The 60,948-nt window shown below is 47.7% G+C and overlaps 3 protein-coding genes across 4 annotated transcripts; 1 reads left to right on the plus strand and 2 right to left on the minus strand.

Moving 5' to 3' along the window:
* Window positions 1-34,434: 34,434 nt before the first annotated feature.
* LOC120104350 (tropomyosin-1, isoforms 33/34-like) lies at window positions 34,435-35,434 on the minus strand. Its single transcript, XM_039115273.1, has 2 exons — window positions 35,321-35,434; window positions 34,435-35,220 (listed from the first exon to the last, which is right to left on the minus strand). The coding sequence occupies exons 1-2, from the start codon at window positions 35,432-35,434 to the stop codon at window positions 34,435-34,437; spliced, it is 900 nt and encodes a 299-aa protein (XP_038971201.1).
* Window positions 35,435-39,100: 3,666 nt separating this feature from the next.
* Window positions 39,101-43,121, minus strand: LOC120104351 (receptor kinase-like protein Xa21). The gene is made up of 2 exons (XM_039115274.1): window positions 40,172-43,121; window positions 39,101-39,948 (listed from the first exon to the last, which is right to left on the minus strand). Exons 1-2 carry the CDS (start codon window positions 43,119-43,121, stop codon window positions 39,575-39,577), a joined length of 3,324 nt encoding a protein of 1,107 aa, XP_038971202.1. The 3' UTR covers window positions 39,101-39,574.
* A 12,805-nt stretch (window positions 43,122-55,926) lies between these two features.
* On the plus strand, window positions 55,927-57,743 carry LOC103724151 (peptidyl-prolyl cis-trans isomerase PASTICCINO1-like). Of its 2 annotated transcripts, none has more exons than XM_008815318.4 (5): window positions 55,927-56,761; window positions 56,839-56,908; window positions 57,066-57,110; window positions 57,202-57,281; window positions 57,547-57,743. In XM_008815318.4, exons 1-5 carry the CDS (start codon window positions 56,667-56,669, stop codon window positions 57,554-57,556), a joined length of 300 nt encoding a protein of 99 aa, XP_008813540.2. In that variant the 5' UTR covers window positions 55,927-56,666; the 3' UTR covers window positions 57,557-57,743. The 2 variants fall into 2 exon arrangements, 1 of the variants encoding a protein (XP_008813540.2); XR_005506651.1 differs by having other exon boundaries at window positions 55,929-56,761; window positions 57,079-57,110.
* Window positions 57,744-60,948: the final 3,205 nt, after the last annotated feature.

Genomic DNA, 60,948 nt, shown 5'->3' on the forward strand with positions numbered 1-60,948 from the left:
GGCTATCCCACGCGTAAGCCCGTGGAGGCTATCCCACGCATCAGCTCGTGGCCGCTATCCGTAAGCCCGTGGAGGCTATCCCACGCGTAAGCCCGTGGAGGCTATCCCACGCATCAGCTCGTGGCCGCTATCCGTAAGCCCGTGGAGGCTATCCCACGCGTAAGCCCGTGGAGGCCCGTGGAGGCTATCCGTAAGCCCGTGGAGGCTATCCCACGCATCAGCTCGTGGCCGCTATCCGTAAGCCCGTGGAGGCTATCCCACGCGTAAGCCCGTGGAGGCTATCCCACACATCAGCTCGTGGCCGCTATCTTATGACAAGGTTAGTCCAACCCATATTACATGTCTAGTTTTACATGTTCAATCACATTCCCATCACATCACATATTTTCATAAATTTTCAAAAATATGTTATTTCTTCCCAAATGAATTTATCTCAATATTTTCATTATAAACAACATGCACGCCTCATAGGTGCCGCATCAACTCATAAACAATAACAACATAATAATGAAAATATGTTGATAAAAATTCGTCTCATATGTATCATATCAACTCACAAGCAATAACATCAAAACCGTAAATAAATCCAACGATAAATCAATATATGCATAGAAGTGCTCAGATGTAGGGATTCTTACTGAAATTTGTAGACTGACTCAAACACAGTCCGAATCACAACCTACGCGCTGGGGTGCTGAGTCCCCTGATCAAAACCTCCTGGCTCCGCCGACTCTTCCTCTACAACATCAATTACAAATTACAAACTAAATCATTTAATATTTAAATATTCCAAACCATAATTGATATTTACTATGGGGTCCATAACCAGATCCCCAAACATCTCAATCTCTCCAAATCTAGGGCAGTCGGGGTGGCCCGACTCCCACCCTTGTACCACCGGCCCATGTCGTCGCCAGCCGTGGCCGCTGCCACGCCGGCGACGATGGCCGGTCCCGATGAAAAGACCAAAAGAAGGGTGGATGATAGAGAAGGGTTCTTCCTCCACCTCTTTGGTCCAAGGGCAACAGCCGGGGTGGCTGTGCCCTCACCTTCCCCACCCTCGGCCACCATTGGCCGAACCATCGCCGGCCGCCCCTGCTGCAGTCACCGGCGATGGTGGCCGGCCAAGAGAAAGAGAGAAGAAGAAGTCTCTTCCTCTTCTTCTTCTTTTCCTTCTCCTCTTATTATTATTATTATTATTTTATTCTTATTTTCTCCTCCTCCTCCTTCTTCTTCTTCTTCTTCTTCTTCTTCTTTCCAATCGACACTGTCCCCTACCCCTTTTTCTTCCATCATCAACCGAAGATCCACTGGCAGTGGCTCGGCCCCCACCCGACGGCAACCCCAGTGGCCCCCGACCGCCGCCGCCGTCGCCGCCGGTGGCCAGCCGACGCGAGAGGGAGAGAAGAAGGAGGTGGAACCGTGCAGAACGCCCTCGGTCCACCATCCCCATCCCCACTAAAACCCTAGAAATCATCTCCAACCCTCACACAGATCCGATCAACCCCCAATACCATGGATCTCGGCCCATCCCGGCGGCCGACGGCGGCCAAAAATCCAGAGGAGAGAAGCCGAAACAGGGGTACCCCTGTTTCGGACTCTTTTCCGACGATCCGACGGCCAAAATCCCACTCACACGACCCAAAAATCAAGCAATGAAGCACAAGGGCTTACCTCGGTCCGGCGGGATGCTCCGGCGGCCCTTCCGGCGAGGATTCGGTGGAGAAATCCATGAGTAAACCCACGGATCCGAGGCCTCTTCGTGCGTTTGGTGGGGATCCTCCTCCTTGACCGGCCGGCTCACGAGATCCGCTACCTTCCCGGTGCTCAAACTCCCCCCGGCGACTCGGCTCCCTGCGGCGATCCCCTCTAACGCCGCCGCCGTCTCCCTCTTTTTTTTTTTTTTTTTTTTGGTTTCTTCTCCCACGATCGTGCCCTAGGCACGATCGTATATAGTGGATGGGCCCGGTCTTTTCGGGCCGGCCCGTCCACCCCTCTCTCTTTTTTTTATTTTTTTATTTTTTTATTTTTAGGGGTATTACATACTCTCCCCTTTAAAAAAATTTCGTCCTCGAAATTAACTTACTTGAAGCCTCAAATTTTTAAAAAAATTGCATCCATTATATCATCCCTGAGATTTCAAATAGTCTCCCTCTCGGAGTACCTACCCACAAGGTTTTGACATACAAAAATTACATCATCTCAAAACTTGATCCTTTCTATTTACCACACATAGTAAGTTCTTTTGATATCCTTCAAAAGAATTCCAAACTCCCAACCTTGGATTAAAATGCCATAATTATATCCCAAGAAATTAATTTCTCTTGATTCTACACAGAGATCATAATTGACTTGACAGAAATAGGAGAAATCTTTAGTATCAAATGCTCTTAATATTCTATAATCATTTTTCTTTTCTTTCTCCCACATCATTCCAACAAATAAGAGATCCATAGAATCAACAACATTCTCCTGAAACTAACTCAAGTATTTCATCATAATGCCTTTTAGATCAAATATTAATGATCTTAACCAGTTTCAAAATAAGTCAAACCACCACACTTCCGCTGCACTCTCTGATTTAATTCATTTAATTCTCTAAAGTCACAAAATGATTTCTGACTAAAGTATCACTTTGCATTGAGACTAAGAAACTCCAAATTTCAAATTTCCAAGTAGAACTAGAGCAAAACCTCTAGATCTTTTTGTCCTCAATTTATATAGAGTGTACATACCATAACTAACCCCCGATCCTTTAGTCATGTTTAAGGTCACTATGTGATCTCCACAACCTTTTTAGAATCCAAAATATCTAGGTTTAATTTAAGATAAGTTAACCGTGGATTTCCTCAGCAATTCGATTAAACAATCTACGTTGATCTTCTTTCCAAAAGATTTACTTCAAATTCAATGGTTTAGAAGTCATTGAGCCAATACACTAGAATTTTACTCGATCGATCTCCAGATCTTCCTTCACCAAGATTCTTAACATCCATCAGTAATGCTATATATGATAATTCATGTAAGCATCTCATGACCGAAGTCTCTACTCAATATGACATTTATTAGTGGCTTCATCAACAATGACAAAAGATCCCTGCTCAAATCTTAAACCTAGGCTTGAGTTTTAAATTAACACATCAAATAGTCTTCTACAATTATAAGTAAAATTCAGTAGCCCAATCCAAACATGAGAATTCAAATAATTAGAATTCCCCTATCAATATGCATACTCTATGGCCTCAAAATAATCAAATACATCAATAGGAAATAGACCTATTTGCAATATCCAACATGCCAACACCAGATATAATCCACATACATTTTCAACTTCGAAGAACGTTCCTTTCAATATTATGAAATCTCCTTAGCTTACTCCAATACTAAATCAACGTTCAAATCCCACTCTAATAATTAGCAGCAAAACCAAAAGTATGATCACATTAAAACCCCCATCAAATTTGAACTTTCAAATCATTTAAATAATATCTGAACATGGTATACTCGATATGCCATTGTTGACCTACACTTATCTTAGGTCAAACCTCTCTTATCATGATCAAAGACAATTTATACTTTCCTTCCGTATGCATCGAAAACCAAACCGATGCATACATTTTATCACAATGCCCAGTGATCTTACACCTTAAGCACTGAATCTAATTGTCATATCCCTAGTGATCATAACCTTAAGCTATGATATATTTCTGTCGCAAAACCCAAGTGATCTTAATCTTATGCTTGGGTTCAAATTTTGTCACTAATCCCAATGATCTTAAACCACAAACACTGATGCCACTTATGCTACAGTCCCCAGTGGTCTTAAATCCCGAGTGATCTTAAACATATGCTCAAATTCCAATTTTTGTCACTATCCCCAATGGTCTTAAACGTCAAACTCTAATGCCATTAAGGCCACAGTCTCTAGTGGTCTTAAACATTAGATTACAATATCATTCTTGTTACAATCTCGAGTGATTATAAACCAAATCTCTGATAGTTTTTCTATCATAATTCTCCACTGATACTCACCTGAACATAAACCCTAGGATACCTTAACCTTAAGCTCTGATACCACTCTGTCACGCCTCGAACCCGTCACCTGGGTCCGGCACGCGACCGGCCGCATGAGCCCTAGAGCAAGGCCCTAAAGATCATGCAAGGCCTAAGATAAACAACAATTCCAATAATTCCATAAATGCCAAAATCAAAGATTGATGTAATTCAATCAAATCCAGCTACAATGTACTGATTTATTACATAATTTCAAATGTCCATAAATAAAAGATAAATTGACTTCTAACTATCTAGCAGTCTGACTCCAGATCGAGCTCACTTCTTGTCTCATCCGACAGATTCTACGAATCCAGTGCCTCTGAAAAAAAATGGAAGTGTAGTATGAGCTTTTCCAGCCCAGTAAGAATCCCAACAGCCATACACAACAAAATCATAAAATAATCAAGTATCAAAATATATATATCATTTCATTATTTCAAAAGCTCAACAAACAACAAATGTATGTAATCAGTACATATACACAAATCCTTTTTCACATTATGTGATCCATTCCCGTATTACTCAAATTCCAAAGTTTTCAAACTTTTCATTTCTGGCGTTGGACTAACCAAGATCATGTCCCAGTCCAAGACTGCACAAATCCCACGCATCAGCTCGTGGCCGCTATCCTACGCATAAGCTCGTAGAGGCTATCCCACGCGTAAGCCCGTGGAGGCTATCCCACGCATCAGCTCGTGGCCGCTATCCGTAAGCCCGTGGAGGCTATCCCACGCGTAAGCCCGTGGAGGCTATCCCACGCATCAGCTCGTGGCCGCTATCCGTAAGCCCGTGGAGGCTATCCCACGCATCAGCTCGTGGCCGCTATCCGTAAGCCCGTGGAGGCTATCCCACGCGTAAGCCCGTGGAGGCTATCCCACGCATCAGCTCGTGGCCGCTATCTTATGACAAGGTTAGTCCAACCCATATTACATGTCTAGTTTTACATGTTCAATCACATTCCCATCACATCACATATTTTCATAAATTTTCAAAAATATGTTATTTCTTCCCAAATGAATTTATCTCAATATTTTCATTATAAACAACATGCACGCCTCATAGGTGCCGCATCAACTCATAAACAATAACAACATAATAATGAAAATATGTTGATAAAAATTCATCTCATATGTATCATATCAACTCACAAGCAATAACATCAAAACCGTAAATAAATCCAACGATAAATCAATATATGCATAGAAGTGCTCAGATGTAGGGATTCTTACTGAAATTTGTAGACTGACTCAAACACAGTCCGAATCACAACCTACGCGCTGGGGTGCTGAGTCCCCTGATCAAAACCTCCTGGCTCCGCCGACTCTTCCTCTACAACATCAATTACAAATTACAAACTAAATCATTTAATATTTAAATATTCCAAACCATAATTGATATTTACTATGGAGTCCATAACCAGATCCCCAAACATCTCAATCTCTCCAAATCTAGGGCAGTCGGGGTGGCCCGACTCCCACCCTTGTACCACCGGCCCATGTCGTCGCCAGCCGTGGCCGCTGCCACGCCGGCGACGATGGCCGGTCCCGATGAAAAGACCAAAAGAAGGGTGGATGATAGAGAAGGGTTCTTCCTCCACCTCTTTGGTCCAAGGGCAACAGCCGGGGTGGCTGTGCCCTCACCTTCCCCACCCTCGGCCACCATTGGCCGAACCATCGCCGGCCGCCCCTGCTGCAGTCACCGGCGATGGTGGCCGGCCAAGAGAAAGAGAGAAGAAGAAGTCTCTTCCTCTTCTTCTTCTTTTCCTTCTCCTCTTATTATTATTATTATTATTTTATTCTTATTTTCTCCTCCTCCTCCTTCTTCTTCTTCTTCTTCTTCTTCTTTCCAATCGACACTGTCCCCTACCCCTTTTTCTTCCATCATCAACCGAAGATCCACTGGCAGTGGCTCGGCCCCCACCCGACGGCAACCCCAGTGGCCCCCGACCGCCGCCGCCGTCGCCGCCGGTGGCCAGCCGACGCGAGAGGGAGAGAAGAAGGAGGTGGAACCGTGCGGAACGCCCTCGGTCCACCATCCCCATCCCCACTAAAACCCTAGAAATCATCTCCAACCCTCACACAGATCCGATCAACCCCCAATACCATGGATCTCGGCCCATCCCGGCGGCCGACGGCGGCCAAAAATCCAGAGGAGAGAAGCCGAAACAGGGGTACCCCTGTTTCGGACTCTTTCCCGACGATCCGACGGCCAAAATCCCACTCACACGACCCAAAAATCAAGCAATGAAGCACAAGGGCTTACCTCGGTCCGGCGGGATGCTCCGGCGGCCCTTCCGGCGAGGATTCGGTGGAGAAATCCATGAGTAAACCCACGGATCCGAGGCCTCTTCATGCGTTTGGTGGGGATCCTCCTCCTTGACCGGCCGGCTCACGAGATCTGCTACCTTCCCGGTGCTCAAACTCCCCCCGGCGACTCGGCTCCCTCCGGCGATCCCCTCTAACGCCGCCGCCGTCTCCCTCTTTTTTTTTTTTTTGGTTTCTTCTCCCACGATCGTGCCCTAGGCACGATCGTATATAGTGGATGGGCCCGGTCTTTTCGGGCCGGCCCGTCCACCCCTCTCTCTTTTTTTTATTTTTTTATTTTTTTATTTTTAGGGGTATTACACCTTTGCCGGCTATTTCTGCCTCCCCGTCGACGGCGACTGCGGCGGTCATCGTCATCGAGCCCCCCGATCGGCCGATCCCAGTCTCACCCAGGACGAGATCATCGACGGCTACATCAAGACCCTCGCTCAAGTCCTCGGAAGGTCAGGGTTCTCCCTTCTCCGCCTCCCTTTCCCTCCCGCTTCTCTGTATGCTTAATTGGTTCTTGCGTCAGCTTCTCAGGTATGCCCTCATCTAATGTCACTCTTAACTTTTGCTCATGTTTTTATATTTCTGTAAGTAACTGTGAACTGAATTGTAATGGTTTCTTTTTAACTTCAGATGGGATATACTTTGCTAAAGGAAACAGGTTAAAGGAAACAAAAAGGGGCAATGCTCTCTCTCTCTGTGTGTTTTTTTTTTTGCCCCTCTGATGAATGGAATGAAACAGGTTAAACGAAACAACAAGGGGCAATGCAAAAGCAAAGGGTCAAAGCATACTGCTGGCTTTCTATCTGAACGAGTACAAGTTCTTGTTCCGACTCCTTCCCGGTTGACAGAGTTGAAGTCATTTATGTCAGTCCATTGGAATCATATACTGACGACATTTATATATGTCTGTTGTATTCTGGAAAGAGAGATGCTGAATGAAAAGCTTTCAGCAGAACACTTCCATTGTTTTGTTTATACATATGACTGGATGAGGCTCTAGCTTGTATTTTTCTTTTATTATGAGCCAATCAATGTACCAAATGTACCAGATTATTGGAATGTGATCAGTGACCAAATTGGTTACTGAATTGTTTACCAAGTATTGTGACGAGTTAACATAAACTTAGTGACAGGATTTTGGTTTCTAAAAATTAATTTTGCTCAGTGAGTCGGTGATGGAATTAGTGACAAATTTAGTGACAAAATTTGTGACCATGTCTGTGACGACTAAATCTGTCAAATCTGTCACTGAAGGTTGTGACAAATCAGTGACCAAATTTGTGACCGAATTCTGTGACAAAATCAGTGACCAAGTTACCTTCGTCGCTAACTCAATGACTGGTTAGTGATGGGAAATACGTAATTTCTTAAATATTTAATTCTTGAATTTGTAACGGCTTAGTGACGGTGGTTCTGTCACGGAGTTTAGTGACGGGAATCGCCGCCGTCATTGAAAATTTAGTGACGCGTGTTTTTGTAACCAATTTCGTGACGGGAGCTCTGGTCACAAATTCTGTATTAGTAACCGGCAACACGGTATAGTAACGGAAATTTCCGTCACTATACGCGTGTTTTCTGGTAGTGGCAGCACTCTTGCCTCGTCAAGCACCGTTTTTAATGCAGTCTTGTCCTGTAGTTGAATTGCATCCATTCTTTCAAATTTGAATTTTTTGATGTCTCAAATATATACTTAGGCACTTGGAACGTTTCATGATAACATTTGGATATTTTATACCATGAAATCGTGATGCCTTTATAGTTACATATTTATTTCTAACACTCAAATACATATTTATAGTGACATTTTATTTCTAACACTGAATCAACAGACCACCTACTACTGAATTGCGCATTCTCGCAATCTATATGCGTTGGTGTGGTCCCTTGTCACGTGGGACTCGCATCATTTAAAAAAAAAAAATAATAAGATGGTAGTTTCAAACGGCCTGGCTTAAGAGTGCGGTAATCACCAAAAACCGAGAAACGGGCCTGTAGAAACAATGAAAAAAAATCAAGAAGAAAATTGAGAAGAAGGAGAGAGAGAAAAAAAAATACTACTTTGTCGGATGGTTCGATAGTTGATTTTATCTATATTTAGCTAAAATTTTAGTATATTATTTTCGGTATTAAGAGCTACAGATTGAATGGTATGGATCTTTGAAAAGTTTTCTCTATTGATTATTTCAAATATCAACACTTGGTGAGGTTTATTCTCTATTTTACTATTTATTGTTGAAATTCGTTCTTGTTATGAAAGCCAAAATTAAATCTTATTGATGTCTAGAGAAGACCAATTGTAATCCTATTATCCTAAATAGTGGAAGATTTTAGCTGGACTAGGTTCTGTAATTTTTTTTCCTTCATATCGAAGGGTTTTCTATATAATAAATTGTATTGTCTCTTGTTTGTGGATTGCTTAATTATTTTGCTTGATAATTGCTGATGTAAAGATTATTCTTACTTGGTGAGTGATATCCCATTTAATTACACGAAAATAAAGAGGGAGAAAAAGTTTGCGGCACCATTATTTCTTGATTATATTTTTCTAACAATATGGAGGAAGGTCACTCAAACTCTTAGATTGCTGGTTTTCAGGACACTATGAACAAACTTTGGATTGACTGGAGAAAGGGCCTACCAAAAACAATGAAATCAGCATGGGACTGCCTTGTTTTAGTGGTAAGCTGGTGCATTTTGAAAGAGCGATGTTGTTTGTTTGGAAGGTAGCCTAGGATTGTCTGCCCACCAGAGGAGTGTTGGCTTAGAGGGGTGTAAGTTTCGCCCCAAGCTGCGGGATCTGTTAAGAGGAGGAGTCTATATTCCATGTCTTGTTCGGCTGCTAGCAGGCTACTCTGATTTGGGAGTGCGCATCAGGTTCTTCTGATCTATGTCGGGGGTGGGCGTCGTTCGAGGATTTTTTGAACTTCCTGGTGGAGTCCTCATGACGGCCCGACCGGCTGGAGCAGGAGATTAGGGCGGCTTATCTGACTTACTACTGCTGGCTGGATAGGAACGCCCAGGTCTTTGAGGACAGAGGAGCGCACCCATGTGCGGTGGTGGATAGGGCCCTACGTCATGCGGCAGAGGTCCTTGACATTTTTGCATCGTCGTCCCTTAGGTTGATTAGGAAAATCTGGGGCTCTCACTCTGCTCTTGTAGCGTCCAGGATTACGCTCGTCTCCTGGAAGCCTCCACCCCCTACCTTTCTCAAGGTAAACTTCAATGGCAGTGTCACGGCGGGTGAATGCAGCGACGCCGGGTTTGTCATCAGGGACCAGTAGGCCAGATTAGTGGTGGCTGGGGGTTGGCACATCTTCGACCAGACTGTCGCCGGGATCGAGGTCAGAATTGCTTGGGAGGGCGTCTCCTATGCGAGACGGGTGCTGGGTGCGGATCACATCATCCTTAAGGGAGATGCTGCCATAGTGATCGAGGGGATTCTAAGTTTCGGGCAGTTTGGCTAGGAGATTCGATTGATCCACGATATTCGCCATCTCCTAAGTGAATGTGCTGCATATCAGGCTATTCATGTGTACAGGGAGGCCAACTGCGCTGCGAACTAGGTGGCTTCCTATGCAGCCAATCATTTCGGAGGTATTATTTGGGACAGTCATGACTCCATCCCGTTTTCTTTGCATTTTTTGCTTCTTTCTGACTCTATGGGCTATACTCACACCCGTTGTGTGTGAGTCGCCGATGTACCCAAAAAAAAAAAAAGAAAGAGCGGAAGGGCAGCCACTCTCGATTCGAAGCAAACTGCCATGGCAAAGTTCTCAACCAAAGTATTTTCCTCTTAGAGAGTTGGACTTCCATTCTCTTAGAAGGAAAAAGAAAAGTATTTCACACCTGCTGGAAAAGATCAAACCAGTTATTGCAGAGGTGACTAACTAGAAAAGCAGGATAGTTATCTTCAATAGATCGCCAAATTTACTGGTGGAAATGTTTCTGAAGGTTTTCTGTGGATGGTTGATGGGGCTCTCTCAAAGCACATCTTCCACTCTTTTCTTCCTTTCTAGCCACATGGCTAACTCGTAACTTTATACATTTACACAATAAATTTGGGTGGCTAAGCCTCCCCTTTCATCAAACAAAGAAATGAGAAAGAAGTTGCATTACTCGACTATTTTCACTTTTGCTGCAAATGCAATGCAAAGAAGTCTCTCAGGACTCATTTGGTTCGCAAAAGTAGAAGGAAGAAAAGTATGATCAATGGAATAACGAAAAAAAAAATCTCTTGTTTCGTGGGAGTTTTTAAATAAGAGAGATAAAAAAAGTAGCATTTTCATTGAAATAAGATTTTCATATTTTATAAAAAAAATTCATAAAGAATACGAAAAAGCTACTTTCCAACCAGTAGAAATTTTAAACTTTTTTTTTCCAAAACAACTCTTTTAAGCCATCAAAATTTATAAATAATATTTTTTTATTAAAAGTATAATAGATATTTTACATAACTTTTTTAACAAAGTAGATTCTCAACCAAACATAAGTCATTTTGTAATACCCTAGAAAAGCAACAAAAAAAAAAAAGAGGGCGGATGGGCTGGCCCGAAAAGACCGGGCCCATCCCCCTTAAAACGATCGTGCCTAGGGCACGATCGTGGAAGAGAGGGGGAAGACGGGAGGGAGACGGCGGCGGCGTTAGAAGGGATCGCCGGAGGGAGCCGAGTCGCCGGGGGGAGTTTGAGCACCGAGAAGGCAGCGGATCTCGTGAGCCGGCCGGTCAAGGAGGAGGATCCCCACCAAACGCACGAAGAGGCCTCGGATCCGTGGGTTTACTCATGGATTTCTCCACCGAATCCTTGCCGGAAGGGCCGCCGGAGCATCCCGCCGGACCGAGGTAAGCCCTTGTGCTTCATTGCTTGATTTTTGGGTCGTGTGAGTGGGATTTTGGCCGGCGGATCGTCGGAAAAGAGTCCGAAACAGGGTACCCCTGTTTCGGCCTCCCTCTTCCGAATGTTGGCCGCCGCCGGTCGCCGGTTGGCCGGGATCCATGGCATTGGGGGTTGATCGAGTTGTGTAAGGGTGGAGATGTGTTCCTAGGGCCTTGTTGGGGATCGGGATGGGTGGACCGAGGGCTTCCCGCATGGTTCCATCCCATCTCCTTTCTCCCTTCCGCGTCGGTTGGCCACCGGCGGTGACGATGGCGGCTGGCCACCGGCGGCGGCGGCGGTGGTCGTGGACCCTTGTGGCTGCCGTCGGGTGGGGGGAGCCGAACCACCATTTCGGTGGTCTTCGGTTGATGATGGAAGAAAAAGGGGTAGGGGACAGTGTCGATTGGAAAGAAGAAGAAGAAGAAGAAGAAGGAGAAAAAAAAAAGAAAAAAAAAAAGAAGAAGAAGAGGAGGAGGAGACCCCTTCTCCTCTCTTTCTCTTGGCCGGCCACCATCGCCGGCGACTGCAGCAGGGGCGGCCGGCGATGGTTCGGCCAATGGTGGCCGAGTTGTTGTCGGGTTGGAGAAGGAGAGGGCACAGCCACCATGGCTGTTGCCCTTGGATCAAAAAGATTTGAGGGAGGGAGATGTACTCCCAACCATGAAGAGAGAGGAATCATTCCTTTATGTTGGTCTCTTTACCGGGACCGGCCATCATCGCCGGCGTGGCAGCGGCCACGGTTGGCGACGACGTAGGCCGGTGGTACAAGGTGGGAGTCGGGCTACCCCGACTGCCCTAGATCTGGAGGGATTGAGATGTTTGGGGACCTGATGATGGACCCCATAACAGATGAGAATTATAGTTCAGAATATGTTAATATTAAATAATTTAGTTGTGATTTATAATTAATGTTGTAGGGGAAGAGTCAACGGAGCCAGGAGGTTTTGATCAGGGGACTCAGCACCCCAGCGCGTAGGTTGTGATTCGGACCCGTGTTTGAGTCAGTCTACAATCTCTGTAAGAATCCCTACATCTGAGCACTTCTATGCATATATTGATTTATCGTTGGATTTATTTTACGGTTTTGTTGTTATTGCTTGTGAGTTGATATGACACATATGAGATGAATTTTTATCAACATATTTTCATTATTATGTTGTTATTGTTTATGAGTTGATGCGGCACCTATGAGGCGTGCATGTTGTTTATAATGAAAATATTGAGATAAATTCATTTGGGAAGAAATAACATATTTTGAAAATTTATGAAAATATGTGATGTGATGGGAATGTGATTGAACATGTAAAACTAGACATGTAATATGGGTTGGACTAACCTTGTCATGAGATAGCCTCTACGAGCTTATGCGTAGGATAGCGGCCACGAGCTGATGCGTCGGATAGCCTCCACGGGCTTACGCGTGGGATAGCCTCTACGAGCTTATGCGTAGGATAGCCTCCACGGGCTTACGCGTGGGATAGCCTCTACGAGCTTATGCGTAGGATAGCCTCCACGGGCTTACGCGTGGGATAGCTGCCACGAGCTTATGCGTGGGATTTGTGCAGTCTTGGACTGGGACATGATCTTGGTTAGTCCAACGCCAGAAATGAAAAGTTTGAAAACTTTGGAATTTGAGTAATACGGGAATGGATCACATAATGTGAAAAAGGATTTGTGTATATGTACTGATTACATATATTTGTTGTTTGTTGAGCTTTTGAAATGATGAAATGATATATATATTTTGATACTTGATTATTTTATGATTTTATCGTGTGTGGCTGTTGGGATTCTTACTGGGCTGGAAAAGCTCATACTACACTTCCATTTTTTTTCAGAGGCACTGGATTCGTAGAATCTGTCGGATGGGACAAGAAGTGAGCTCGAACTGGAGTCTGACTGCTAGATAGTTAGAAGTCAATTTATCTTTTATTTATGGACATTTGAATTTATGTAATCATTCAGTACATTTTGGTTGGATTTGATTGAATTACATTAATCATTGATTTTGGTATTTATGGAAATATTGGAATTATTGGAATTGTTGTACCTTTTAGGCCTTGCATGATCTTTAGGGCACTGCTCTAGGGCTCATGCGGCCGGTCGCGTGCCGGACCCGGGTGATGGGTTCGGGGCGTGACACATTTGAATTGTACTATTTTCTCATGGTCAACTAAACTTGTCAAAATTATTTTTTTATATATTATATTTTTTGAAACAGGAAAAAATAATTCAGTGGGAGAATTTTTTTGCAAACCAAAGGTGTCCTAAGATTTAAACTGGTATTCTATTCACGCGCCTTTGATGAATGGAGGTAAAATTGAAAGTGTAGCCGTTTCCGCACCCAGGCGATCATATAGCTTCATCTGGGCCAACCGATGCTATGGAGTAATATTTCTGTTCTTATGCCACTTGTTATGAAGTCACCAAGCATGGCAAATTGACTCTCCAGTATCAACATCATGTTGGCTTGTATTGACCAGCAAGTCGCATCACCCGGAACGAAACTTTTGTTCATTGTCCCCCAGAGATGTAGAGTTGTCGACGGTGATCGGTGAAAGTTGGCATGGTCAATAAGTGGTAGTTGAATGAGATATTAATTAAAGCCCTTCTCTCTCTGTACAGGAAAAAACGTGCGGAAGACTTCGTTTTTTTTTTTTTCTTTCTTCGTTCACCCGGTAATAAAGTCTCGGTTCTCCTCTTTCCTGGGTACATCGTGCGAAAATTCTTCGACTGTGTGTAGGTAGCAATGCAGCATGAGTGCAACTCTCTGTTGCCTGGATGAGGAACGGATGTTAATCTTGGTGTGACATGCACAAGATTATTTGCCAGCTGGGTTGGTCGTCCAAGAGTAAAATGCTCGATTGTGTGAACAGTAAAGCCACCTCTTTAAATAGTACTCTTCGCAGAGATGGATTTGACTGTATATATCGGACCCATCGTAGACCTTTTTTTTTTAACTAAAAATTATTGATTGCATTGCCGTTAAATTCTGAACCGATCGTGGTTGAAAAGTTGTTCGGCTCAATTTGAGACCGGTAACCACCAAACTAAGTGAGATTGGATGAAACCGAAGCGAAGACGAATTAGTAATTTTCGAAGCTAACATGTAAGAAGTCCACTTGCTAGAAAGTTTTTGGCAGAGGATCCTTCGATACTGAAGTCGGAATAATAGAGCAACAATATGGAAGGAAGAAAAATTATAAAAAAGAGTCTCCAAATAAGCTTAACTGAAGATTATCGGGCCACCCTTTACATAGGGTAGAATACTGATCTGTTATCTGATTTGGTGCAACGTATCTTAACTATAAAGTAATGGTTGGTTGCACACTAACAACATGGTAACTGTCACACATAAGCATCACGCAATGATTATTACGCTGATCGCGCATTGATTGCAGTATCGCTATAACTGCCGATCTTTATTAGCACGAGTAGAGTGGCACTCAGTTTTCACCAAGGTTATTCACTTCAGTTAATACGGAGGTTAAGGTTTAGGCTGAGGTCAAAATGTTTCATATTTTTACCATTAGGCCAGTTTTGGTCATCTAGCCTTGGGATTTTTTTGCCCACCTTTTCCATCTTATCTTCCAATGCATTGCTCCATTTTCCCCTCTCATTTTTTTTTCTCCATTTATGTTGGTTCGTGGTTGCCTTGATCCACCCGCGGCGGATCTAATCCAACTAAAAATTTCCCCATTTTAGCAGGGTTGTACATCAATATTCACCGATGCACGATGCTACAATAAAGCACGCCTATATACACTCAACAAGCTCATCAATGGCAGATCACATGACGGTAACACACCGATTAAATTTTTGGGTGAAAATTTTAAGCTACGAAGGTATTTTTTTATTAAGATATACAAATTTTACACGAAGGATCTCATAGCAGGAAAGATAAAAGAAGGCTAATAAACAGACAACATCCAGATACTAAGTTCTCTCTCTCTCTTACTCACTCTTCGTCACACACACACACGTCCACATATATATACATATATGCATACTTTATATATATATATAATACTATATACTTGCTTTTTATATACTTAAATGCACTTGCTCTTATTTATTATTAAGAAAGATTAGATGAAGCCTGATTAGTTTTGTTAAGCCTAATAACCTTCACTAATCATACTTTCCCATCTAATACATGCTCTTGTCTTGTTCTCTGGATAGTTCAAGGATTAAAAGAGCATCCCAACGAGAGATCTGCATAGTACAGGGTGCTACCCTGATCTCTCACTTATTCTTCGCTGACGATTGCTTGTTGCTAGCTCGAGCGACGAGGTAGGCAGCCCGGACCATCAGGAAAACCCTATGGGACTATTGTGCGGCATCTAGGCAACGGGTCAACTTGAATAAGTCAGCTGTTTGCTTCAGTCCGAAGACAAAAAAAAGAGAGAAGGCTGCCATTATGGAGATTCTGGGAGTAAATGAGCAGGAGGGCACACTGAGATACTTAGGTGTTCCGATCTCGGTACGGTGATTCAGCAGTGGGGACTGCTCCTCTCTGGAGCTTAGCATCCAATAGAGACTAGAGGGGTGGCAATTGCACGCTCTATCCATGATGGGCAGGGTTACCTTGGTGAGGTCGGTTCTTACATCGGTTTCGATTTACTTGTTGTCCAACGCCATACTCCCAGTGGTGCCATTGAGGACACTTGAGCAGATCTTCAGGAACTTTATTTGGAAGAGATGTGACAGCAGAGGAGGGATCCACCTGATAGCATGGGAGGTAGTGTGCCAGCTGATCAGGACGGGTGGACTGGGGGTGCCATCATTAGTGGCTATGTGGGAGGCCCTAGGTGTGAGATATGTAGCCAGGTTTCTATTGGAGCCTGATAATATGTGGTCCTCACTCCTGAGGGCCAAGTATGGAGACATCCTGGTGGGGGTTAGCATTCAGGCACGATGCCACTATTCACCGATTTGGAGGAAGATGTGTACTAGAGCCCCACGGGTGCTTCTGGCAATCAGATGGGTTATAGGTGATGGGCAGTCAGTGGATGTACTGGAAGATAGTTGGGTGACAGAGCTGCCTATCAGTCGACTGCCGACCATGGTGGACACAACTAGGCTGGCCGAACTTCGGGTTAGTGACTTGATTGATCCTGAGGAGGGCAGATGGAGGGAGGGACTGATCTAGGAGGCCTTCGGAGAGCATCTGGCGGCCGATAGATTAGTATGGGTGCCGTCAGGGCGATCTAGGGCACGAGCCAACGACCTTCATGCGTTATTCAGTGGGGGGCTAGCTCGGCGGATGGATGATGGTTGGATTTGGAGGATGCGGATCTACCCCCGAGTGCCCTTATTCATATGGAAGGTAGCTTGGGGTTTCCTACTGACCAGGAGGATGTTAGCTGCGCGAGGAGTTCGGATCTCTCCGTTTTGTGAGACTTGCCCGGACATAGAGGAGACCATTACCCACGCCTTATTCAGGTGCCTTAGGGCAGTGCGGGTTTGGGGACTTGCCTCTAGTTCCATCCTACAGGCATTGGAGTCAGCTGAGGACCTGCTCTGCTACTTGAGGGAGGCCATGACGAGACCGACTACAGCTGAGGAAGGCTTCAGGGGGCATACCTAACCTATCACATATGGTTGGACAGGAATACTTGCCTCTTCGAGGATAGTGGATCGACACCGAGGTCAGTGGTGGATAGGGCATATCATCATGTTGTCGAGGTTGTCAGGGCAGCTGCGTTGAGTTCCTCTGGGATGGTCGGGGACATCTAGGACACCCGTTCTGCTACTTTAGTGCCCAGGTTTGCCTTTTTCTAGGTGCCCCCACCCCTGGTCATCTCAAGGTTAACTTCGATGGCAGCATGTCGGCGGATGGAGCTTATAGAGGAGTGGAATTTGTGATTAGAGACCACCATGGCAGTTTAGCTGGGGCAGGAGGCCGACGATCTCCTGGTTTGACGGTCATTGAGGCAGAGCGCCGGGCAGCTTGGGATGGTATCTCCTACGCGAGGAGGGTTCTTGAGGCAAACAAGATATACCTCGAGGCGGATTCTTCCATGGTGATCGATTGGATACAGGGAGGTGACCAATATGGGGATGGTCATCCACTGATTCGGGAGACCTGCAGGCTGGTCAGGGGTTGACCTCCTTTCAGGCAGCACACGTGTATCGGGAGGCGAACAAAGTCGCAGACTGGGTTGCCTTCTATGTTGCTTGATACTTCGGAGAGTTTTTATGGACTGTTGCCACTGAGATTCTATTTCCTTTGTATCATTTTGTTCTTTCTGGCTTGGCAGAAAGTGCTCATGTAAGAGCTATATGAATGCCGTTTTCTACCAAGAAAAAAAAAAAAAGTTTGGATCCCACAAACCTTCAACCTAGACAAAAGCAGAAAGAGACTTTTTTCTAGGAAAACAAAGAGTTCAGTACGCTAGGACCCATTTCAAATATATGGCCGGCTTGTGACTAGGGTACTGGTCACTCACTCCAACCTGCAAACTTGATTTCTGACTCAGCCTTGACCCAACCTTGATGTGAAGACAACATTGACGCATCGTGAATGGGTTGATATGGATCTGAAGCCGAATGCATTGAAAATTCGGGTGAGATATAGTTTTGAGATTTTTAGACCTAACCTAATCTGGTTCCAGCTAATTACTGAATTAATTTATATGTATAATTTTAGTTTTATTTATAGATCTTAGCATATGAAACTTAATACTATAACTTAATAAAGTATAAAGGATAAAACTAATCACATTAAACATGTTATGGTGTTTGTAATTAACTTTGAATTAAGTGTATTTGAAATTTTTTTACCAATTTCTGTCATATAATCAACTACCAAGTGCTTCTTATGATTTAATTTTTGATGCATATATTTGGACGTTTTATGAATAAATTTTTATTAAAGTATCAGAATTCAGATCCTCTCCATTCGGTTGATGGGCTAGAGTGGGCCTATTTACTAATCACAACCGTTCCCGTATGCCACAAGAACCGTGATTGAGAGGGGCCCACTGTAGCAAAAAATGCGAGCAAGAATCCCAGCTCAAAGTGTGAATGCTACCGAACTCGACTTGAAAACTCTGATGGGATCTGATGTTATTTTTCCCTAGACCCGGACCCAACCTGATCCTTGGGTAGGGTATGGAAACGAACCTGGGTCTAGGGTTAGGTCTAGATTTACCCAAACTTGGACCTCACCCTACTTGTGACCGAGCAACTCGTGTGGAATAGGTATAATAAGACTACAGGTTGTGCCTCCACCACTACGCCTACAAATTGTTCGACCAACCGACTTCATTATAGAGGTGTCTAATAGTAAAATTGCATCCATCATGACACTGACATTATATAGGTGTTTAATAATGTCCCGAATAATAAAAATTGAAGCATTAAAACTATGATCCTTCCCAAGGACAGAACCATGACTGCAACAAGCAGGAGCCCAGCCTACATCTCCTCCTCGCAGGTGCGGAACCATAGGACGGCGCTTGCGGTGCGATTCCTTGGCTAAGCAGGGCACGAGGGTCCATGAAAGGGAGCATCGCCATTACTGAAGCTCCCATGGGACTCAGACCCGAACACGGAACAACCATTAGAGGCAGGGTCTACCCCCAGCCGAGCTCAACCCGAAAAAAGAAGAGGCTCCTGGACAGCCTCAGATCTTACATCTTGATGGCTCCTCGACCTCAGGGGGTAGCGGCGTATGCCTCGCCCATGTCAGCCCGGAAGAAATCTATGGGAGCCACGAAAGCTACAATGATGCCCCGGAGCCGAGCTCAGGGCGCCGTGCAGTTCGCGCCCAAGTTAAAGCCTACAAAGATCTACAATGTCAAAAGGCATCAAAACTCACGACGATCTTCTACCGAAAAGATATCCTGCAAAACTATAGTAAAAATTAAACAGGGTTCCGAGCTCAGAGGCTTGAAGCAGACCTGATGTCCGACCTCGACGCCTAAAGTGCGCCAGCAGTCGAGCTCGAAAGCAGTGAGCTCTTCATTGACTTTGCAACACTCTTATCCTAAGTCTAAATTGGAAGCAATTCCCAAGCACTAAAATCCAACACAAGACGAAAGGCAAGAAGAGCTCAAACACTTGGAGAAAAAGTCTACTTTATTGATGTTAAAAGGCTAAAGGCTGAGTACAAAAGATACTGACCTTGAGGTCGGATTGAATACAGAAGAGGTCTGTTACAAAAGAGGCCTAAATGGCCGACCTCACAAGTATGACAAAGAAGAAAAAAAAAAGAAAACAAAGGGCCATGCTTATACGGCTGGGGCGACCTTAGTCCCGACCTCGGCAGCAGCTTCAACTCCAATTCCAGTGGCTTCCTCAGTGATATCTTCATCCATTACGTCGGCAGCGGGCTCGCGCACCTCAACGAGCTCGTTCTCTTCAGTAGCGACCGCTGCCTTGGCGGCCCCAGACAGAAGCGAACAAAGGCTGCTGAAGTCAACCTCGGGGTAGAGTCGCTGTGCTTGATCGCGACAGTTCTCAAATTCCAGGATTAGGCCATCAGTGGCCTCCTCCGCCAGCTCGTCCGGATATGCCTCGGACTGGCGGTAACTCTGGACAGCCTCCCAGACCTGCTCCTTGGCCGACCTAGAGGGCAGCTCAGCTTCGTGCTTCTGGCCGGCCAATGCAACCTCGAGCTCAAAAATGCGACCTTCGGTGGTTTGGAGTGCTGAACAAGCTCGGTTGCGCTCGAGCTCCACCTCCAGAATCCGGGCGAGCCTGACCTCGATCTGAGCTTCGTCCATCTTCGCCCTCTCCTCGGCCTCTTGCTGCCGTTGCTTGGCAGACGTCGCCTAGGCCTCGGCCTCTTGCTTCCGTTGCTTGGCGGCCTCCACCTTCGACCAAGACGACCTCGACCGATCCCGGAAGTTGGACGCAGCGTTCACCAACATGTCAATCATATGAAGGTGCTGACGTAAGAAACAAAATAGTAGCCGAGGCCAAACACTTAGAAAAATATAAAAACAAGAGTGTGACATCACTTACCATGACTCCAGCAGAGTATGCTTGATCGACAAAGCCTTCGAACCCCAATTGCTCCAGCCATGATCGATCGACTGGAAGCATGGCGCTGCGAAAGACCTTGCGAGCGACATCGCTAGATTTGAGGGCCAAATCGTCCTCGAATAGTTGATTCTCGAATAGGAACGATGTCCTCTTTGGCTCGGAGGAGCAGGGTCAGTTCTTGAAGAGCTCGGGACCCTAGAAGAGCTCGGGACCCCAGAAGGGCTCGGGACCATAGAAGAGCTCGAGGCCCCGGACAAGGTCAGAACCCTAGAAGAAGCCGGGACGCCGAGCCCACTCCCCGGCTTTGGACCCGATCTCCACAACTGGACAACCTTGCGGGCCTTCCGTGTGTCGCTGCCAGGCGTTGCAACCGCCTGCTCCACCGCGACCCCTCCTTCAGCTCCTCCTTCAGACGGTGGGGGATGCTTGGCTTCACGAGCAGGCTCGTTCCGCGTGACATCGGAGAAAGATGCGGCCCTCGGCCTCTTCGACCTCGGCTCAGGCCGAGCTCCACCCGAGGTGCCCACCTTCCTATAATACCGAGCCATCAAGGTCTCGTCACTAAAGACCATTCCTGCAATTTCTGACAGCAAGAACTCAAATAAGAGTCAAGTATGAGAAAAAAAAAGAAAAAGAAAGAAAAATGACCATGTCGCCCTTACCCTCGGGATGAGCCGAGCTCAGGCCGATGTTCAACAAAACTTCCTCACTGAGTAGGTCGGGAAGCTTCACCATTCTACCCAGCCCGAGCAGCCCGTCTAAAATCTCCTGCTCGGACTGCGACGGCTTGGGCGCTCTATTCTTCATTGTGGCTGGCGACGAGTCTTAGGTCGGGTAAAACCCCCATGATCGCTCGAAAGTAATGAAGAAGAATTTGTTCTTCCACCCATGAATGGAGGAAGGGGCACCTCGGAAGAGTATGCGGCCTCCTCGAAAGAATAAGTACCACCATTCTTTATCTGCAGGGCTAACCTTTAGCACAAAGCAGCCCCGGAAGACTTTCACCGAGGTGGAGAAACTGTGAGCTAGGCAAAGCGAAAGAAAGCTTATAATCATTTTCTAGGAGTTCGGAGCGAGTTGCGCAGGAACGAGGTGATAAGTTGTCAGAATCTCGTTCACAAACCCATGGAGAGGAAACCTTAGACTAGCTCGGAGCGTCTCCACATATGCTCCAATCCGGCCTCGAGTAGGGTCGGTCACCCGAGCCCCCGGCCCCGGAAGCTCAAGAATGAACTTGCGTGGGAAGAAGAATCGAGCCCAGCTCCTCTTCGGTCAGGCTCGAGCTAATTCTGCTCGAACCATGGCTTAGCCCGACCTCGGCCTCCCCTGCATCTGGAGAAGCCCGAACCCGGGATGGACCCACGCTGGGCTCAGAAGCTCTCGAAGGCGAGTCCATTGCAATCAAGGGCTTCGCCTCGCTCACAGAAAATTAAAGAGAGAAGGATGAACTCTCTGAGAGCGACTGAGAAGGGAAGAGAACACCTACCTAAGGCTCCATCGGAGAAGATAACCGGAAAGAGAGCAAGATTGCCAGAAACCGAGGATGGGGGAGAGAAATCCGCTGCAAAGCATCAAGAATGCTCGAGGAAGAGCTTGAAGACGTTGATGGCGGCCGGGAAGAAGAAGAGTGAGAGCAATGGAGATTAAATGAGGGCCCTAGGGCCTCCCCAAGGCCTTATATAGCCTACCTCAATGGCTCTGATCGGCCTGCCCTAATGGTGGAGTGGCCAGATCATGTCACATAGCCAATCCGAAAGCTTCCTCCGTAAATCTTCTCGGATCGCGGCGTTAAAGGCAAAGGTCATCATGATAACCGCTTCGGGAGATGGGGCATTAATGATTGGCCCCTCGCATTCTGTCAGGTAACGCCTCGAAAAGGGGCGCGCACACAATGCATTAAAAAGCCCCCTCTACCACTTCTGCCTAGAATGACGTGGCAGCTTGAACCACTCAAACTCAGCTCAAGAAACTCGGCTCGGAAGCCATTAGCTCCAATAAAATGAGAGGTACACCCTACTCCTTCACGAACATGTGGCTGTAGCACAGGACGATCCACAGCTCGACTACTTCCTTCGCTCGAGCCCAAAGAACGACTTGAACTTGGAAGTCAAGGGAAAAATGATGGGAGGTAAAATGGATCGTCCTATTCCGGCATGGAGTCACCCAATTCCAACTGAGTAGACCGCAGAGCCGAGTAGGCTGAAGAGGCAGGCCTCGGCCCCGCCAAGAGCCAGGCAGACCTCGGCCCCGCCAAGAGTTAGGCCGACCTCGACCAGAAGCCAGGCCGATCTCAGCTCGCCAAAGGCCGAGCCGACCTCGCCAAACATATGTCGCAACCTCAAAAGCCTTGCTGACCTTGCCCGTAGCCGTACCTACGTGCACACCTATGCCCGCACGTGTGGCCAAACATCTCAGCCTGGCCAGCCCCCTTTTACGAGCTATTGCTTGCTGGCCACGCCACGATATGCAAACCAAGGGTCATACCCTGCCACACCTATCAAGGGCCATATCCCACCACACCTGTCAACACACGTCATCTCCAGCTATTGGCCAGTCGGTCACATCTCAGCCCAAGATTTCAGGTAATGGCCGTCACCCTCGCCCTATAAAAAAGGGGTAGAAAAAGGCCCTCGATAAGCTTTCTAAGGCTTCCTAAAGCTTTTGCAAGCTGCTACAAGCTATTTTGAGCTACAAAAGGCCATGAATGGCACTTAGAAAGCTCTCCTCTCCACAAAAAGGCCCAGCTAACTTAGCCATCGGAGGGCCTTTGCCGGAATCCCCGGCCAAGGCTTTGTGCAGGTACGCCGGAGCGCAGGAAGGTGGCCATCTTTCTCCTTTTCGGCCGGTGTCTTCTCGAAGGTACCCCGAGCCACCGGAGGCAGCCCTCTTTCTCCATCTCGGCTAGCGTCTCCTCGGCTCCCTTCCGGCATGGTCACCCTCAGGCTAGATTTCAACTACAACAGTAATCATACTCGCTAGTTGATACTTCATGCAACTGAAATAAGCATGCAAAATTTTTGAAAGTTGAGTAGGCTCGAGGTTGGAACTAGGTTATGAATAGACCCGACCCAATCCGAATGACCTATTAGATCAAAAATGGTAGCCATGGATTCGATTCAATCTGATTCGATTTTTTATTGTATTAGATTTGAGTCTAATATTAAAATTTGAATAAAAAATTAAATTAGGTCGAGAGCACTTATGATTTGGCCTGACTCGACCTATCTGCGCTTTTAAATTTGGTGGGCTAGCGGCCAGAGGCAAGTTGGTGATAGACGGTGAAGTAGTTATATATTTTATTTAGACCTTTGTTGGAAATTGGAATTTGTGCTTGAGAGGAAAAGACAAACTGAGACATCTTTAGATAGTGACATGACGTGCTGGATGAATGTCTATTTGGTGGGGCGTTCTTGTAAGGAAGCGGCGATCATCAATTACTTGCTCTTGGAATCCTATTGTTGGGTCAATTACCTCCATGGTTGGTGGGGCTGTGATCTTTAATTACTTTTTTTTAAAAAACAGTTTTGGAATAAATACAGCCCCCTTGTTTGTTTGTTTTGTTTTTTTTTTGAATTAAAATATACATACATACATCATGAGTATGGATACATTCAATAGAATCGATAAACAAAGATCCCAGAATGTACCAGATATGTCCTCCTCTCCAACCCATAGGGTGTCTCCTGAGTGGCTCGCTACATATGCCGCTACCTAGGCCGCCGCTCCGTTAGCCTTATAATATACATGCATAGCTTGAAATGTAACACTCTCCTTCACCATCAACAACGAAATATCATGGAGCAAGGGATGAACTCCTCCATCACTGCTCGGGCCCTTCCGGATGTAGCTGATCACCGTGGCCGAATCACCCTCCAAGATTATGGAGTTCGCTTGAAGCATATGCCGCGCATAACGCAATTCCATCCAAACCGCCCATAACTCTACTCCTGAAACCGAGGTGTCGAAGAGCTGACGCCCCCTGTGCCACCACACTCGAGCTCGGGGCCTTGATGACAAAACCAACCCCTCCTCTCTACCTCCATTCAGAAGGTAGAGAAAACTCAGGGGTGGGAGCTCCCAGGTGAAGTAAATCGTATGAGGAGCTGCCGAAGCAATATGGAGGCCCTAGGTATCCCGAGCTGTCAAAGGTCTGTGGTCTAAATCTGCATGGATAATCTCTGCCACCTGTGCCCGAGCCCGCTCCTTCACGAATCGTGGGGACGGACCTCTTCGAGATTTACTTCATTCTTGCCAAATACCCTAGCATTCTTGGCCATCCATACCTGATAAGCTATGCAAGACGCCGTAATAGCCACACGACGCATCTAGGGGGTACCCAACTAGTGCCGAACCTCCTCGAGAAAGCGATCCCTCCGGCTCCAAGTATTCTCTGGGATCCCGAATAGCCTCAATATCTCCCTCGTCCACATACACTGATATAGTACATGATCAACCGACTTATCTACCTCACAATTCAGGCACAAGGGAGGGATGTCAACCCCACGTCTGCTATCAACATATCACGCAACTGGTTAGATACTGTATAGGTCATATCCCAACTAACTGAATTTGAATATCTAGCAATATAGAAGGTTATCCATTTTATTTCACAGTTTATCTTTATGTAAACATCGATAATCTATAAAGGCTGCAGGATACTGATGATCCTCCTCATATCTCCTAGGATCGGATGGAAATCTGAAATGATCAGCTTACCGGCTGATAACCGTCCGAACGAATTATATTGGATGCATGACTCCATAAACCACGCCTTCTCAGGCTACCCTCATATCCATAAGGAACTGTTGGGGGGATACGGTTTTCCCCCAGTAATACAATAACCCTACCACCGGAAGACTACGCAGTCGACGACCCCGGACGACTGAGGTCGGCGCCCGACCCCAGAACGTCCGATCCCGGATCATCCGACCTAGAGGACTTCCGACCTCAAAGGCTTGTCTTTGTCGACCACCTGCCGCGGCCGTACCTCTCCGAGGTCCGGCCAAGGGCCATATCCTGCCACTGCCCCAGCATTTATTACACATGATCCCGGCGAATCCCCAGTTCACGCAACAATTAATGTGAATCTCCGGCCTACGCAACAATTAATGTGAATCTCCGGCCTACGCAACAATTAATGCGCGTGGCTCTTTTCATCTACGGATCCTCAGTTCTCCACGGCAAATCAGCTCGGCAGAGTCCTGTCCACCATGATAAGTCTGACCCCAGCCTCACCGCCGACATCAATGCAATGATTCACCCGATCGCGTGACGGCTCAGGTCGTACGATGGCCTTACCTCCGACATCAGTGTAATTATTTACTTGTCTGTGCACCAGATCAAGCAATGTGCCGAGCTGTACGACGGCCTTGTCCGGTCACATCGCAGGTAAACCCCCCTATAAAAGGGAACCGTGCTTCTCAAGGGCAGAGGGGGGGGAACAGAGAGAGAGAGAGAGAGAAAACACTACTGCTCCCATTTTCTTTGAACACTATTTTGCCCCCTCTGACTTAAGCATCGGAGGGCCGGCGCCGGAAGACCCGGCCACCGGCTTTTCTGCAGGCACCCCGACAGAGGACGCCGCCCGCCGACGCATCACCACTCCCTCGCGTCCGCCGACAGCTCCCCCTCCTCGACGGACGATCGCCCCCGGGTCCAATTTCCAGCAACAGTTGGCGCTAGAGGAAGGGCCCGAGTTGCGATCATGAAGTTGAGAAGTAAGGGAGCCTCCAACATCTCCCGGCGTCCCCCACAGAGTCCTGGACATTCCGTCCAGAATTCACCTGCTCCGGCTGACCCGATTCCTCAGGTCCAGCCGGAGCAATTCAATGCCCTGGTGTAGCAAGTCCAGGCCCTGGCGGCTGCCGTCCAAGGCCTGCGGCGTGAGGAGGCCTTACCAACGCTCCCCCCGCAGGCCCAGATCTTGCCGGAGTCCCCTCCCAACGGTCCGGTCCCCCAGGGCCAGAATCTTCATGGCTCTTCAAGGGCCAACAATGAAGGGCGGACCTCCCCCCGGAGAGAGCTGCCTGGGGAAGGTCCCAACGGAAGACCCCAACCCTCTGAAGTCGAATCTGCCCCAGACCACCGTGAGCCGGAGCAAACCACGGTGACGGTTCCTCGGGTTGGGAGCTCGACAGGAAAGTCGAGCACTTGGAGCGCCAGATTGAAGCGCTCCACCGCAAGAAGGCAAGACAGGAGGGGGATTTTGAGTTCACCACCAAGTCCCCCTTCTCCCGCCAGATCGAGGATGAGCCGGTCCCCTTGAGGTTCAAAATGCCTCAAGTGGAGCCCTACAGTGGAGTCACCGACCCCCTCGATCACTTGGAGAGTTACCGTGCTCTTATGGCCCTACAAGGATCCTCGGAGGCTGTGCTTTGTAAGGCCTTCCCGGCGACTCTTCGAGGGACAGCTCGACTCTGATTTTCCGGGCTAAAGCCGAGCACGATATCTTCCTTCGAGCAACTCGGCAGGCAGTTTGCCACCAATTTTGCTGCCAGCCGACGCCAACGGCGGACGTCAGATTCCCTCCTGGATATCAAGCAGAAGGAGGGGGAGTCCCTCAAGGAGTACCTGGACCACTTTACCGCCGCCACATGGGAAGTCCGCGAGCTGGACCAGTCCATAGCCATGTCGGCTCTAAAGACTGGGGCCCGCTCTTATCGATTCCTCTTTTCTATCGAGAAGAGCTTTCCGGCCGACTTCACCGAGATGCTGGCCCGAGCTCGGAAGTACGCTAAGGCCGAAGAGGCAATTGCCTCTAGGCGAGGCGCAATCGAGCCCGCCTCAAGAAGGCAGAAGAAACGCCGCGAGGAGCGCGGCCGCCAAAGAAGCCAATCCCCTCACCGAGAGAAGAACCTCCCGCGACTGAGAAGCCCGCCTCGACAGCGGGGGCAACCTCAGCGGAGGACCTCACCACGACCAAGGTCCCCACCACGGCCTCGGACATACCCGGGGAGGTACGAAAATTACACCCCTGTCAACGCCCCCCGGGCAGAAATTTTGATGGAGATCGAAGGCCGGGATTTCTTCCGACCTCCGCCTCCCATGCGGGATACGGGATTCCCGCGCAACCCCAGGAAGTACTGCCGCTTCCACCGAGACAATGGACATGACACGGAGGACTGTATTCAGCTCCGAGACAAGATTGAGGCGCTTATTCGCCGCGGGGTGCTCAATCGGTTCGTCCGGAACCGACGCGAAGAAAGGAGGCCAGCGAAAAACGCAGCACCATCAGAAAATCCGGGTGACAACAGGCCTATCGCCGGCACCATCAATGTAATCGGAGAAGCCTCGGCAGGAGGATCAGCCAAAGAAATTTCCCCGAAGCGCCCGCGTATTGCTGAAGTCATCTCGTTCTCGGACGAGGATTTGGAAGGGGTTGAGACCCCTCACAATGACGCTGTGGTCATCTCCATGATTGTCAATAAATTCGATGTAAAACGTGTCCTAGTTGACAATGGAAATTCAGCCAACGTTTTGTACTATCATGCCTACGAAAAAATGAGGTTACCAAAAGGACAACTTCGAAAAATTAATGCCCCACTAGTCGGGTTTACCGGAGACTCAGTCCCGGTCGAGGGCGAGGTCGGCTTTCTTGTTACGGTCGGCCTCGCTCCTCGAGAAAGCACTGTGAGGACGGACTTTCTTGTGGTCCGTCTATCCTCAGTCTACAATGCCATCCTGGGGCGACCGGGGCTAAATGCCCTCCGAGCTGTGGTCTCGACCCGACATCTGCTCATGCGATTCCCCACCAACCAAGGGGTAGGCGAAGCCCGCGGGGATCAGCTGGTTGCCAAGCAGTGCTACATGGCGGCTCATAGAGTGAAGCAGCCGACCGAGGCGCCGGCTCAGGCAACGGGTCCCTCGTTACCCATAGAAACCCTGGATGCAAGGGATAATCCCTGGAAGAAGCAAGTAGAGCCTGGTGAGCTTCTTGTTCAAGTTCTCCTACGAAAAAATTTTCCCGGGCTAACTGTGCAGGTCGGCTCCGGCCTTGGCGTCCACGAGAGGGATCACCTCATCAGCTTCCTGCGGGACAATGCTGATGTCTTCGCCTGGTCGCCCGCTGACGTACCAGAAATTGACCCTGAGGTCATGGTCCATGTTGGACATACTCGGCCGCTGTGCGGGCCATACCCGCGAGGTCCCTGAGCAGCACAGGGAGGGTCACGGTCAGCATGTCCTGCCGCCTGCCAACGGCGATGGCCTGGTTAGTAGGTGGGTTATACCTGAGGGGTCCCTGAACCCATGGCGAGGCCAGGTCGGAGTCCGGGGTTGGGCGAGGCCTTGGTCGGAGTTGACTCGTGGCGCTGCCTTTGGTGGGGTTTAAGGAAATAGAGTTGCGCCTTCACTAACACCGGTCGGTTTTGGTGTAATGGTAGCGCTTGATCCTGATAACTGGTATCAGAGCCAGAGGTCTCGAGTTCGAAACCCAGGCATCGCGTTGGGGGGGGGAATGTTGGACATACTCGGCCGCTGTGCGGGCCATACCCGCGGGGTCCCTGAGCAGCACAGGGAGGGTCACTGTCAGCATGTCCTGCCGCCTGCCAACGGCGATGGCCTGGTTAGTAGGTGGGTTATACCTGAGGGGTCCCTGAACCCATGGCGAGGCCAGGTCGGAGTCCGGGGTTGGGCGAGGCCTTGGTCGGAGTCGACTCGTGGCGCTGCCTTTGGTGGGGTTTAAGGAAATAGAGTTGCGCCTTTACTAACACCGGTCGGTTTTGGTGTAATGGTAGCGCTTGATCCTGACAGTCCATCGACTCCAGGTGAAGCCGACCAGCAGACCTGTGAAGCAGAAAAAGAGGGGCTCCGCCCCGGAACGACAACGAGCTGCAGCCGAGGAAGTAGACAAACTCCTCGAAGCCGGCTTCATCCGGGAGGTCTCCTACCCTGATTGGCTCGCCAACATAGTCCTTGTAAAGAAGGCCAATGGAAAATGGCGCATGTGCGTGGATTACACTGACCTGAACAAGGCCTGTCCGAAGGATAGTTTTCCCCTTCCAAGCATAGACCAGCTCGTGGACTCTACCTCAGGACATCAACTGCTGACATTCATGGACGCCTTCTCTGGATACAATCAGATCCGGATGGCGCCAGAAGACGAGGAGAAGACGACCTTCATCATCGACAAGGGCACCTATTGCTACAAGGTGATGCCTTTCGGTTTGAAGAATGCTGGAGCCACGTATCAGAGGCTGGTCAGCCAAATATTTGAGGACCAGATCGGCCGAAATATGGAGGTCTACGTGGACGACATGCTGGTGAAAAGCCAAGTGGCGGAGCACGATGTGGCCGATCTCAACGAAACATTCTCCAAGCTCAGGAGGTACCGAATGAAACTCAACCCAGCAAAATGCGCCTTCGGAGTCACCTCTGGCAAATTCCTGGGCTTCATAGTGACCCAGCGTGGAGTTGAAGCCAACCCCGAGAAAATTCGGGCGCTGCAGGAGATGACGCCCCCAAAGACAGTCAAAGAAGTGCAGCGACTCACTGGACGGGTCGCCGCCTTGGGGAGGTTCATCTCCCGATCGGCCGAGCGCTGTCTCCCCTTCTTCAAGATCCTTAAGCGGCCAAAGGACTTTCTGTGGTCAGAAGAATGCCAGCGGGCCTTTGAAGAGCTCAGACGCCTTCTGGCCTCTCTCCCGCTGCTCACCAAGCCTCAGCGGGGCGAGGTCTACTTATACTTGGCCGTTTCCCCGACCGCAGTAAGCTCAGTCCTGGTCCGGGAAGAGGACAAGCTCCAAAAGCCAGTCTACTACATCAGCCGGGTCCTCAGGGATCCTGAGACCCGATATTCTAAACTTGAGAAGACAATTTTTGCCCTTATCATCTCGGCTCGGAGACTTCGCCCTTATTTTCAAGCACATACAATAGTCATACTGACCGACCAGCCTATGAAGCAAATATTGCAGAGGTCGGATCATGCAGGGAGGATCGCCAAGTGGGCGGTAGAGCTCGGGGAATTCGACCTCGAATATCGGCCCAGGCCGGCCATCAAAGCTCAAGTTCTCGCCGACTTCCTTGTGGAATGTACCTTGCCGGACGACCCTGAGCCACCATCTGCGCCTATGGACGGAACCCCGAAGCAACCGTGGGTTCTATATTCGGACGGGTCTTCAGCTTCGGGGGGTAGCGGGGCTGGATTAATCCTCACCAGCCCAGACGGAGTGGTGGCCGAGCAAGCCTTCCGCCTCGAGTTCCCGGCCTCAAACAACGAGGCGGAGTACGAGGCGCTTATTGCTGGGCTTAAATTGGCAAAAGAACTGAAAGTGGAAGATTTGAAGGCCTTCAGCGATTCCCAGCTGATAGTGAGCCAAGTCCATGGGGACTTTGAAGCGAAAGAGCCATCAATGCAAAAGTATCTTCAAAAAGTGCGGGAACTTACGTCCGCCCTAGGCTCTTTCAACATCCAGCACATTCTCAGAGCGGAGAATCTCAGGGCGGACCTGTTATCCAAGCTAGCGACTTCCCGCATTAGCGAGCTTTCTAAGGAGACGACGCTCGAATATCTTCGGACACCCAGCACGGAGGAACCCGAACCTACCATGTGCATCGACTTCGAGCCGAGTTGGATCGACGGGCTCGTCCGTTATCTCCGGGATGGAACCCTCCCTCAAGATGAGATTGAGGCTCGCCAGATCAGGCGTCAAGCTCCACGGTATGTCCTATACGAAAATAGGCTTTATCGTCGATCATTCACTTCTCCCCTCCTCAGATGTCTCCGTCCCTCTGAGGCGGACTATGCCCTCCGAGAAGTCTACGAAGGAATTTGCGAAAATCACCTGGGAGGTCGGGCGTTAGCCCATATGATCCTACGACAAGGATATTACTGGCCCACGCTCCAGAAGGATGCGACGGACTTCGTTCGGAGGTGCGATCGGTGCCAACGGAACGCCAACATCCAACGCCGACCTTCGGCCCTGCTAACCTCAATCACCGCCCCCTGGCCGTTTGCCCAGTGGGGAATCGACATCCTGGGACCCTTCCCTCTGGCCACCGGACAAAGGAAATTTCTGGTCGTCTCCATCGACTACTTCACCAAATGGGTCGAAGCTGAACCTGTGGCCCGGATCACCGAGCATAAGATGCGGGACTTCGTGTGGAAGTCCATTATCTGTAGATTTGGACTCCCCCATATCCTTATATCCGACAATGGCCGGCAGTTCGACAACGTCCACTTCAGAGAATTTTGCTCTGAGCTCGGCATCGACCACCGCTTCACCTCGGTCGCCCATCCCCAGATAAACGGAGAAACTGAGGTAACAAATCGTACAATTTTGCAGGGACTCAAGGCCAGGCTTGATCGGTCCAAAGGACAGTGGGTCGAGGACCTGTACAACGTCCTCTGGGCTTACCGGACTACGTTCCGATTGCCCACCGGCGAGACCCCCTTTAACCTGGCGTACGGCACGGAGGCTGTCATCCCACTGGAAATCGGCCTCCCCTCTCCAAGAGTGGAGCATTATGACCCTGGCTCCAACTTTTCTCGGCTCAGAAACAACCTGGACCTCGTCGAAGAGACACGAGAGGTCGCTCGGGTCCGTATGGCAAGATACCAACAGAAAACGGCCCAATACTACAACTCTAGGGTCAAGCCCAAGCTCTTCAAAGTAGGGGACCTCGTCCTCAGGAGGGCCGAGGCTTCTCAGCCAACTGAGCAGGGGAAAGCTCGCCCCAAATTGGGAAGGGCCGTATCAAATCGCCCGAGTACAACGACCCGGGGCATACAAGTTGAAATTCCTCGAAGGGACTCCCATTCCGCGAAGCTGGAATTCCGAGAATCTACGAATGTACTACCAATGAAACCCCTAGGGGTTCAAGACAATCCAAAACGCGGACTCGGTCTCCTTTTTACATATGATCCGACCATTCCAATAATTATGATTATTTCTTCTAACGTCGGGTCGTTTGTGATCCTCAGATTCCTCGGCCAAGGTCGGGAGGCCTCGAGGCTCGACCGTAGAGTTCAAAACTCCCTCGGCCTCGGGAAGTGTAGCAGGACAGTGAAGCATCGACCTGGCGCACGATCCCTCGACTAAGGTCAGGATGTCCCGAGGGTTGACCGTAGAGTCCCAAACTCCCTCGACCTCGGGAAGCGTCGCAGGTCGGTAGCGCGTTCCCAGACCCACCGACCTGGCGCACGATCCCTCGACTAAGGTCGGGATGCCCCGAGGGTCGACCGTAGAGTTCCAAACTCCCTCGACCTCGGGAAGCGTCGCAGGTCGGTAGCGCGTTCATTTAACACCCATTCACACGCGCAAGGTGCAGCATCAACCTAAACGCGGAGAGGATTTAATCCAAATTAGAATGAGACATTCTTCTGGTTTCATTCGGAAAAGGAAGAGACAGACCCACCGACCTGGCGCACGATCCCTCGACTAAGGTCGGGATGCCCCGAGGGTCGACCGTAGGTCCCAAACTCCCTCGACCTCGGGAAGCGTCGCAGGTCGGTAGCGCGTTCCCAGACCCACCGACCTGGCGCACGATCCCTCGGCTAAGGTCGGGATGCCCCGAGGGTCGACCGTAGAGTCCCAAACTCCCTCGACCTCGGGAAGCGTCGCAGGTCGGTAGCGCGTTCCCAGACCCACCGACCTGGCGCACGATCCCTCGACTAAGGTCGGGATGCCCCGAGGGTCAACCGTAGAGTCCCAAACTCCCTCGACCTCGGGAAGCGTCGCAGGTCGGTAGCGCGTTCCCAGACCCACCGACCTGGCGCACGATCCCTCGACTAAGGTCGGGATGCCCCGAGGGTCAACCGTAGAGTCCCAAACTCCCTCGACCTCGGAAAGCGTCGCAGGTCGGTAGCGCGTTCCCAGACCCACCGACCTGGCGCACGATCCCTCGACTAAGGTCGAGATGCCCCGAGGGTCGACCGTAGAGTCCCAAACTACCTCGACCTCGGAAAGCGTCGCAGGTCGGTAGCGCGTTCCCAGACCCACCGACCTGGCGCACGATCCTTCGACTAAGGTCGAGATGCCCCGAGGGTCGACCGTAGAGTCCCAAACTCCCCCGACCTCGGGAAGCGTCGCAGGTCGATAGCACGTTCCCGGACCCATCGACCTGGTGCACGACCTCCTGACTAAGATCGGATGCCCCGAGGTTCGACCGTAGGGTCCCAAGCTCCCTCGACCTCAGGAAGAGTCGCAGATTGATGGAGCATCTCCAAACCCCCTCAACCTCGGCGGGCGCCATAGGGCTCATGAGAAGCCCGAGCTCCTCAAAAGTCAAAGAATGACTCCGGAAGTTGGCGAGGAAATAAGGCCACCTACTCTGATACGAGGGGCGCAATTTTGGAGACACAAAAGGTACGTCCTATTTGATGCTCGCCTTGTTATATTTATCTACGTATTGACAGTGAAACCCCGATTGAAATCGGGACCTTAATCTGGCCAAGGTCGGATTACTTCTACAAGTCGGTGTAAGATTAATCTCCCGTTGACCTTGTGCATGCTTCGTCTACCGACGATCTCCACCACAACTCATATAAACCCTTATGGGCAAGGGCCAAATTCAGCCCCCATGCCCAGACTCCGATGTCAACTTGTGAAGATAACCTCAAAGGCCGAGGTGTTCCTTACAGGCCCCAACCCCGCTCGCCTGAATCTCGGCAGAGTCCGAGGGCAATGACTATGAAAAACCTGGCGACGATGTGACTATTGGCCTAAGCTCCCCTTTGGGGGACAACTTTCTTACGGGCCTGCGCCCCAAGAGCCAGGCTCAAAAGCTTGGCCGAGCACCTCGGTAGCGACCTATGTAGGTCTAGCGCGGCCCCACTTGGGGGCCCGAAGCCCGAACCCGGTGCCATGAGAACCTAAAAGCCAAACTTGGCAACCTCTGCGACCTACGAATCCGAGCTACAAGACTTGGTGAAATTTCCTAAAGTCTAAGCTCGGAGCCCCCCCTAGCTAGCGTAATCAGAGTTCGGACACTTATACACACCAGAAGAAAGGTAAGACATGGCCAAAGAACATGTCTTTATTAATATTATCCGAAGGCTCGGATACGAAGTCGAGAGTCGGCAGAAGTACCGACCTCGTTTGCGAGTGAAAAAGACAGAGAAGAAGAATAAATGTAGAAGTGAAAGAAAAAGCTTTCATTGATGAAACGCCAAAAAGCTAAGTACAAAACTAGAGGCCGGCCTTTTACAAAGTTGTAGGCCGACCTAGTTTACATTGAACATAGAAAAAACCGAAGTCCTAAGAGGCGGCGGCTTCATTAGCATCGCCCTCGTCGTCTACAGGAATGACCTGCGGGTCTTCAGTAGGCGCGGGCTCAGGGTCTGCAGCGGGCGTGGGCTCAGGGTCTGCGGCGGGGGCCTCGGCTGGCGCCGCGGGAACAACCTCGCTGGTTTCACGAGGTATGGCCTCCGCCCTCGCCGGTTCAGCTGCCACGGCTTCGACCTCAGCAAGGTCCTCCTCGGACATGAGGGCAGCGGGGATATCGTCGTCGTCGTCGTCGGAGCCGTACCCGAACCTCATCCTCGGACGGACCGTCGAGAGGTCGAACTGGGGGCATATCCGGGCTATCTGCTTTCGGAAGTTGTCAAAGCCCCGGAGGAACCCGTCCACAGTCTCCTCCTCTAACATATCGCGGAACTCTTTTGACTCCTTAAAGAGTTCCACGGCGTTCTCGGCCCGCTCGAGCGCCCTCTTCTCCCGGGCCTCGAGCTGCTCGATCTTGAGGCGGAAGACCCCAGCCTCGTACTTCAGACCCGCGACCTCGGACTGGGCCTCCCCCAGGCGCGCCTCCGAGGCACGCAGGGCCGATTTCGTCAACGAATGGGCGGCCCTCTCCTCTTCGAGCACCTCGACCATGGCGAGTCGCCCGGCCTCGGTGGCTTCCCTTCGCGCTTCGGCTTCGGCCAGCGCGGCCTCCAGCTCAGCGACCCTCTTCTTGGCCGGCTCCAACTGCCGGCTGAGTCGTCGAGTCTCCGCCTGACAACTTTGGGCAATAAACACCAGGGAGTCGACTTCATGGATACGCTGCAAAAGAGGAAAAAAGAAGAAGAAAGCAACTATAAGTAAAAAGCAGGCAGTGTATGCATAAGTTAGTAGCCAATGAGAGGTTAAGGCAATAGCTCACCCGAACAGTATTACAGTAGGTACTGTCGACGATCTCTTCCAGCGACGCCCTCCGGAACTCGGCCCGGTCCGCTGGAAGCATGGCGTGCCGACATACCGCGCGCGGTATCGGCATCGTGGAAGGCCGAGCTCCCCTCAAGGATTGGGGACCCCGGCTCGGCTGACCTCCCCGCCTGATCCCTCGGGGAGCTCGGCTCGCCCGAGCTGGGGACCTCGGGGCCCCTGCTCGGCCCGGGCTCTGAAGGCCGCAGTCGGATCACCATCGGTCCTCCCCGCTGGGCGACAGGGGTAGGACGGAGTGGGGGTGCCGAGCCCGCATCGCCGGTATCTGGCGCCCGTCTTCGGGCGCCCGCAGAGACCCCGCCTCCGGGCCTCCCGTCCCGGCCGAGGTGGAAGCAGCGGCCGACTTCGACTTCTTCCGGGGCTGAGGAATGGGCCCTGCCGGCCTCGGCCTCCCGCCTCTTCAGCCGAGAAAAGAGGGATGTGCTGCTAGTCGGCATGTGGGGGATGTCTGAAACCAAAAATTTTTTTCGAGTGTCAGACCAGTGTTAGCGAAAAGAAGAAATAGATAAAAATAGGACGAGACAACTATTCTTACCCTCGGGGCGCGCCGAGCTCAAGCCCACGCTCGCCAAGGCGCCCTCCCGTAGGAGCTCGGTTAGGTTGAATCCTTTCCCGAGGGCCCGTAGGGAGTCCAAGACCCTCAGCTCCCTCCCCGAGGGATCGGAGAGCCTGTTGAGAGTCTTCAACCGAGGATGCCCCCACCTCGGGTTGAACCCCCACGGCACCTCGGATGCAAGAAAGAAAAATTTCTCCTTCCACTCATGAATAGAGGAAGGGGCACCCTGGAAGAGCGACATACCGCCCCGAAAGGCGAAGTATAGCCACTCTGCATCCGCCGGATTTTTCTTTAATAAAAAACACCGGCAGAAAATGCTCACCGAGATCGGAATCCCGTGCGCGAGGCACAAGGACAAGAACCCGATGATAGTTCTCCACGAGTTCGGAGCAAGCTGTGCTGGGACGAGTTGATACTCCACTAGCAAGTTGTTCACGAACTCGTGAACAGGGAACCGCAGGCCGGCCCAGAGCGTCTCGCGGTAAATCGCGATCCGACCTGGGGGCGGCCGCGTCACCCTGTCTTCCGGCCCTGCAGTTTCGAGACGAAACCCGGGCTAGAAGAAGAACCGGGAGCGGATTAACTCCAGCTCCTCCCTCGATAAGCTTGACCCTACCTCCTCCGGACCAAGACCCATTTTTTCAGAAAATTGAAGTAAACTAAAAGATGAGAGGAGTAGGTAGGAGAAGAAGGGAAACCCTAAATAACACGGGGCAAGAACCTACGGAAAGAGTCGCCGGAAACCGCTCCGGGGACCGTCGGCAAAGTATCGTTGGGAGAGAGAATGGAGGTAGGGACGACAAAAGCAAAGCGCGACCAAATAGGACTATTAGGGCAGACTCGAGGGGCTTATATAGACCCCCCTGACGGCCCGAATTGGCGGGCTTAGTTTTCATCCCCCGTCCAGATTGCGCCAGGTGTCAACCTCGGAACCCGAAGCACCGCATTTACTCCGGATCAATATCCCGGGTACGCAACCGAGGCGCCGTCCCATCGAATCTCACGGCCTCATCATAGGCCCACTAAACCGGATCACCTTAAAAGACGAGCGGACATCACCTCCGCTCCCTTCATTTAATAAGCCTCAGGGACACGTGGAGCGCCGAGATAACCCCAGCCTCCCAGATCGTTATTCCGCCAATACGAAATCAGAAACGTCCGACCTCAGATCATGCCACGTGCTCATTTCGAAGCGCGAAACGGCGTGCCTATTTAAGGAGGCGGCTTCGATTATAAGGTCGAGGCGCCACCTCATTGGGCCCAGGGAGCCTCGTTATGAGCTCGCCGTACAAAGCGATCTCGAAGACCTAAAGGGCGTAATCATCATCATGGCTGCTTCGAGATACGTAAGGGTGCAGACCTCGTCATAAGTCCGCTGTATAAAGCGATCTCGACGGGCCAAAGGGCGCAGCCCACGCCATAACTACCTCGAAATGCCTAAGGGCGCGGACCTCATCATAAATCCACCACATGAAGCGACCTCGAAGGTTCAAAAGGCGCGGACTTCGTTACAGAAGCTTTAGGGGTGCGGGCGTGATCCCCTTCGACCTCGATAACCACGATAACAACTTCTACTTCCCACGTCCGAGCCTGCAGCTCGAACTCGGAAGTCGGGGGGTAGTGTTGGGGGAATACGGTTTTCCCCCAGTAATACAATAACCCTGCCACCGGAAGACTACGCAGTCGACGACCCCGGACGACTGAGGTCGGCGCCCGACCCTAGAACGTCCGATCCCGGATCATCCGACCTAGAGGACTTCCGACCTCAAAGGCTTGTCTTTGTCGACCACCTGCCGCGGCCGTACCTCTCCGAGGTCCGGCCAAGGGCCATATCCTGCCACTGCCCCAGCATTTATTACACATGATCCCGGCGAATCCCCAGTTCACGCAACAATTAATGTGAATCTCCGGCCTACGCAACAATTAATGTGAATCTCCGGCCTACGCAACAATTAATGCGCGTGGCTCCTTTCATCTACGGATCCTCAGTTCTCCACGGCAAATCAACTCGGCAGAGTCCTGTCCGCCATGATAAGTCTGACCCCAGCCTCACCGCCGACATCAATGCAATGATTCACCCGATCGCGTGACGGCTCAGGTCGTACGACGGCCTTACCTCCGACATCAGTGTAATTATTTACTTGTCCGTGCACCAGATCAAGCAATGTGCCGAGCTGTACGACGGCCTTGTCCGGTCACATCGCAGGTAAACCCCCCCTATAAAAGGGAACCGTGCTTCTCAAGGGCAGAGGGGGGGGAACAGAGAGAGAGAGAGAAAAAACACTACTGCTCCCATTTTCTTTGAACACTATTTTGCCCCCTCTGACTTAAGCATCGGAGGGCCGGCGCCGGAAGACCCGGCCACCGGCTTTTCTGCAGGCACCCCGACAGAGGACGCCGCCCGCCGACGCATCACCACTCCCTCGCGTCCGCCGACAGCTCCCCCTCCTCGACGGACGATCGCCCCCGGGTCCAATTTCCAGCAACAGGAACCATATATAATATCATATGGCATCCAAATCATGAATCTCGGCCCACCGTTTGCACCATCGTTGCCATCGATTACTGCCTCTTGGAATCCTAGTGTTGGGCATCCTTAGGGTCAGAGTAGTAGCTAAAGTTTGGCCACTTTGGCTTCACTTGGATTATTCCTAAGCTGGTTACAGAATGCCAATTTTTTAAGGATTTTTGAAGAGAAGGGTTAATTGTCTCCAAAGAGAGAAGTATGCTTTAAAAGTAAGTTGCGGTGCTTTTATTATTTAATAAAGTTTTTCTATTCTCTACTGCATAAGTTTTTCTGCAAGTGCTCTCTTGCTGCTTGTTCTTGAAGTCTTGGAAATTGGAAAGTCGTCCTACATAGGATCATGCAGTTTTACAACCATGACAAAAATAATTGCGTCACACTTCAGCGGGGATGCAGCATGCCAATACCACCGGGCATTCAGAACAACTCATATATATGAGGGTAACTCCAACTCTCTTTTCTTTTCTTTCTTTCTTTCTTCTTTTATTTTTGATTATGAGTTGGCATAACTTAATAATATGTAGTCATACTTAATCTCATCTTTCAGTCTCTCATATTTCATTGTACGAATGCCTTATTTTATACATACTTATATTGATTTTGTACACAATTAGCACACTTTATATTATTGAGAAAGATTAGACAAAACTAATCACTTTGATTAACTCTAATCACTTTCATCAATCACAGCACATTTTATGCCCACATGTTTCTTTTTATCTACCTAGTCGAAGGATTGAAAGATAAAAAGCATCATAATAAGAGGTAGAAATATACAAATCACAAGGAAGATGAAGGTAGAAAGTGACCTCTCCGATATGTCAAGGAAAACACAAAACTTGTTCAACTATGACGACTCATTTCAAATCCATGGAACATTTCATCCCGATATCTCTTGGCCTTGTGATAGTAGAGCATCCAAAGAGGGTCCCCTCAAACAATAGCAGGCAAAGACAAAAGACAAACCGGAAAATGAAAACAGGTCGAAGGGGATGAGCACAGGAAGCGACTGCAATGGCAAGCGGCCTTGGGAAGTAACAACAGCCATATAATGTATGTTTGCGTAAGCCTTCATAATATCTTACTAATATTTGTGGATCATTTTCTGTGATTTAGACGCCACCAAGAATCTCTCTCGCTGCAGTCATTTTTTTTACAATATCTCCCGTATGCATTCGTTCTTTGGGTAATTTGTTGGAACATTGGAGACCAATGCTAATCACTGAAATTAAGCACTCTTTTATCCTGTGTTGTTTAGTGCACCTCTGTTGTATGCCATTGATAATTTCATACTCCTCTCGTATCAACTGCGGATCTACGATGTTCATAATTTGACTAGGAAAAGCCATCTCAACAAATCGATGAAGATCTAGGCTTTCATTGAAGGTCGCATCAGTGGGTCTCTTTCCGGTAAACATCTCCAAGAGAAGTATTCCGTAGCTGTACACATCTCCTCGAGTCGATACTTGGCTTCCCAAACCATACTCTGATATATGTTTGCACAAAGACAACGGCAAAAACATAGTTAAACATTCACGATAAATCGATCCACAAACAAAACAAAGCAGTGGATCAGAAGGTAGAAATATGTTGTACTATAATGAATGAGCCAGACTAGCTTATCTGTCTTTAGCTGATCATTATTAGTCTATATTAGCCTACGTAGGAAGAAAATGAGAAAGAAAAGAATTTGTACATGGAAGTCTCACCTGGAGCGATGTATCCAACCGATCCTTTTATCGCCGCCAAGCTAGCAGATATGGAGAATGAGTTAATAGATTCAGAGAGAAACTTCGCCAGCCCGAAATCACTCACACGGGCAGTCATGTCACCATCCAGAAGAATGTTGCTCGGCTTGAGATCACAATGCACGATTGGTACCGGGCTGTGATGATGAAGGTAATCCAGTGCAGAAGCCACGTCCATGGCTATGCTCACTCTCTGCTCTAAATTCAAATTCCTCATCGGGCATTGTTCATTCACTTCCGGATGCAGCCATCGTTCCAAGCTTCCATTATCCATAAATTCAAGAAGCAATGCTTTGAAATCATTACCTCTAAAATCAACACTAGAGCATGCAGTTATGATTTTGACCAGGTTCCGGTGTCGGATGCTTCTCAAGGCCTCACATTCAGCTATGAAACTCCTTGAAGCCCCCTGCTGCTGAAGGTTCAGTATCTTTACAGCAACCATCTTTATATCATCCCAATCCATGACCCCTTTATATACAGAACCGAAACTCCCAACACCAATCAGATTTGCTGAAGAGAACCCACCAGTTGCTCTGACCAATTCGGCGTAAGAGACTCTAATATGTTCTGTTCTGATGGCTGCCATGGATGGACGTCTCATTCTTGTCTTTCGAATCTGGTAAAGTAACACGAAGAAGAGAATCAGAGTCAAGCCTAGAACTCCACTGGTAGCTGCGATGATCACCGCCAAGATAGCAGCTTTGTGTTTCTTCCCATGGGGTTGGGTAGAGGGGCAGGGTGGCAGGTGCAGTTCTTGGATTCCACCACAGATTTTTCGATTTCCAATAAGTGAAAATGCGCTCATATTTGCAAAGACCCCACGTAGCGGAACCTCACCTTCAAGGTCGTTGAAAGAGAGATTCAGAAACTGGAGCGAGTGAAACATTTGAAGATATTCTGGTACATGCCCAGACAGGTTGTTGCTTGAGAGGTCCAGAAATTGAAGGCCCTTTAGATTGGCCAGTGATTTCGGGATGACCCCTTCAAAAAAATTACCGCTCATATTAAGGTTTACGAGGACCACGCATTCGTCAATGTTATCAGGGATTTTGCCATACAATCTGTTCTTAGAAACATCGAGGCTATTGAGATTTATCAGGTTGCCAATTTCTGAAGGTAAGAACCCTTGTAATGCGTTGTGTGATACGTCTAGGAGTTGGGATAGAGAAGACAGGCTAAGAATCTCTATGGGTATAGGGCCTGTAAGCTGATTGTAGGAGAGATCTAGTAACTGCAAGTTCTTGCAGTTTCCAAGGTGGGTTGGAATGCTTCCACTCAATTTATTTCCTTGCAGCTGGAGCCTATACAATTGACTGATGTTTCCGAGTGAAGGTGGAATTTGGCCGAAGAAATTGTTGTAAGCCATATGCAGCTCTCCCAGTGCATTAATATTTCCAAGAGATTCAGGAATATTACCTGTGAGAAGGTTTCCACCCATGGCAAGTGCTATCAGCTTTTTTAGGTTCCCCATATTTGAAGGCAGGCTTCCAGATATCTGGTTATTCCAAAAAACAAGGACCTGGATTTCTGTGGAGAGGTTGGAAATGGAATTGGGTAAGACACCAGAGAGATTGTTGTTGCCGATATTGAGCATTGTCAATTTGCTGCAGTTGGTTAGAGCAGTGAGGAAGCTCCAATCGTCGGCCTCCTTGGCTACTAGTTGGTTGTCGAAAAGCTCCAGAAGTGACAGGTTCTGTAAGGTTCCAAGGTTGCGAGGGATTTTTCCCTGGAGAATGTTTTGTAGTAACCGAATTGAAACCAGTCCAGAAGCATTGGATAATGAAGAAGGAATATGTCCGGTGAAGTGATTTCCGGCCATCTCGAGATTTATGAGGCGGGGAAGAGTGCTACCTATGTCAGATGGTATGGTCCCTCTGAGACTGTTGAAGCTCACATTCAAGACACGGATGCTTGAGAGATTGTAGAGACAGGGAGGAATCATGCCTGATAACTGGTTTTGTTGTACATCGAGGGCAGCAAGAGAGGGAAGACGGCATAATGAAGATGGAATGCCTCCTGACAGAGGGTTCAATCCAAGAAAAAGCCTGGTGACGGAGGTCAGGTTCGCTACCCAAGGTGGGATGCCGCCCGTAATCATGTTGTGCGACAAGTCGAGGTTGTCCAAAGAGGAGAGGTTGGCCAAAGATGTTGGCATGGCTCCCGTAAGATTATTCGTTTGGAGGACCAAGTCAATGAGCTGATGTAGTGATCCCAACTCATGGGGCACTTGTCCGTTGAGGAGGTTCTTACCTAGGTCAAGCGAAATCAGATGTCTGCAGTTGCCAAGACTGGATGGAATTTGTCCGTGTAGAGAATTCACGCTTAGGTTCAGAAGTCGCAGTCGATGCAAATGGCCGAGTTCTTGAGGGATGGATCCGTCGAGTTTGTTCTCTTGGAGACTCAGTCTTCTGAGGAAGGTGAGATTGGCTACGGATGGTGATATGGTTCCGGCCAGGCCAAGGGAAGGTAAGTCCAGAGCAATGACCCTCTCAGGGTGACGACTACCACATGTGACGCCTTGCCACTGGCAGAAATGAAGCGACTTGTTGTCCCAGGAGGACAGAGCCCCATATGGAACATCATATATACTGGACCTGAATGAAATGAGAGCTGAGTGGTCGCTTACGCTTTTGCTGTTGTTCCCGGCCAAGGAGGTTGCAGTGCTGGCGGTGATAGCAGGAGATTGGGGAGATGAGAGCACAAAAGGACAGAAGAGCAGAAGAGTTGCACGCATGAGAGAGGACCACCTAGATGCCCTCTGCGAGTTGGAGAGATATCCCATGTGCGCTCCTGGGAAGTCGCGAGGAAAACAATGAACAATATAGCTTGGTGGAGGCTTTGGATGAAACTTTCCAAGAGCATGCAACTTTATAGTAGTTTTTCTGGGCTGGTTTGGAGTCATCTCCATTTAGACAGACTTGACTTGGGTCCACGTCAGAATATTTTAGTCCCACATCGCTTCGAGGAAGAAGCTGCATTGAGCAGCTGTTGGAAAGTCTTTAGACTTGCTGGGAGCCTGGGAAATAATTTATTAGAGCTGATACCAGCGACGAGAGATCGAAGCTGGTCGTCAAGACTTGTTATCGACGCATCAATTATTGTAGACTAGCCCTCCGGAGTTGACTTGTATTACAGGATAATCTCTCAATTTTTCAAAATTATGTAACTAAAAAAATAATTACAGAGGAAAATAAATTTTACCATATTTGGTTAGTAAAAAAATATTTTAAAAAGTGGTATTAGAAAAAGATTATTATAATTGGTTTTATATAAGAATATTGCTAAATTTCTAATGGTGCCTTTAAATAAACAACTCAGATGGTAATATTTTTTTCTAAATCCATTTGTTGACCATTTATAGCCCACTTACATAAATATTATCAAGATTGGCCATTTCTAATATTAAAATATATTTACATGAGTTGATAAAAATTTTAGAAGCAATTATACATATATTAAAAAGTATAATTCTTATTATAAATAATTTTTAGTATTTTTTGGTATATAAATAAATATTTAATTATTAATAAACTATAAGTTAGATTTATTGATGATTAATAAATATTTTTTAATTATTTAATAATAATAATTTATTAATAATTAATATTAATTATATTAATAAAATTAATATAATATTAATATAATATAAGTGAGGGTATTTTTATCAAGAAATAATATTTTCAGATTACCCCATTTGGTAACCCAAAATGGATAAACAAATACCACTTCTTGGTGGTATTTGTTTTACCTTCTCTATTAAAAAATAGAAGTATGATCTACTATTTATTTTACTATCTTTCTCATTTTTTTTTACCAAATATGATAATTTGATATACAATTATTATTATTATTTTTTTATGCTAGATTACCTCAAGTCAAACATGTCGGCAGTGGCACGGATCTCGAATGGAGGCACATGGAGGGGCTCGCCAATTGAGTGGAAGGGCTCTAAAAAAGCCGTAGCAGAGGCCAAGACAGCACCAAAACAACAAGCGAGGAGCAAAGTGGGCACGTCGTGGTAGGCGGGGCATGGCTGACCACATTCGCACCGCCCATGAACAGCATCGTGTCGTTGATCGGCGGCACACCCGCTGCCTTTGGATTCCCTGCCGACTTCAGGCTGCAAATAAGAAACAAATCCTTCCAACGTGAGTTGCCGAGTTTTATTATTCAGTCCCCTCGTCTCAGACTCCTAAGTTTAGACCAAAAATTAAAACCAGACGTAGAAGACTCCTAAGTTCAGCATTGAAAAATATATGAATGAATGGATCCTCTAGTTGAAACACGAATTGCAGAATATCCTGATTCATGACAGTAAGTGTAATGTCCGGGCCCAATACAGACCGGGCCCAATACTGTGGGGCCCAGTTGAATAGTATTGGGCCAGGGAGGGGTTAGCAGGCCACACTGGCCCAAGATGGCAATAATCTCCCGCCTGAGGGCTGAAAATACAAGACCACCAGATGGCCAACGGAGAAACCCCCACCGGCATGCAAAACAGGAGCCCGCCACCTCCTCCCCCTCGGCAAATGAGCTGTGAGCTGGCCTGAGGTGGAGGGGCAGCTGGTGGCTCCCGGAGCAATGAGGAAGGAGAGAACGCCACCTCTCCTTTGGGGTCAAGTCATAAGCCCTGTATTTAAAACCCCTAAGATTTGCTAACCCGAATTGAATGTACCCTCCCTAAACCTCTAACCCTCTGGATCTACTGCACCAGAGAGCCAAGCCTTGGAGCCGAAGGCGAAGGAGCCCTGAAGCTCCAAGAGGAAGGAGGGACTACCAGGGAGAAGAACTGCTCAACGGTAACCGGCAAAAATCCAGGTAAGAGGCCCCTTTTTAATAAAATTTTAGGGAGTGGAGAAACCCTCTGTGGGGTATTCTCCCCTCTGTTTCAACTATGGGACAGAGAGGAGGAGACCGGCAGAAGGGAGAAGGGTCACTGGCCGGACCCATAGACCTCGGACCGGCCTGAGAACGGCCGCGGCCCAAGGCCAGGCCCGATGACCACTCGGGCCGAGCCGCCTGCAGGGCACCGCAGCCTCGGCTGCGGCTACTCTAGGGCTCGGGGGGCAGCCCCGGGCCGCCGGTCAGGTTGAGCCGGCAACCGGCGTGGCCACAAGGCCGCCAGCCCCGGCCGGACCACTGCCTCCTCTCCGGCAAGATGCGATGGTGCCGGAGGGAAGGACCAAAGAAAAGAAAAGGAAGAAGGGAAGAAGAAAGAAAGAAAGAAAGAGAGAGAGAGGAGGAAGAGGCCGTAGATCCGGCCGGAGGAGAAGAAGAAGGCCGGAGGACCGGCCGAAATGGCTAGGGTTTCCGATCGGAACCAAGGAGAGAGAGAAAAAGAAGAGGATGAGGGGACTTGCCCGTGTACGGCCGTGAGCGTCGCCGGTGCGGGCTCGGCCGGGGAAGCCGAGAGCTCGGCCGCGGGCTCGGCCGGGGAAGCCGAGAGCTCGGCCGCGGGCTCGATCGAGGAAGCCGAGAGCTCGGCTGCGGGCGTCGCCGATCGCGGTCCGACCCCCTCCCCGTGAGGAGGAGACCATCGACCTCCCTTCGCCGGAGAGGAGAGGAGAGGAGGAATGGGAGATCGGGATGAAAGGAAGCTTCGGAAAGGAGAAGAAAAAGAAAAGAGTGGGTTAACGGGCCGGAATCGGGTTCGGATCCACATCCGAACCCGCAACCCGTTAAGCCTAAAAATCGAAATGGGTTAAGTAAACCCAATTAAACCGGACCCAATCTAGTTGGGTGAACCCGGATGAGGGATTGAGCGGGATCTGAACCCAAATGAACCTGAACCCGAGCCCAATTTAATTTGGGCTAAGTCTGGACGAGCCCAAACTACAAATTGGGTCAAATCCGAACCAAATTAGGCCCAAATTGATTTGGGTCCGAACCCAGTTGAGTGGAGTTAATTCCAGTAGACCCAATTAAACTTGGGATTAAGCCTAATGACCAATTAGAAGGCCAATTAACCCATATGGACCCAATCAAGGCTCCAATATGAACACATTAGACTTGGGCTAAATTTCGGGTAGGATCCAAACAAGTAAAAAGGAAATAATATGCTTATTATAATGTGTTTTTAGGTGACTCAGGATCCGTCACCAGGACGTAAGAAACTTGGGATAACGAATTTGCTGTAAGTAATCTGTCTTAATCCTATCATAGATCTTGTATTACGTTTTATAAGATGAACCAGTATTTTTCATACAATTTGAATTGTATGCATGATTAGTGAAGAAAGTAAGTAATCTACCTTAATCTTATCGTAGATCTCGTATTACGTTGTATAAGGTGAACTAGTGTTTTTCATACAATTTGAATTGTATACATGATTTGTGAAGAAAGTAAGTAATCTGTCTTAATCTTATCGTAGATCTCGTATTACGTTTTATAAGATGAACTAGTGTTTTTCATACAATTTGAATTGTATACATGATTGGTGAGAAAAGTAAGTAATCTATTTTAATCTTATTGTAGATCATATGAGTACTATGTTTGTTAAGTTTTTAAAGTGTTATTCATGCATGATATGTTATGATGGATAAGCAACTTGCCTAATCTCATAAACTATGGCCATGTATGTACCATGATTATACTTATATTTTAATCATGCATGCAAGTTAGTATAACGAAATACTATCTAGCTAAGAGGCACTATAATGGGCTCAAAGATGCTACCGATCGAATGCAACTGAGCTGGCCTTGCTAGTGGCCGAGAATAACTTCGCTGGCCTTGCTAGTGGCTGAGAATGACTAGCTGGCCCCGCCAGTGGCCGAATGGACTTCGCAGTAGCATCCGAGAGAATGGACCACGGCATGCCGGGGGCACGGTTTCATATGCATAATTTTATGAAAATTTTTGTGATTTGCACTACTGCTTTGTTTAAATTGCATACATGTTATGCCATGATGATTATTAGATAAACATGCATGTCAGCTTCTCAAACCCTGCATAAACATGGTTACCATTATGTTCGATCCGGTAGGATTATGCAGGATTACTTACTGAGCCGTGTAGCTCACATCTGTTTATGCTTCGTTTTCTTTCAGATCCTCACCAGTGATCGCCATCAGATATGTTTTTATTTTGTTACAGAGCTTCGTTATTTTTGGAGAAGCTTATATACTTTTGTACATTTGAATAGCATAGAAGTTCTGTATTTTTGGTTTCAAACTTCAAGGTTGTACTGCAAAACTTTTAACATATATATAAGTTTGAATCCTTTTGGCTACCTGTTACCCCTGTATGAGGCTGCGTGCTACTGTGGGCGATAGTCGGCAATAGCACGGCCGTGTCACGGATCCGGGTCCGGGGCGTGACATTCTAGTGGTATCAGAGCTCTAGGTTTAACAAGACTATAACCGTAAAAATTTAGGGTAATGGGCAGTTAAGAGTATCATAATATATTAGGATTGTCATAATACCTTAGTCGAAGAAAGCAATTTATTTCAGTTTCACCCTAAACTCTTGATTGCTAGGTGGCTATAAGGAAATAGGGAATACTCAGACATTTACCCTGATGAATTATCGGAATTACCCCTGGTTGAGAAATCGAATTCACCATCGATCTTAGGAAAGGGACCCATCTTCAAGGCTCCCTACCGGGCGATTATTGTTAAGCTATGAGAACTGAAATTTTTAGAGGGAAACTTTGTCTACCTAAAAATGTCCTTTTCGAGGAGTGTTGCCCGATTCGGGCAATACGGCAAAATGAGTCCTCACTACATCGGTCCACCTGAGGTGTGTTTAATTTCGAGGTCGAAATTTATTTTAAGGGGGGTAGGATGTAATGTCCGGGCCCAATACAGACCGGGCCCAATACTGTGGGGCCCAGTTGAATAGTATTGGGCCAGGGAGGGGTTAGCAGGCCACACTGGCCCAAGATGGCAATAATCTCCCGCCTGAGGGCTGAAAAGACAAGACCACCAGATGGCCAACGGAGAAACCCCCACCGGCATGCAAAACAGGAGCCCGCCACCTCCTCCCCCTCGGCAAATGAGCTGTGAGCTGGCCTGAGGTGGAGGGGCAGCTGGTGGCTCCCGGAGCAATGAGGAAGGAGAGAACGCCACCTCTCCTTTGGGGTCAAGTCATAAGCCCTGTATTTAAAACCCCTAAGATTTGCTAACCCGAATTGAATGTACCCTCCCTAAACCTCTAACCCTCTGGATCTACTGCACCAGAGAGCCAAGCCTTGGAGCCGAAGGCGAAGGAGCCCTGAAGCTCCAAGAGGAAGGAGGGACTACCAGGGAGAAGAACTGCTCAACGGTAACCGGCAAAAATCCAGGTAAGAGGCCCCTTTTTAATAAAATTTTAGGGAGTGGAGAAACCCTCTGTGGGGTATTCTCCCCTCTGTTTCAACTATGGGACAGAGAGGAGGAGACCGGCAGAAGGGAGAAGGGTCACTGGCCGGACCCATAGACCTCGGACCGGCCTGAGAACGGCCGCGGCCCAAGGCCAGGCCCGATGACCACTCGGGCCGAGCCGCCTGCAGGGCACCGCAGCCTCGGCTGCGGCTACTCTAGGGCTCGGGGGGCAGCCCCGGGCCGCCGGTCAGGTTGAGCCGGCAACCGGCGTGGCCACAAGGCCGCCAGCCCCGGCCGGACCACTGCCTCCTCTCCGGCAAGATGCGATGGTGCCGGAGGGAAGGACCAAAGAAAAGAAAAGGAAGAAGGGAAGAAGAAAGAAAGAAAGAAAGAGAGAGAGAGGAGGAAGAGGCCGTAGATCCGGCCGGAGGAGAAGAAGAAGGCCGGAGGACCGGCCGAAATGGCTAGGGTTTCCGATCGGAACCAAGGAGAGAGAGAAAAAGAAGAGGATGAGGGGACTTGCCCGTGTACGGCCGTGAGCGTCGCCGGTGCGGGCTCGGCCGGGGAAGCCGAGAGCTCGGCCGCGGGCTCGGCCGGGGAAGCCGAGAGCTCAGCCGCGGGCTCGATCGAGGAAGCCGAGAGCTCGGCTGCGGGCGTCGCCGATCGCGGTCCGACCCCCTCCCCGTGAGGAGGAGACCATCGACCTCCCTTCGCCGGAGAGGAGAGGAGAGGAGGAATGGGAGATCGGGATGAAAGGAAGCTTCGGAAAGGAGAAGAAAAAGAAAAGAGTGGGTTAACGGGCCGGAATCGGGTTCGGATCCACATCCGAACCCGCAACCCGTTAAGCCTAAAAATCGAAATGGGTTAAGTAAACCCAATTAAACCGGACCCAATCTAGTTGGGTGAACCCGGATGAGGGATTGAGCGGGATCTGAACCCAAATGAACCTGAACCCGAGCCCAATTTAATTTGGGCTAAGTCTGGACGAGCCCAAACTACAAATTGGGTCAAATCCGAACCAAATTAGGCCCAAATTGATTTGGGTCCGAACCCAGTTGAGTGGAGTTAATTCCAGTAGACCCAATTAAACTTGGGATTAAGCCTAATGACCAATTAGAAGGCCAATTAACCCATATGGACCCAATCAAGGCTCCAATATGAACACATTAGACTTGGGCTAAATTTCGGGTAGGATCCAAACAAGTAAAAAGGAAATAATATGCTTATTATAATGTGTTTTTAGGTGACTCAGGATCCGTCACCAGGACGTAAGAAACTTGGGATAACGAATTTGCTGTAAGTAATCTGTCTTAATCCTATCATAGATCTTGTATTACGTTTTATAAGATGAACCAGTATTTTTCATACAATTTGAATTGTATGCATGATTAGTGAAGAAAGTAAGTAATCTACCTTAATCTTATCGTAGATCTCGTATTACGTTGTATAAGGTGAACTAGTGTTTTTCATACAATTTGAATTGTATACATGATTTGTGAAGAAAGTAAGTAATCTGTCTTAATCTTATCGTAGATCTCGTATTACGTTTTATAAGATGAACTAGTGTTTTTCATACAATTTGAATTGTATACATGATTGGTGAGAAAAGTAAGTAATCTATTTTAATCTTATTGTAGATCATATGAGTACTATGTTTGTTAAGTTTTTAAAGTGTTATTCATGCATGATATGTTATGATGGATAAGCAACTTGCCTAATCTCATAAACTATGGCCATGTATGTACCATGATTATACTTATATTTTAATCATGCATGCAAGTTAGTATAACGAAATACTATCTAGCTAAGAGGCACTATAATGGGCTCAAAGATGCTACCCGATCGAATGCAACTGAGCTGGCCTTGCTAGTGGCCGAGAATAACTTCGCTGGCCTTGCTAGTGGCTGAGAATGACTAGCTGGCCCCGCCAGTGGCCGAATGGACTTCGCAGTAGCATCCGAGAGAATGGACCACGGCATGCCGGGGGCACGGTTTCATATGCATAATTTTATGAAAATTTTTGTGATTTGCACTACTGCTTTGTTTAAATTGCATACATGTTATGCCATGATGATTATTAGATAAACATGCATGTCAGCTTCTCAAACCCTGCATAAACATGGTTACCATTATGTTCGATCCGGTAGGATTATGCAGGATTACTTACTGAGCCGTGTAGCTCACATCTGTTTATGCTTCGTTTTCTTTCAGATCCTCACCAGTGATCGCCATCAGATATGTTTTTATTTTGTTACAGAGCTTCGTTATTTTTGGAGAAGCTTATATACTTTTGTACATTTGAATAGCATAGAAGTTCTGTATTTTTGGTTTCAAACTTTAAGGTTGTACTGCAAAACTTTTAACATATATATAAGTTTGAATCCTTTTGGCTACCTGTTACCCCTGTATGAGGCTGCGTGCTACTGTGGGCGATAGTCGGCAATAGCACGGCCGTGTCACGGATCCGGGTCCGGGGCGTGACAATAAGACTATTAGACACCACCTAGCCTTACTTGTCTAATCTTGCCAAGGGATTGTGCTATGCACAATTGTCCCATGTCGCTTCAAGAAAGAAGCTTTGTTGCACAATTGTTCCCACTTTTGCCTTGAATGCAATGCAAAAAAGTTTTTAGACTTGCTGTGGAATAATTTGTAAGAGCTGGTACCAGCCATGAGAGATCGAATTAGCTGGTCCTCAAGACTTGTTATCAACTCATCATTTATGGTAGACTCGCCCTCCAATATCAACATTAGGTTGACTTGTATTACAGCATAATCTGGCAATTTCTCAAAATTAATTATCTAAAAAATACTTGCGGAGAAAAATAAATTTTACTACATTTAGTTAGTAGAAAAATTACTATAAAAAATAACATTTGAAAAAGATTGTTATGTTTGGTTGTAGGCTTGGTATTAACCGGAAAGCTGCAGCAGCCGGAGCAAGCGGGTGGAAGATTTTTTTTTTTTGTTGTTGAATTGTGCCCCCGGTAAACAAGACTTGGTACTTCTCCTCCTGGGCACATCGCGTGAACATTCTTGGACTACCGTTTGCAGGCGGTAGTGCAACGCGAGCGCAAATCTCCGTTGCCAGGAGGTGAAGGGACGTTAATCTTTTTTTTTTTTGCTAAATTTTTTTTTTTTGGCTAAAGGGGACGTTAATCTTTTTTATTAAGATATGCATGTTTTACACGGAGGACCTCGTAGCAGAAAAGATAAATTACTCTTACCCCCTTTTTTTTCCGATTATGGGCTTGACTACAACTTAAGAAAGTTTAGGCGAAGCCTGATTACTTTTATTAAGCCTAATAACCTTCATTAATCACACTTTCTCATCTAATACATGCTTGTGCCTTGTTCTCTGCATAGCTCGAGGATTAAAAGATAAGGAGCTGATACATGAGATCTGAAAATAAGTTTCAGCCAAGAAATCTTCCATCAAGGCAAACGTTGAAAATGATCTTTCCTATTTGCTGAGGAAAATAAAGAGTTCAAGAATGCTAGGATCCATTTCAAACATATGGCCCGCTATATTGTGACCAGGGCGGTCACTCCTACCTGTAAACCTGTTATTGCAGCACATGTATGCACAATAATTGGGCATGAATTATTAAAGAACTAAAGGAAGAAGCAGTACCCTTGCCTGGTCAAGCACCATTTTCAATGCACAGTCTTGTCCTGTAGTTGAATTGAATCCATTCTTTCAAATTTGAATTTTTTGATGTCTCAAATATGTACTCAGGCACTTGGAACGTTTCATGATAACATTTGGATATTTTATACCATGAAATCGTGATGCCTTTATAGTTACATATTTCTTTCTAACACTCAAATACATATTTATAGTGACATTTTATTTCTAACACTGAATCAACAGACCACCTACTACTGAATTGCGCATTCTCGCAACCTATATGCGATGGTGTGGTCCCTTGTCACGTGGGACTTGCATCATTTAAAAAAAAAAGAAAAAAAGATGGTAGTTTCAAACGGCCTGGCTTAAGAGTGCGGTAATCACCAAAAACCAAGAAACGGGCCTGTAGAAACAATTAAAAAAAATCAAGAAGAAAATTGAGAAGAAGGAGAGAGAGAAAAAAAAAAACTACTTTGTTGGATGGTTCGATAGTTGATTTTATCTATATTTAGCTAAAATTTTAGTATATTATTTTCGGTATTAAGAGCTACAGATTGAATGGTATGGATCTTTGAAAAGTTTTCTCTATTGATTATTTCAAATATCAACACTTGATGAGATTTATTCTCTATTTTACTATTTATTGTTTAAATTCGTTCTTGCCCAAAATTAAATCTTATTGATGTCTAGAGAAGACCTATTATAATCCTATTATTCTAAATAGTGGAAGATTTTAGCTGGATTAGGTTCCGTAATTTTTTTCCTTCATATCGAAGGGTTTTCTATATAATAAATTGTATTGTCTCTTGTTTGTGGATTGCTTAATTATTTTGCTTGATAATTACTGATGTGAAGATTATTCTTACTTGGTGAGTGATATTCCATTTAATTACATGAAAATAAAGAGGGAGAAAAAGTTTGCGGCACCATTATTTCTTGATTATATTTTTCTAACAATATAGAGGAAGGTCACTCAAACTCTTTGATTGCTGGTTTTCAGGACACTATGAACAAACTTTGGATTGACTGGAGAAAGGGCCTACCAAAAACAATGAAATCAGCATGGGACTGCCTTGTTTCAGTGGTAAGCTAGTGCATTTTGAAAGAGCGATGTTGTTTGTTTGGAAGGTAGCCTAGGATTGTCTGCCCACCAGAGGAGTGTTGGCTTAGAGGGGTGTGAGTTTCGCCCCAAGCTGCGGGATCTGTTAAGAGGAGGAGTCTATATTCCATGTCTTGTTCGGCTGCTAGCAGGCTACTCTGATTTGGGAGTGCGCATCAGGTTCTTCTGATCTATGTCGGGGGCGGGCGTCGTTCGAGGATTTTTTGAACTTCCTGGTGGAGTCCTCATGACGGCCCGACCGGCTGGAGCAGGAGATTAGGGCGGCTTATCTGGCTTACTACTGCTGGCTGGATAGGAACGCCCGATCTTTGAGGACAGAGGAGCGCACCCATGTGCGGTGGTGGATAGGGCCCTACGTCATGCGGCAGAGGTCCTTGACATTTTTGCATCGTCGTCCCTTAAGTTGATTAGGAAAATCTGGGGCTCTCACTTCGCTCTTGTAGCATCCAGGATTATGCTCGTCTCCTGGGAGCATCCACCCCCTACCTTTCTCAAGGTAAACTTCCATGGCAGTGTCACGGCGGGTGGATGCAGCGACGCCGGGTTTGTTATCAGGGACCAGCAGGCCAGATTAGTGGTGGCTGGGGGCTGGCACATCTTCGACCAGACTGTCGTCGGGATCGAGGTCAGAATCGCTTGAGAGGGCGTCTCCTATGCGAGACGAGTGCTGGGTGCGGATCACATCATCCTTGAGGAAGATGCTGCCATGGTGATCGAGGAGATTCTAAGTTTCGGGCAGTTTGGCTAGGAGATTCGATTGATCTACGATATTCGCCGTCTCCTAGGTGAATATGCTGCATACTGGGCTACTCATGTGTACAGGGAGGCTAACTGTGCTGTGAACTAGGTGGTTTTCTATGTAGCCAATCATTTTGGAAGTGTTATCTGGGAAGTCACGACTCCATCCCGTCTCCTTTGCATTTTCTGCTTCTTTCTGACTCTATGGGCTACACTCACACCCGTTGTGTGTGAGGTGCTGATGTACCAAAAAAAAAAAAAAAGAAAGAAAGTGCGGAAGGGCAGCCACTCTCGATTCGAAGCAAACTGCCATGGCAAAGTTCTCAACCAAAGTATTTTCCTCTTAGAGAGTTGGACTTCCATTCTCTTAGAAGGAAAAAGAAAGGTATTTCACACTTGCTGGAAAAGATCAAACCAGTTATTGCAGAGGTGACTAACTAGAAAAGCAGGATAGTTATCTTCAATAGGTCGCCATCTTTACTGGTGGAAATGTTTCTGAAGGTTTTCTGTGGATGGTTGATGGGGCTCTCTCAAAGCACATCTTCCACTCTTTTCTTCCTAAGATTTTTTTTTGCAAACCAAAGGTGTCCTAAGATTTAAACTGGTATTCTATTCACGCGCCTTTGATGAATGGAGGTAAAATTGAAAGTGTTGCCGTTTCCGTACCCAGGCGATCATATAGCTTCATGTGGGCCAACCGATGCTATGGAGTAATATTTCTGTTCTTATGCCAGTTGTTTTGAAGTCACCAAGCATGGCAAATTGACTCTCCAGTATCAACATCAGGTTGGCTTGTATTGACCAGCAAGTCGCATATCCCGGAACGAAACTTTTGTTCATTGTCCCCCAGAGATGTAGAGTTGTCGACGGTGATCGGAGAAAGTTGGCACGGTCAATTAGTTATTAAAGCTCTTCTCTCTCTGTACAGGAAAAAACGTGCGGAAGACTTCGTTTTTTTTTTCTTTTCTCGTTCACCCAGTATTCAAGTCTCGGTACTCCTCTTTCCTGGGTACATCGTGCGAAAATTCTTCGACTGTGTGTAGGTGGCAATGCAGCATGAGTGCAACTCTCTGTTGCCTGGATGGGGAACGGATGTAAATCTTGGTGCATGCACAAGATTATTTGCCAGCCGGGTTGGTCGTCCAAGAGTACGTAAAATGCTTGATTGTGTGAACAATAAAGCCACCTCTTTTGAATACTCTCCGCAGAGATGGATTTTACTTTTTATATCGGACCCATCGTAGACCTTTTTCTGTTTTTAACTAAAAATTATTGGTTGCGTTGCCGTAAAATTTTGACCCGAGGTTGAGAAGTTATTCGGCTCAATTCGAGGTTGGCGACGACCAAACTAAGTGAGATCGGATGAAACCGAAGCAAATATGAACGGATCACCTTCGAAACTAATCTGCAAGAAGTCTACTTGCTAGAAAATTTCCGGCAGAGCATCTTCCGACACTGAAGTCAAAATAATAGAGCAACGGTATGGAAGGAAAAAAATTTATAAAGAAAAATCTCCAAAAGAGCTTAACTAAAGATTCTCGGGCCACCCTTTAAATAGGGTAGAATATCGATCCGTTATCTGATTTAGCGCAACGTATCTTAAGCATAAAGTAACAGTTGGTTGCATGTTAACAACATGGTAACTGTCATGCATGAGTATGATAAAACTGCAATTACGCTGATCGCGCATTGATTGCAGTATCGCTATGACTACTGATCTTTATTACACTACAGGAAAAGTCGATTTTACCGACGCTTTTTTGCCGACACTTTTCACAAGCGTCGGCAATTTTTGGTCTAGCGTCAAAATTTGCCCACGCTTGTTACAAGCGTCGGCAAAAAACGACGGGGTAGTCGCCGGCTTAAGACGACGCTAAGCGTCGTCGGAAATCGCATTGTTATTCCGTCCCCCGCATGAATATACTTGGAAGAGCACCAATTGGAGAGTCTGAGATTGCCTCCTTCCCCCCCGCTGTTCACAGTCTTTTAGCAAACTCCCCAATCAATCGCCTCCAGCGCCGCGCCCCTACGACATGTCTATAAATCTTTCTTCCTTCCCCTTCTCTCCCACGTCTCCTCCTCCTCTTTCTCCTGCCCCCCCTCTTCTCCCTTCTTCTTCTTGTGCTCTGTCTTGGGTTGCAAGAAGCCCCTGCTTCTCGCGAGAAGCGCGGCGTCTCGCCGTATGCCAAAAGAAGCGGAGGAGAGCGGCGGTCTTGGTGTCGGCGTCGGCGAGGAAGATGACGATAGAAGAGATAAAGGAACAGGAGGTCGAGGAAGCGCCGCCGCTGTTGAAGGATGCCGAGGCCAACTCCAGGCCTCGACGCATTGCTCTCTTCGTCGAGCCCTCTCCCTTCGCGTCCGTATTTCCGCCCTCCCTCTTTCTTTGATTTTTTTTTCTTTGATGCTTGATGACTGCTGCTGTGCTGGAAATATACTGCTGGAGGAGCTGCTGGTGATGTGCCAGGTGGAGACGGCGGCGGGGCTGGCGGAGATCGAGGCGATCGCCGGCGTCGAGGGGGTCGACGTGGTGCAGATGGAGCCGCTGGATCTGAGCGCGAGGATGGGATCCTAGGAATCGGAAGGTGAGGGATGCGATGAAGGATATCATATGAAGATGAGAAGGATATCTGTGGGATCCTAGGAATCGGGCGGAGAATGTGAAGATGCACTACAAGAAAATGTGTGTTCGTTTAATGCTTTCTGAAGAGATCTCGCTTGTTACTTGCCCTCCAGATTATGTATATAATAAGTTTACAAGGTCAATTTTCTAAACCAATTGGCTATCTTGGTTTCTGAACAAAACACTTGAAAATACTAATGAGATTTCATGAACAGGCCTTCTAGTGTTCTTGAAGGAGCTTATGTTCAGTGGGAAATTGAGCTACTTGGCTTTGAAATGCCTAAGGTAATGAAGCTTCTTAAGTGCTCCAAACATCTGGAACTTTTATGTATTGTGGTCCTTCCCTCTGTTATGCTAAAAAAAAAAGGGGGATTCTTGTGAATTTTGAATTGATTGTTTTAAATTGCTTAGAACCTCTAATATGTGCTTTGATCATCTTCAGATTCTTTTGACAGAGGAAATCTCTAGGTCTCTGCGTGAGCTGAAGGTACTCACTAGGTTCTCATTTACATATTGATTCCTTCCAGTTTCAGCTCTTGGCTACATCCGAATTTTAGCACACCTATTATTTTGTTTAGGGATGTTGCACTCTTGCAAGGGATCGTTTCAAAAGCCTTGAGAAACGGGGTTTACTTGTCCCAAAAGCTAAAAGGAGCAGGTTTGTATTGATTGGCTATTGTGTCTTCTGCTCCTGATCGCCCCATGCAACATGTAGTCTTATCTCTATAATTTCCAAATGGGAAACAAACACTAATTAACACATACCACACCAATAATCTTTTCTTCAACGTACAGTATCTAGTGTGTTTGCCATAAATTTTTTTTTCAGAAAAAAGAACTTAGTGCGCCTATTTGCTTATTTACTGATGTCAATTTTTTATCAGGTATTTTCATCTAATTGTTGCATTTTGTTTACCACGCAGAAAGAAGTAGACATTGTTTATGGCCGGATCACATGGAATACAGTGGATATGCAATGGAGGGGCCTGCTCAAGTGAAGCATGAGATTTTGGTTCTTACCTTCTCGGTCAATGTAATATCTGATTTCCTTCCTGAGTACTGTTAGAAGCAATATGCAACAGTGGATGGTGGAATTTGAGTACGCTTCAGGTCTGATGAAAATTTACATTCGTATTTTTATTTTTTTAAAAAAAATAGCAATCCCGACGCTTTAAAGCGTTAGTAAATAAAAGTTGTGGCACGCCTACGCCGACGCTTTAAAGTGTCGGCCCGAATACATGTACCGACGCTTTAAAGTGTCGGCGAAAATCCAAAACTGGGCACGCTTTGGGCTTTCCTGACACTTTAAAGCGTCGGCGAATATGGTTTTTGCCGACGCTTTTATTAGCGTCGACAAAGCCCTGTTTTTGCTGACGCTTTCTCTTAGCGTCGGCAAAAACCGGACCCACGCCCACCTGCCCGACGTCTGACCCACGCTTTGGGGTGCGTGGGCTAGAAATTCGCCGACGCTTAAAAGCGTCGGTAGAGACCAAAAAAATCGCCGGAAGATATTCTTTCTTTTGTAGTGAACAGATGGAACGGTCTTTGAGGTAGAGGACCTTGAAGTTAGTTTAAGATTAGTTTGCCGATCCAAACCTTAACAGGCAATTGTGATTGCTCATGGCCCAATCCAAGCCGTAGGCGGTGCCCTCCCTCTTTGAGAAACAAGGCCCGCGGGAAGGAGCCTCAGATGTGAAGAGTTGGATCAACCATGCGCCTGGTGGGGCGTTCTTGTAAAGAGGCCTTAAGCATCAATTACTTGTTCTTGGAATCCTTGGGTTGGGTCAATTATCTCCTTGATGGAGCCTTGATCTTTAATTACCTATTTTTTTAAGGCACGATTACAGGGCTTTACAATAAATATAGCTCCCAACATCTACAGTTAAACATATTTCGCGATTGAGTTGATACTTCTCAATCAGATCCCCAATAACTGAATTTAAGTGTTTAGCAATATAGAAGACTATCCAGTTCACTGCATTGTTCAGCTTCCTATAAATATAGTGTGAAGACTCGAATTGGGCCCGTTCTAGGGCCCAACAGACTGAAGTCGGCAAGGGGTGCCGACTTCAGCTGGGTCATCGTGGGGGTGACCACGATGACCACGCCGGCCGAACGGCCAGCGAAATCACCGCACCACCCCCTCTTCCCCTCTCTCCCTCTCTCTCTCTCCCTCTTTCTCTCCTCTGAGAGCCTCATCCGAGCCCCATCCCTCCCCACCCCTCTAAAAATTTAAGCTTTTTCCTCTTCCGCCGGAGCCACTGTTGTCGCCGGAGCCGCCATCGCCGCCGGAGAACCCACTCGTCGAAGACCGGAGGTGAGCAAGACAACATAGATCTATTTTTTTTATGAATTTAAAGGAGAGAAACGATGGAAAATCAGTGGGTTTTACTTCCCCTGTTTTGGGGAATTTTCTTTGTGAGATTCGGCCGGCCGACGGCGGCCGGCCGGGGTCAATCCGGCCGAGATGAGTTCGGCCGGAGGTGGCGAACGGGGGTCGGGCTTCCTAGCCCCGACCTCCCTCTCTTTCTTCCTTTTCTTCTTCTCCTTCTTCTCTTCTTCTTCCCGTCTTTCGCCGCCCGTGAAGGTGGGATGGCCGACGGCGGCTGGCCGAGCGCCGCCGCCGAGGGCCACGGTCGGCCGCCGAGGGCCGACCGGAGCCACCAGCCACCCCCCCCTTCTTCCTTTCCCTCTTCTTCTTCTTCTTCTTCTTCTTCTCTTCCTTCTTTCTTCTTCTCTTCTTCTTCTTCTTCTTTATTCGGCCTGGGTGTTTTTCCTCGCTTTGAAATCCGTGCTTTATTTGGGAACCAGATCTTGAACCGGGTTTATATTGTGAACCGGTTCCACCTATTTCATGAATGGATTTTGTTATGGTCTGATCAGACCTGGTTTGGTTTGGGCTAGAGAACTGTTCTTGGGCTGAGTTGGGCCTGATTGGATCTGTGGGTTGGTTTGGATTGGGCCCAAAATCTGATCTGAACCTGTTATCTGGTTTGGTTCAATTGGGCCTAATCTGTGTTGGGCCACAATTGACTTGGGTTTAAAGGGTTCTGATTTTAGGGTCTATGTTTGATCTTAGGGGCCCATTCTTGGATCCATGAACTTAGGAGTTTAAGGGTTTGAAAAATTGTTTAAATTATGTTTCTTAGTTAATTAAATAATTAATATTTATGTTTAACCAGGGGTTCGTGAATCTGTGGCAGGGATTTTTAAGCGATCCCAGGTAGGTGACCTATTGCTTTAAAGTAGAATTTTAACATGTATCTTGCATATATGGATGTTATGATTTATTATTGGCATTATGTATTAGAATTAAAATTAAGTATTTAATTTCATAAACTGTTATGTACTTTACTATTGGGAGTATGATCATGACTTGATTTGGAAAGTTGATTATTGATTTTTAAAATCCGCGTGACTATAGTCTAGGCCCCGCCAATGGGATGATACGTTGGCCCTGTCGACTTGTACTGAGGAACTAGTTCCGACACCGCGACCACTGGTGATAGAATAGTGGCGGCACAGGGGTGCGTTTTGCTCTTCGGAGCGGCTCAGTGGAGCGTGAGTTTGGCACCAAGAGGTGCGGCACAGTGGTGCGTTGGCTCAGTGGAGCGGCTCTTCGGAGAGTTGTATTGGCACTTCGGTGTAACCATGCCACTGGGTGATGTGGCCGTAGTCATGCGGTGGAGTTATTTTGAGTCTCGGATCGGGTTTACGGATTGTCGTGTGAATTTTTGGATTCATGAGTTTTAGCTGCTTTTTATATGCATCATGACATGTTATATGACGACTTTATTGCATGATGTTGCCTACTGAGCTGTTAGCTCACTCCTACTATTTACATTTTTTACAGGTGATGATATGTGACTATGGGGATTACGGGGTGGAGTGATCATGATGTAGTTAGCTAGTAGATATTGACTTTTTCTTTTGACTTATGTATATATGGACATTTGAATTGAAAGTTGGAATTTATCTTTGTTTAGCTATTGATGTGGAATCTGATTCATCTGCCTTGCGTGCCTGCGGGGTCCGCCCTGCAGGTGCGCGGCGTCTGCTCGTGCCCCGGGCCCCGGGTTCGGGGCGTGACAGATTTATTGGTATCAGAGCATAGGTTAAAGATCACTAGGGACATTAAAACAAAATCATAATAAATATAATAATAAATAATAATAATTAAAAAAAAAACTTAGGAATATAGGGACACATGTGAAGAAATGAGAGTGGGGTAGAAAATCTTATGGGTCGGTGAATCTAGCACTGATGATGTGTATTCGAAAAAAAAAAAAAAAACTTAAGAATATAGGGACACATGTAAAGAAATG

This window comes from Phoenix dactylifera, chromosome 17 (genome assembly GCF_009389715.1).
Source record: "Phoenix dactylifera cultivar Barhee BC4 chromosome 17, palm_55x_up_171113_PBpolish2nd_filt_p, whole genome shotgun sequence".
In the NCBI taxonomy this organism is placed as follows: domain Eukaryota; kingdom Viridiplantae; phylum Streptophyta; class Magnoliopsida; order Arecales; family Arecaceae; genus Phoenix; species Phoenix dactylifera.

What these genes read in the sequence shown, in the direction of transcription:
- LOC120104350 (XM_039115273.1), bottom strand. Translation starts at nt 35,434, where the DNA reads ATGCCGATACCGCGCGCGGTATGTCGGCACGCCATGCTTCCAGCGGAC. An exon ending in CCTACTGTAATACTGTTCGG is followed by an intron (nt 35,221 to 35,320) that starts GTGAGCTATTGC and finishes CCTCTTTTGCAG; the next exon opens with CGTATCCATGAAGTCGACTC.
- LOC103724151 (XM_008815318.4), top strand. Translation starts at nt 56,667, where the DNA reads ATGCACTACAAGAAAATGTGTGTTCGTTTAATGCTTTCTGAAGAGATC. An exon ending in GTATATAATAAGTTTACAAG is followed by an intron (nt 56,762 to 56,838) that starts GTCAATTTTCTA and finishes TTTCATGAACAG; the next exon opens with GCCTTCTAGTGTTCTTGAAG. An exon ending in GGTCTCTGCGTGAGCTGAAG is followed by an intron (nt 57,111 to 57,201) that starts GTACTCACTAGG and finishes TATTTTGTTTAG; the next exon opens with GGATGTTGCACTCTTGCAAG.
- LOC120104351 (XM_039115274.1), bottom strand. Translation starts at nt 43,121, where the DNA reads ATGGAGATGACTCCAAACCAGCCCAGAAAAACTACTATAAAGTTGCAT. An exon ending in GGTTGGATACATCGCTCCAG is followed by an intron (nt 39,949 to 40,171) that starts GTGAGACTTCCA and finishes AACATATATCAG; the next exon opens with AGTATGGTTTGGGAAGCCAA.